Source organism: Saimiri boliviensis, chromosome 19 (genome assembly GCF_048565385.1).
Source record: "Saimiri boliviensis isolate mSaiBol1 chromosome 19, mSaiBol1.pri, whole genome shotgun sequence".
Lineage (NCBI taxonomy): Eukaryota > Metazoa > Chordata > Mammalia > Primates > Cebidae > Saimiri > Saimiri boliviensis.
In genome coordinates this window covers 33,284,789-33,337,091 of record NC_133467.1, presented here as the reverse complement: position 1 = coordinate 33,337,091, position 52,303 = coordinate 33,284,789, and the positions used below count along the sequence as shown (strand labels likewise).

The 52,303-nt window shown below is 42.8% G+C and overlaps 2 protein-coding genes across 13 annotated transcripts; both read right to left on the bottom strand.

Annotated features, from left to right (window-relative positions):
• Positions 1 to 6,169: 6,169 nt before the first annotated feature.
• Positions 6,170 to 21,635, bottom strand: FCRL1 (Fc receptor like 1). Of its 12 annotated transcripts, none has more exons than XM_003937876.4 (11): positions 21,511 to 21,635; positions 17,372 to 17,392; positions 13,817 to 14,083; positions 12,321 to 12,608; positions 11,859 to 12,137; positions 11,406 to 11,522; positions 10,322 to 10,349; positions 8,536 to 8,624; positions 8,244 to 8,315; positions 7,194 to 7,225; positions 6,174 to 6,261 (listed from the first exon to the last, which is right to left on the bottom strand). In XM_003937876.4, exons 1-11 carry the CDS (start codon positions 21,539 to 21,541, stop codon positions 6,190 to 6,192), a joined length of 1,296 nt encoding a protein of 431 aa, XP_003937925.3. In that variant the 5' UTR covers positions 21,542 to 21,635; the 3' UTR covers positions 6,174 to 6,189. The 12 variants fall into 12 exon arrangements, 11 of the variants coding, with proteins under 11 accessions (XP_074246006.1, XP_074246007.1, XP_003937925.3 ...); XM_010348505.3 differs by having other exon boundaries at positions 7,194 to 7,222; XM_074389905.1 differs by having other exon boundaries at positions 6,170 to 7,225.
• Positions 21,636 to 27,726: 6,091 nt separating this feature from the next.
• CD5L (CD5 molecule like) lies at positions 27,727 to 41,931 on the bottom strand. The gene is made up of 6 exons (XM_010348506.2): positions 41,643 to 41,931; positions 36,811 to 36,837; positions 34,803 to 35,123; positions 33,373 to 33,714; positions 31,233 to 31,553; positions 27,727 to 29,565 (listed from the first exon to the last, which is right to left on the bottom strand). The coding sequence occupies exons 1-6, from the start codon at positions 41,668 to 41,670 to the stop codon at positions 29,537 to 29,539; spliced, it is 1,068 nt and encodes a 355-aa protein (XP_010346808.1). The 5' UTR covers positions 41,671 to 41,931; the 3' UTR covers positions 27,727 to 29,536.
• Between the last annotated feature and the right edge of the window lie 10,372 nt (positions 41,932 to 52,303).

Genomic DNA, 52,303 nt, shown 5'->3' with positions numbered 1-52,303 from the left:
AGAATGTTTTAAGATATAATTGTGGGATTGGTGGACACAATATTGGGAGAATGAAAAAGGTGTTGGTTGCAAGGGAAAGATTATTATAGACTAACAGACCTCCACAAATACAGAGAAAATTAAAGGTCGTCAATATTATCAGAAAGTCTCTGACTCCAGCCAATTGGATCATCAATTACTTATAATGGAAGACATGAGCCAAGATGGCAAACTAAGCACTGGTATTTAAATCTTCTTACTTTCGAAGTCTCCTTAGATGATGAAAAAATTTAAAATCAAAATAAAATCATACCACTACTGGGAAAACAAGAAGTGGAGAATACCAGTTCTGGCAGGTTGGGGTAGACTAAAGCACCCAAAAATTCTCCCACTCTAAATTCTCCCATTTAAATGCTTATAAGTGATGAACAAATATTACCTGATTTTTAAATACATAACTATATATGTAAGAAAGAAGAGAAATTCCCCCATTGCAGATAAAAGAGGAAGTGAAAGCAGAGTGTTGTAACATGTAAATTGGCATTACTGTTCCCCTGGGAGGAATAAAGGGGAAATTAAACACTAGATACTTTTTTCTTAAGAGACACAGTCTCGCTCCATCACCCAGGCTAGAGTGCAGTGGCACAATCTCAGCTCACTGCAACCTCTTCCTCCTGGGTTCAAGCAATTCTCCTGCCTCAGCCTCCTGAGTAGCTGGGATTACAGGCACCAGCCACCACGCCCGGCTAATTTTTGTATTTTAGCAGAGACAGGGTTTCATCACGTTGGCCAGGCTGGTCTCGAACTCCTGACCTCAAGTGATCCACCTGCCTTGGCCTTCCAAAGTGCTGGGATTACAGGTGTGAGTCATCACGCCCAGCCAACACTAGATACTTTTTATGAGCTTAGTGTTTAAAGTCCATGTGGAACTAGGAAACAAAACTCTGAGCCTGCAAAAGGCAGAAACATGAAATTAAAGCACCAGCATAAAGTGTGGACCCTAAAAAGACTTCCTTTTAATAAATAAGTGGCAGGTGGGGGAAAAAATCCACTCATCAGACAGACAGATGATAAGCAAGTTTGTCTTTGAATGAGTTCCAGGAAAATCAGAAAATTTCCCCTGAAATAGCAAAACCCCAGGACCATGCCACATTAATATGTGTGCCCCAGGAAACCCCAAATAAGGAATTACCGTAAAAATTGTTCCCGAGCCAGTGAAACAAATGCAAAATGGATTTTCAAGGACACAGCAAAAGCCCAGACCACGGTGACATTAGCAAGATGGCTAACTAGAAGATATTAGCCTTCATTCTCCCACTCACACAAAAACAGATAGTTATCTATGAATGATAATAGCCTTGGGAGGGCTCCGGGGTTCATTTAAGAATTTGCAGCAACATATTAGGGGAAAAAATGAAGAATGACTACATGGAAATAATTGGGAGACTTGTATATCTGAGACATCTGGAGATGGCTAGAAACAAAGAAGAAGTCCAGGGGCTATTTAGATCAGCCATGCAGCAGGTACCATTCACAGTCCCCAGTGGCCTGCTCTGAAGGGAACATGGGCATCATTCACCACTACAGCGAACAACAGCCATCCCTGCTGCAGACTCCAAAAGAAGAGAAGCTGCTGCATGCCACCTTGCAGACCATTATTAATGCAGCAATAAGGATGCCCGTGCCCTGAACACACTATGCCAAACTCAAGCAGTGATTCCTCCACGTGTGACCATGCTTCAGACCCCAACTCTGTGCCTGTTTTCCGTGCACACTACACGTCAGACACTGGTGCCACTACCACTGCAAGCATACCCTCAAGCTGAACCTGTCATAAAAAGAGATCCTCTTGGCCATGACTTCCCCAGTGGAAGAAAAAGAGATTGGAAGAATCATGACAGCCTTCACCACTGAAGATCCTAACAGCTGTCACCATTGCTGAGGACACCCACAGCCTTGGCCACTGAGAACACCTGCAATCTTTGTCAATACCAATCTCAGCTGACAGAGCTGCCTGGGGACTAAAGCTCTGCATCCTCACTGGTACTAGAATTGCTGCACTCCTTCACTCTCAGCTGGTACCTTTAGTTCCATCTAAAAGCCAAGATTTTTCCCTGCTAAAATCAGTCTATAAAGTCTAGAAGAGATGACTGCTCCATCAATGTTTGCAGACATCAAAGAAAAGCAACAAGAAAAAAACAAGGAAACAAAATACCACTAAAAATTGCATGCCTGTAACCCCAGCTACTCAGGAGGCTGAGGCTGGAGAACCACCTGAACCCAGGAGGCAGAGGTTGCAGTGAGCTGAGATTCCACCACTGCACTCCAGCCTGGGCAGTGGAATGATACTCTATCTCAAGAAAAAAATGATTTTTCAGTAACTGACACCAAAGAAGTTGAATTCTAAATTTTCCTGACAAATACTTCAAAATAATTATTTGGAGGAAGCTCAGTAAACTACAAGGGAACACCCAAACAATTTAACAAAATTAGGAAAATAAGATATGAACAAAATGGAAAATTTAGCAGAGAGATTAAAATTATTTTTAAAAAGATAAATTCTAAAGGTGAAGAATATGATGAATAAAATGAAAAGGGGCAATAGAAACATCAACAGCAGAATTGAGAAGCGGAAGAATTTGTGAATTTGAAGACAGGTTATTTAAAAATATCCAGGCAGACGATAAGGAAGAATGAAAGAAAATGAGGAAAATTTCCTATGGAATTTATGGAGCAGCATCAAGGGAGCTAACATTTGCATTGTAGGAATTTAATAAAGAGAAGATATCAAGAAAAGGACCAAAAGTTTATTTGATGAAATAATGTCTGGAAACTTTCCAAATCTAGGAAAAGAGATAGACATACGGATGCAGAAAGCTCAAATATCTCCAATCATATTCAATCCAAAGAAAGCTACGCCAAGACATTTTATAATCAAACTGTTAATAATCAAAGACAAAAGAATCGGAAAGCAGCAGGAGAAAAGAAGGTCCTAATATAAGGGGATCCCTAAAAGGCTATTGGTGGATTTCTCAGCAGTAACTCTGCAGGCCAGGAGACAGTGGGATGTTATATTCAAAGTGCTGAAAGAAAAAAAAAAAATGTCCAAGGGAGGTCGAGGCTGGAGGATTACCTGAGGTCAGGCGTTCAAGACCAGCCTGACTAACATGGTGAAACTTCATCCCTAGCAAAAATACAAAAATTAGCTGAGCGTGGTGGCAATGCCTGTAATCCCAGCCACTCAGAAGGCTGAGGCAGGAGAATTACTTGAACCCAGGAGGTGAAGGTTGCAGTGAGCCAAGATTGTGCCACTGCACTCCAGCCTGAGTGACAAGAAGAAAACTCCATCTCAAAACAAAAAGGAAAAATATCCAACCAAAAATACTTTATACGGCAAAACCGCCCATTAGAAATGAAACAAACACTTTCCCAGATGTGCAAGAGCTGAGAGAGTTTACCATCACTACATCTACCTTATCAAAAATGTTTAGGGGAGTTCTTCAGCCTGAAAGAAGGGACACTAACTGATAATATGAAAATATGTAAAGTAGAAAACTCACTGGTATATGTTCGTACACAGACAATTTCAGAATACTCTGGTACTGTAATGGTGGTGTGGAAATCATTTATATCTCTAGTATAAAGGTTAAAATGCAGAAGTACTAAAAATAATTATAGCTACAACAATTTGTTAATGGATACACAACATAAAAAAATGTACATTGTGACATCAAAAACATAAAATGTGTGGGGGGGTAAAAAGTATAAAGTTTTGGTATGCGATCCAAATGAAGTTGTTATCAGCTGTAATTGCTGTAACTACAAGATGTTTTACATAAGTGTCATGGTCACCACCAAGCAAAAACCTATAATTGATATATGAAAGATAAAGAGAGAAATCGAAGCATGCCACATACCACTACAGAAAATTATCAAATCACAATGGAAGACAGGAAGAAAGGAAGAAAAGAACAAAGGATCTATAAAACAATCAGAAAACAATTTAACAAAAGACAGTAGTAAGTCTTTACCTATCAATAACCTTGAATGTCAATTATTAAACTCTCCAATCAAAAGATATAAAATTACAGAAAAGTTTTTTTTTTTTTTAATGAGGTCTTGGTCTGTTGCCTGAGCTAGAGTGCACTAGTACAATCTCTGCTCACTATGACCTCCACCTCCCGGGTTCAAGCAACTCTCCTCCCTCAGCCTCCTGAGTCACACACCGCCACACCCGACTAATATTTGTATTTTTAGTAGAAACGGGGTTTCACCACGTTGGCCAAGATGTTCCTAATTTCCTTACCTCAGGTGGTCCACCCACCTTGGCCTCTCAAAATGCTAAAATTACAGGAGTGATTCATGCACTCCGCCAGATTTTTTTAAAAGACCAAACTATGCTGCCTACAAGAAACTCACTTCACTTTTAAGGGTACATATAGACTGAAAGTGAAAAGACAGAGAAAGGTAGTCCATGCCAATAGAAACCAGAAGAGAGCAAGCAGAGCTATACTTATGTCCGACAAAACAGACTTTCATTCAGAAACTGCAAAAGCAGGCAAAGAAGATTATTAATAATAAAAATGGGCCAATTCATCAAGAAGATATAACAATTATAAATTTATAAGCACCCAATATCAGAGCACCTAAATATATAAAGCAAATTGAATTGATATGAAGGGAAAGATCCACTGCAATATAATAATAGTAAAATTCTTGAGTACTCCACTTTTGACAATGAATGGACTGTCAAAATCAATACATTCCATTGGCTTTCTTTATCCCTTTTCATTGTTTTTGCCCCTCTGGCTGCACATTTCAAATAACCTGCCTTTGAATTCACAGATTCTTTTTTTAGCTTCTCATTTCTGCTGTTGATGCCTCTATATGCCTCAGACACAACATCAGTAAAGAAACATTTGAAATACTCTTTAGACCAAATGGACCTTAACAAACATCTACAGAACATTCCATTGAACAGTAGCAGAATAGATATTCTCCTCAAGTACACACGAAACATTCTTCAAGACAGATCATATGTTAGGTTACAAAATAATTATTAACAAACTTAAGAAGATTGAAATCATATCAAGTGTCTTTTCCAACCACAATGTTATGAAACTAGAAATAAGAACAGGAATATTGTAAAGTTTATAAATATGTGAAAATCAAACAACACATGAACAATCAATGGTTTGAAGAATAAGTTAAATAGAAAATTATCAAAATTTCAAAACAAATGAAAATAAAAATACATCCTAAAATTTATGACATGGAGCAAAAGCAGTTCTAAAAGGAAAATTTGTAGCAATAAATGCCTATATTAAAAAAATAAGAAATACCTCAAATAAACAACCTAACATAATGTCTCAGGAAACTCGACAAAGAAAAACCAATTAGGCCAGAAATTAGTAGTAGGAGGAAAATAACAAAGGTTAGAGCAGAAATACATAAAATAGAGACTAGAAAAAACAATAGAAAACATCAATGAAACTAATAGTTGGTTTTTTAAAAGATAAACAAAATTGACAAACTTTTAGCTAGACAAACTTACAAAAAGACCCTGTCTCAAATAAAAAATAAAATAAAATATAGACTTCAAACCATATTACCACAATTTCAAGAATTTTATGAATAAAAGAAGACACACTGTATTCATAAAATGTTTAGAGGCTGTAATAGATAATTTTGGATGCAGCGTAGTTTGGCCTATATATACAAAATATGTCAAATTAAGTGTAATCACAATAACTTGTTATGTAACTTTGTTACATTGGTAACAATGACTCAAAATAAATAGAGTCGTATTTTAGGTGGAAACATGAAAATCCGTGTAAGTGGCAGGGCTGGAGTTCTGTGTTGCCTGGGCAGAGAAAGCACTGAGACCTAATGATGGGCACAGCTCTCTACTGAGAAGTCCTGCAGAATCATGAACCTTGAGTTCACGTGCTCTACGCTTCACTGTGCCTCCACCCCAAGATCCCAATTTCTTCTATTCCATCTTGTTTAGTCTTATCAACAGAGAAGCATAATTTGACCTGTTCTCAAAGGAGGCAGCAGGATTCTGGTTCTGGTAACAAAGTTCCTGTTGGAGAATGGCACCCGGAAGAGATCTACTGGAAAGCTGGTGCTCCAGGATCTCTGAAGAACATATCAGGTCTGAGGCTTGGTGTCAAGGATGGTTTTCAAAGAGCAGATTTTTCCGTAACCTTACACAGCATCTTCATAGTCCACATCTGTAATGTTCGCTTTCCTTGGCCTGGCATAGATGTCTAAGGAAACCTGGAAGCAAAGGTTAGGACTAGAACAGGAAGTCAAGCAAAACATGCCTCCACTGGTCCTCTTCCCCAGTCAGTTTGATGTATCTTATCATAGCACACCACACAACACAAAAATCAGGGCCTCTGGGAAAAGTGTGGTCCAAGACCAGCATTTTCAGAGTGCCTGTATCCCACCGGTGGACTAAAAAGATGCTCCTGACAAGCTGCAGCTGCAAACTGATGCAAACACACAATGCCTTCCCTCATTCTTATGGGCCATTGTTAGGGAGGCCCATGGGCTGTCATTTTTTAAAAGGTTGTCAGATTTTGTGTTCATAAATTAAATTTGGCATGTCACTGGAGTTTGCCAAGGGTTTGAATTTTGTCCTGAGATACTTGGCTGCCACACTACACTAGACGAAACTGCAAAGCCCCTACTGCTTTTGCACACATGCACAGAGTTGGAATTTCTGCATTTTCAGAGGGTATTTTTGTATCATTGGTGATATCTTGGATTCTTCCGAGTTAACCAATTACTAATTTTTAATGACACAAATTACTATTAGCTTAGCTTTGTTCAATATTAATTTAGTTGCTGTGGATTGTTTGGCTAACCTTATAGCACAAAGTGATGGATGTACGGCTCAACAATATTTTAGGATAAAGATTTTCAAAGAAATAGAGTTTTTAGACTAGATATGCACTGCAGTTTAACTAAAAATCATTTACGGGTCCATTGCTAAAGTAAATATGTTTGTAAGCCTCCAAAATTTCCTTGTACAATGACACTTTATTGCTGTAACTACATATTTTTACCTCCATCGTGTTGGGATGTAGGAAAGAGGTAGATTATAGGATTTTTGCTCTTTCTAAGTGGCTATAATTTAAGAAGTTTGAGAGCCAGGCCCCAGAGGAAAGAAAGAACATGGGGAAGAGAACAATAAAGACTCTTACCTTGTCCTCCCTATGTGCCCCTGGGGTTTCTGCTGCAGAGAAAAGTTAAGTGATGAGAGATTCCACTTATATGTAAAGTCTGTCACTAAACTTGTGTTAAGAAAAGCTTCTTGGCCGGGCGCGGTCTCCCAGCACTTTGGGAGGCCAAGGCGGGTGGATCACGAGGTCAAGAGATCGAGACCATCCTGGTCAACATGGTGAAACCCCGTCTCTACTAAAAATACAAAAATCAGCTGGGCATGGTGGCGCTTGCCTGTAATCCCAGCTACTCAGGAGGCTGAGGCAGGAGAATTGCCTGAACCCAGGAGGCGGAGGTTGCGGTGAGCCGAGATCATGCCATTGCACTCCAGCCTGGGTAACAAGAGCGAAACTCTGTCTCAAAAAAGAAAAAAGAAAAGCTTCTTTCTCTCCCATCTATTTCCCATGAATTGATTTCCATTCATTTTTTCTGTTTTGCTTTTCTGTTTATCACAAAATTATTCCCTTAGTAGCCAGAGGAAAATTGGCAGCCTGGGGCTGGCGGGGAGAGGGTAAGTAGGCCTCCTATGCCAGTAGGGGCCTTTATACTTCTCAGATATTCTGGGGCCACCAGGTACAAGAGCAGCAGCTAGGCAGCTGCGATGGGGTGATGAGGAGTGTGCCAGGCCACTCAAAGAGGGAAGGCAGAAGCCATCATCTCTGATGCTGCCACGTGATGAGGAGTAAGGCATAAAATGTAGGCCTTACAACGACACCTTATCGTAACTACATGCTTTTACCTTCATTGTGTTGGAAGCAGGGAAGAGGTAGACCATTGGATTTTTGCTCTTGCTAAGTGGCTGTAATTTAGGAAGTTTGAGAACCAGTCCCCAGAGAAAAGAAAAGACCTTAGCATCAGCTCTGGGCTCTACTCAAGGTAGCTCCAGACCAAAGGACAGCCTCCAAGTACACACAGTAATGCTCGAAGCCTTCTGCTCTGAAGAATGCTGTTATCTTGTATGCACAGCCTGATTGTTCTCTTGGTTCCAGGAAAGACAAAAGTCAGAGACAAATTTATTCCCCATGTCTCACCTGCTGCTGATTCCTGCTCCTGCTGGTTATAGTGCACCAACGAGTAAACCTCATCCCCACTTACAACATTCACTGCAAGAGAAGGAAGGAGACATCATGACACAGCCCCTGATTCCTGTCTTTCAGATTACTCCCTACCATCCACCAGTCACAGCCATGAAGACAGATGAGTCACTTGTTTGTAGCAGAGGCTGGGACACAGCAAAGTCAGGTTTGGCTAGCAGATGTTATCCCATTGTCCCTTCTCCAGCTTGCTCTACCAACTTTGGCGTGGGTCATTGGGAAGGCTCACCATTTTCATATACAGGCTGTAGCTGCCCTGGGGTAGGTGAGTTTGAGTTGAGGTAGGTGAACTCTTGGGGTACAGGGCTGGGAAGGCTCCTGCAAACACAGAGACACATGTTATTTATCTGAAATATGCAGCTATCACATTGAAGGAGAGAAGCCTGTAAGAAATGGTCCTGAGCAGAACACTAAATTATGGGGAAATGAGCAGGTGGAAGGCACAGGAGGGTGGTATGAGCCCTGGCCCTGTGCACAGGCTGAGTGGGGCACTGCAGAGCAGGCACCAGAGGGTAACTCCATGGGTGTAAGGTTCGTATCTCACTGGCTCACTGTGGTACTGCCCATTCCCAGAATAGTGTCATTCATATCATGAGTGCTCCCTAAATATTAAATGAATAAATATTGATTCATTCCAGACAGAAAACACTTTGCTGGGCAGAACAAGCAACTTGAGGAAGGGGCAGAAGAAAATGGTCCTTCACGGGCAGATGCCAAAGAGTGCCACTCTGATTTGAAAAAAGTATCTGTTTATTGTTGGCATAAATGACAATACATTATTTTAAAAAGTCATCTAAACATTGGTATCTCTAGATGGAAGTATTTTAAAAAATATTTTCCTCCTCTGAACATCTAAAGAACTTCATGAATAACTGTTCAGTATGTTTATTCCTGTGTGTCTTACATTCCAGAAATGCGCATGTATCTTACCTATCCTAAAATACTTTCAAACTCTCAAGAGCTTTTTTTTTTTTTTTTTTTTTTTTTTTTTAAGATGGAGTTTCACTTTTGTTACCCAGGCTGGAGTGCAATGGCACGATCTCGGCTCACTGCAACCTCCGCCTCCTGGGTTCAGGCAATTCTCCTGCCTCAGCCTCCTGAGTAGCTGGGATTACAGGCACGCACCACCATGCCCAGCTAATTTTTTTTTTTTTTTTTTTTGTATTTTTAGTAGAGACGGGGTTTCACCATATTGACCAGGATGGTCTCGATCTCTTGACCTCGTGATCCACCCATCTCGGCCTCCCAAAGTGCTGGGATTACAGGTGTGAGCCACCGCGCCAGGCCTGAGCTTTTTATATTTCACACCTCTCAGCACTCAACAGAATGACTTACAGATCCTCAAATATTGGTTGATTGATTGAATTAATGCATGATCCTGCTGAAAGCAATGTGATTTTATTTATTATTCATTCATTCATTCATTCATTCATTCATGTATATTTATTTATTTATTTGAGACAGAGTCTTGCTCTGTCGCCCAGGCTGAAGTGCAGTGATGCCATCTCAGCTGACTGCAATCTCCGCCTCCCAAGCTCTAGCGATTCTCGTCCCCCAGCCTCCTGAGTAGCTGGGACTACAGGTTCACACCACCACAACTGGCTAATTTTTTGTATTTTTGTACAGACGGATTTCACCCTGTTTTCTGGGGTGGTTTGGACTCCTGAGCTCAGGCGATTCACCTGCTGTGGCCTCCCAAAATGCTGGGATTACAGGCGTGAGCCACCGTGCCTGGCTGCAATGTGATTTTAATATTCTGCAGGGGTGTAGAGGGGGATCAATAGGAAAAATAATGAAAAGATTTATCATTAATGTATGAAATCTAAAAGAAGGGAAGTGACAGTGAATTGTTCCAAGTTGCCAGTAGGAGAACTCAGGAGTGCACTGTAAGTATAATAAAATAGAAAAAAAGAAAAAGAAAAAGGAAAAGAAAGCTGAGGAGAGAACAAATCTAAATCTATCTTTAGAATAGATTTTTCTGCATTATTGGCACATATGGAGAAAACAGGCCTCACCTGATTGGATCCCTGGCTGAACGTCTTCCTGCAAGACAAACAAATGAGCACATGTAAATAGAGGAAGCTCACTGTCGGCGCTTTTGTATACCCTGTGCAGGGACGTCCGTCATGCTCAGATGCCCACTGTGGGTGCCACTGTGTGCCCAGAAGACATTCTGGCAATCATTTACAGAGCCTGCATTTCACAGACAGAAACTCAGGTCTTGAATAATTAAGTGAGCTTCCCAAAGCCAATTAGTACCAGATCTAGGACTTGAGACCCAAGTCTCTAAACTCCTGCATTTATTGTATGTTTTGGGTTTGTTTCACAACCGTACCACCCAATCTTATTGTGACATAAGTTCTTGGAGGCAGGTGCTGCCACAATCGTGTTATAGATGGTGTGAGGTACCGAAAGATGTCAGAAAAGCTTGGAATTTAAATGGGAATCATAGCGTTCTCTCTTGCCTTGTCTCCAACTTCCTCAGTGAACAAGAGACCAAAGTTAATTATATAAACAAATATATAATTACCAGTTGTGATAACGTGTGAATCTAACAACTTGAAACTCATAATAAGAGAGAACCACTGTAGGCTGGACAGGCCAGGTAAAGCCTCTTGGACAAAATGACATTTCAGAGGAAAAGTGGAAAAGCGAGAAAGTTCCAGCAGTAAGTAGAATGTGTAGATGTGTGAATGTGCATTTCAGAGAAGAAAAAGCATGTGACAATACTTGCAGGTGAATCAGAATTGATGCACTGACTTTAGTATTGGGATAGAGTCAGGATAGCTGGAACTGCTGACTGAATTTCTCTTCTGTGCCCAATTATTTTGAATAGCACATTTTTGTAGAAAAATTAAATCCCAGAAGCACAAAATATCACTTGAACCTCAATTAACGGCACATAGTGGGTGGAGAACTTTACAAAACTTTACACTATGTTGATAGGTACCATTCCTACCTGCTGGGGTTGTGGGCAGATTCAAAGGCAAGGTAGCTCAGAGCATACACATCTTCTACAGTATACATGTCACCATTTCAGCCTATTTCAGTGAAAACAAAGATCACAGTAACAAAATGCCACTCTCCTTAAATACTCACCTATTTTTCTTTTGAGGCCATAGCAAAATAATAAGGCCACGGTCACAGGTCCAAGGGTGCCGAGCAGCCCCTCAATGACTCTCGAGGTAAGATGATTGCTTCTGTCTCCTGTAGGCCCTAGAGGGAGAGACTTGTGCATCATCTGCTGGGAGGAAGGGCTTGGGGCTTAGAGAGCAGACATCTTGGGTGTGGGTTGTGCCCAAGGCCTGCTCTTCCAAGCGGGGATTTATTTATTTGTCTAGGGACTTGTGGCTTATCACATTTATGAAAAGAGAAGAGTGACACCCAAACTTAAGTTCTCCATGCCTCTCCTATACATCACTCAGGACAGCACCTCACCCAGAAGCCCCACCTTTGGTAGCACACCCCAGGAAGCATAGTGGCATCAGCAAAACTCTCCCAGGATGCTGGGAAGGAAACGTTGACCAAGACACTCCAGAGCCTGAGCTATACCTGTGAAGTCGAGTGTCACCGCCTCACTGCGCTGGGCCCCCAGGCCATTGTCGGCCTCACAGGAGTAGTTTCCAGAATGTTCTGCAGTCAGGGAGAGGTTGAAGGAGGCTCCTCCTCCAGAGGGGGCCGAGCTGCTCCCAAAGGTGACATCCTCATGATAAAACCAGTACAGGATTGGGGGAGAGCCTCTCCGGGCCTCGCAGTGAAGCTCCAGCACATGCCCCACCACAGCCTCAGCTCTGGGAGCCCTGATCGTGAGGATGGGGCGAGACACCGGAACTGAGGGAGACAGTAGACTGTAAGAGAAGGTCTCTGACAATGCAGCAAACTAATAATCCCTGCCCACCGATGCTCAGCCCCATGGAACTTCCTCAGTATGCCCCAGGGAAACTTTGTGTGCCCCAGGGAAGTGTGGAGCCCAATTTGAGACCAGCTGGCCGAATGGAGGGTAGTAGAACTTACTTCTGACGGTGATGCTCACCAGCCCACTGGGGCTGGGATCGTAGCCATTTTCAGCTACACAGTAATATTGCTCGGCATCGCTCTCCCTCACTGTAGGGATCTCATACTCTGCTGTCAGTGAACGCTGGGTCTTTGTCTGAAGGTTTAAACCTGTGGCCCCTTTGTACCAAAGGAAGGTAATATTTCCTGTGCCTGTAGCCGCTGAGCAGATGAGGACCAGCCTGTCTCCCTCCATCACCTGTCCTCCTGGGGGCTGAGTCTCCAAGCTCACATCGGCGACAGGGATTCCTGTGTGAACACAAGATGACATAGGAAGACCCTGAGTAGGGAGAGTTTCAAAGATAGTAAGTAGATGTGACAGTCCTGAAAGCAAAGGCTATGAGTGAAGTCAGTGATGTATATACCTTAATTTGGGTGAGGGGGAAGGGGGCCTGCGGATTGTTTGGGTTGATGATGATAGGATAAGAGACACCCTAGTGTTACCATAGAGGGTGGAGTGACACCTCTCTCCCTAGAACAATGTGACTTCCATTACCCTAATCTCTCAAACTTTCATTTTTTCAAGGCACAACAGTATAGTGAAGTGATCATAAGTCCAAATTGTAAATCAAACTGCCTTATTTGAAGAGGAGTTCCAACTCCTTCACTTACTGTGTGTGATTGATCAAATTACTCAACTTCTCTGAGAAACAATTTCCCATCTATATGTGAAAGAGAACTGGTAATGCTAGTTATCTCCTGCAGTTGGATGGTTCAATTACACAGTATCTGTGAAACACTAGGATAGGACCTGCCATGTATAAACTAAACTGCTCAGTAATTATTGTGGTGGTGGTGGTGGTGGTGGTGGTTCAGTTTCACCAGTATTGAGTTTTTAGCAAGTGTGGGAGAGCACAGCCTTTTGGAGATATTAGACATTTGCTTCACGGCACCATAGAATGGGAGAGGATGCTGGAAATGTCAACATTGACGTGGAATAACACGATGAATTACAAAGCACTCTTTTGTCTATGTATTTTTTTCAATCAAGCCCCAACTGCCCTTCCGTAAGCCCAGCTCCAGTAACCTATTCTACACATTCCTTCCACAAAACCTTCCTGAGCACCTCAGCCCTATTTCTCCCTTCTCTGTAGTCTTTGTCAACAGCCAGTCCTCCACAAGGCAGCATCGCATATTCCACCTTAGTTATTCGGAGTGCTGGCTGAGCATCCACTTCGTGTAGTCACGCATCAAGTATCGTGCAGCTCTTGCCCCCACACCCTCCAGCACAGTGAAGACACACAGTCAGGGTTTCCTAAGTACTCTCTGTTTGCCTGAATGGAAGCAGAGTGAATAAGGGACGATCCCCTAAGGATCCTGAAAATGAGAGAAACTCAAAAATATCTTTCAAACAGCTCCTACTCTTGCAGAAGCAGAACCCGTTAATAGTGAGGATTAGCCTCTTGCCCCTGCCCTTCTCAGCCAGTAGGGGGCAGACTGACCCCACTACCACTCACTTTGCACGTTTATCTGGGTTCTCTGGCTCATCAAGACTTTGGATGTCATTGTCTGTGCCTCGCACCAGTAAGACCCTGAGTCTTCTTTCCACATGGCGGCGATCTGGAGCTTGGGGGAGCTGCTCCAGCCCGGGCTCAAGGTCCTGGAATCGCTGAAGAAGCAGAATTGGAACTGGGCATTTAACCTCTGTGGAGAGCGCATCTCACAGGTCAGGGTCACCGGGCTCCCCTCTGTGGGGTGGGAGGGGCTGGCTGTCAGCAACAGCTCTAGAGAGAGGAATTAAACACAAACGTTTAATGGGGTTCAGAGTTTCTGGTAAGAGGCACTTTGGGTCTCAGCACTTGCAGACAAGACTCAAAGTAACAGTTGACACACAGGCCACCCAACATGCCTCCACCGCTCCCTGGTGGCCCATGGCTTTCCTTTGCCACGAACTCACCCTGCTCACCCCTGGCACATCCTGCCCCGTGCAGCATTATCTTTTAGAAGGCAACCCTTACCTGTGACTTGAATCTTACTATTTTTTGAAGTTTCTGTTCATAAACTAAAAACACCTTTCTTGAAGCCAACCTAGTAATATTGAAGATTGTCACTGGAGTTGGCACTGGAGATGGTGAAGCCTGACGTTATATTCAAAGTGAGTATCTTTCTTTTATCCTTGTAAGCCGTTTTCATTATCTTCTTCTGTTCCCTTTCCCCTGGCCTCTCAGAACCACACTATCTTTTTCAAAAATAGAATATGGGACCTGCAGGGTCAATCTGTCCAGGAAAGCCATGGAAGAATCCAGTCCCCTCATTGCTGACTCTGTCCTGCCCCGTTATTGCTATTTCTCTTTGAATAAATGGGGTGTGTTTCCTTGGAAATGCCCAGTACCCACCATCTACACAGCTCAGCTCCCTTGATCTGGGGCTTCTGTACAAACCTCTGTAGAAACTATGATCTAAGGAGCTAACTTAATTCATACCTTAAACCTCAGGGATGTGTCCCTTTGGAGTGTTAGGGGCTCTTTTTCTTTTTTCTCCTTTTCAAGACAGGATCATGTTCTGGCTCTCAGGCTAGAGTTCAGAGATGCAATCTCAGCTCACTGCAATCTCAACCTCCTGGGCTCAAGCAATCATCTCACCTAAGCCTCTCAAGTAGCTGCAACTACAAGCACATGCCACCAAGTGCAGCTAATTTTATTTATTGTTTTGTAGAGACAAGGTCTCATTATGTTGCTCAGGCTAGTCTCAAACTTCCGGGCTGAAATGATCCTACCACCTTTGCCTCCCAAAGTACTGAGTACAGGTGTGAGCCACCACTCCTGGCCTGGGACTCTTTTCTGGTGATAAAGATAAAGCTGTGCTCTGCTCTCTCCTCATCTCCCCAACTTGCAGTAGCCCATAAAAGTGTCACAATCCCTAACAGCTATGCGCTGTTTGGGCATTAGTTTATTCAACTCTCAGAGCTTCTGTCCCTTGGAAAATGTTGTACTTTCCCTAAGACAAAACCTCCTTTCTTCACCAGATGAAAATGACAAGTGTTTCGAATTGCTAGGGGGTGGTTCCTGGTTCAATATCTGTAATCTCTAAGCTTTTCTGCTGAAATGTGCTTTTTTAAAAGACCTTTTAAACATCAGTTTCATTCATATATTTTTTTTGTCCTGAGGCATAGAATATCTTAGAGTCACTGTCTTTCCTTGGAAAACTGTAGTAACCAGGAGACTGACCAGTAGCACAGCTCTTGGACTTAGTTAGGACAATAAATAAAAAAGGCAGTTAGGCCAGGCATGATGGCTCATGCCTGTAATCCCAGCACTTTGGGAGGCTGAGGTGGGTGGATCACCTGAGGTCAGGAGTTCGAGACCAGCCTGGCCAACAGGGAGAAACCCCATCTCTACTAAAAACACAAAAATTAGCCAGGCGTGGTGGCGTGCATCTGTAGTCCCAGCTACTTGGGAGGCTGAGGCAGAGGAATCGCTTGAACCCAAGAGACAGCGGTTGTGGTAAGCTGAGATCGCACCACTGCACTCCAGCCTGGGTAACAGAGTGAGACTCCATCTCAAAAAAAAGGGGGTAGGGGGGCATTTGGGCATCTGTAACCCACTTTTCTCAATGGGGCTAGGGTGGTGATGAAGTAGGAAACCGGACAGGGTGACTGCAAGGGTCTGGAGCTCAGTCTTACAGCTCAGAGCTTGTTTCGGATAATTCTCCGACAGCAGAGACCACCTGGAAAATACCTGGTGACAGAAACTTGGTTTCCTCATCTTTGATATGGCTTTGGATTTCTGCTTAGACTGGGATTGGGCACTTGAGTTAGGGGTAAAGATGAGACCAGACACAAAGCATGCATGGTATTAACACAAGTCATGAGTTAGGCTTGGGCAACCGTTAGGTAAGGAACCTAGAAGGCAGATTGACTCGGAATCTCTCTGGCCACAGGAATTCCTGATCTTGTGTTCCCTGGTTGCACCTGCAGCCTGTGTTCTTGGGGTAGCAGAGCAATCTCTTCTAACTCCGTGGCTAGAATTTAATGTACAAGATAGCAGTCCTCACATTTTTTTTTTTTTTTTTTTTTTTTTTTTTTTTTTTTTTTTTGAGACGGAGTTTCGCTCTTGTTACCCAGGCTGGAGTGCAATGGCGCGATCTCGGCTCACCGCAACCTCCGCCTCCTGGGTTCAGGCAATTCTCCTGCCTCAGCCTCCTGAGTAGCTGGGATTACAGGCACGTGCCACCACGCCCAGCTAATTTTTTGTATTTTTAGTAGAGACGGGGTTTCACCATGTTGACCAGGATGGTCTCGATCTCTCGACCTCGTGATCCACCCGCCTCGGCCTCCCAAAGTGCTGGGATTACAGGCTTGAGCCACCGCGCCCGGCCACATTTTTAACATTGAGCATGATCTTGTGTAGAGTCCTTGGTGGGGAGAGGAATTCCCTGCTCTCCTCCTCTGGTAAAAGTAAGACTTTGACTCGGGATCAGAGCAATGAAGTAAGTTTGCATGAACCAGAGTCCAAAAGAGAAAATGAGCTGGGGTAACAGGTGTGGCTGCAGAGGAGGATTAAGAAGAGGAAGGAGGCAGCAGTACCTCTTTATTCCACACACGGCTGGAGGATGGACTCTAATGCTCTCCATGGATGCGGGGTTTTGGCATTTCCTTCATCACCCCTGGTGACACACACAGCCTTGGAGCACAACTGGGAATGGGAGCTCCTGAGGCTGGGAGGACAGAGATGCTTCTAGCATGAATCTTCAGCACCCTTTGCCTTCCTCGTGTAAACAGCCTCTCCCTCCCTGTGCTGGGACTTCCCGGAAATAAGACTGCGTTCTTGAGAAGGTCAGAGCAAGACCTGTTCACCTCACTGAGCAGACATGTGTCAGGTGCAGAAGCTGATGTAAAGACAGAGCAGCCCAGGCCCAAGGGAGCCACTGATGTTTGTACACCTCAGCGGCTGTCACCCTGATAGGTCTTGGGCAGGGAGGGGCTGCTAAGACAGCCATCCGCAGGCCTCTTGTGCTGACCTAAGTATCAAAATACCCACAGACCCCGAAGAATAAAAGGAAGTGCAACTCACCAGTGGGTTCACAGAGTGGAGCTAGGAGAGAATGCAGCAGAGATCAGTCCAGAGCAGCAAACTCCACACATCTACAAAGTTTAAATCCTCTGAGAGATTCCCCGACACCACACCCTCCATCCCTTGTGCCCTCCCTGCATCTCTCTCTTCCTCCCTCCTTCTCTCTCTCTTCTCCCCTTCCTTCTTTCAACTTCTCTTCCTCGCTCCTTATCTTACCCCCGCTTCTCTTCTTCTTTCTCTCCACTCCTTTCCCCGCATTTCACATCACTCACGGAGCACCTGCCCGCAGAACCCCACGTGGATCTTGTCACGATCATAAGGTAATTGCCAGTGATTTTTGTTGGCTGTGATTAGGAGATGGCGTCTTTGCCAACTACCTAGCAGCTCCCTCTTCAAGCTCTTCAAGCTCCTCCTTCCCACTCCCACCTCCTCCTCTCAAAAGTCTTGAGGATCCAGCTTTGGACTCGCTGTCTCATGGGAACAAGAGTCAGGCAAGGAGAGTGCAAAGCCTCAGACTCAAGGCACGGAGACCCTTTTTTTTTTTTTTTTTTTTTTTTTAACCAATTTCAGATCAGAGGAGGCTTAGGTCCAGAAAAGAAATTCAGATTTCTCCAAAACTTCTTCTATCCTGAGGAGTTGACCATGATATTATGGCTCAATGATCAAAAAATAATAATTCTGGGTAGAATGCAGACTGTGTAGCTGGATGACACAGATTTGAGGACTGGCTCTTCCTCGTACAAGCTGTGTGACTGGGGGGAAATGTCTCACCTCTCGTGCTTTAGTTTCCTTGTCTATAAAGTGCAGACAACAGTAGCACTGCCTCATGGAGTTTGTGTGAATATTAAATAAATTCCTATTCTTAAGGAACTCAGGCTAGTGCCTGGAATTTACTTATTCAGCAAACATGTGTCATCATTATTATCTATTTTACCCAAGCATGGTTGGAGATACTTCTTAATGTTTCCTTGAAACATTAGTTCCTTAGGTAGGAGAAAAGTATCAACAGAAGATAGCATAAAATCATATTTTATATATTTATTCATACAACAAATAATCTGAAGTGCTCACTGTATGCCAGACATGGAGTGGTGGGAGTGAACACGGATGACAATCTTCGATGTCAAGAAATTTATCTTATAGTAGGAGAGAGTCAGTTTAAAAAGAAGTATAGAATATTTTTTTAGAGGGTGATTGGTGCTGTAAGAAAAATAAAGCAGAGAAATAAGATACAGAACATTGTAAGATGGTCTTAACTGTTTAGATAGATTTAGACAGATTCAGTAAAAACCTGAATGAATCAGGAAACAAGTCTTCTGAATATTTGGGAAAAAGCATCCTTGGCAAAGAAAACAGCAAATGCAGGTATCCTGAGGATGAAATAAGCTTGTACAAGGAGGGAAGGGAAGGCAAGGGCACCTGGAACTGACCAGGTAAGGGGGCAGGGGTTCCGTACCAGTGTCTGAGAAATAGAGAAAATCCAGTCACGGGCACTTTACGGACTTGTCAACAGTCTTGGATTTCATTCTAGGTGTGATGGGGAGCTACGGGCAGTTCTTCCTGAATTTACAATATCACTCTGACACGGTGAGGAAAACAGTATACAAATGCAAGGAAAGCAGGGAGCACATTAGTGGGAATTTAGTTTAGGAGAGTAAAGACAGTGGCTCCGATTAGACAGTGCTGGTGAAGGAAGTGGTCAGATGATAGTATAAACTCTGAAAGTACAATTCATAGGAATGGCTTATGGTTTAAACAGAAAGTGCGAAAGAAGAGAGAAGGGAATTTAGTATGACTCCTAGAGCTTTGGCCACAGCAACTGGAAGAATGGTAGTGACATTTGGAGAAGCCGTGGGGGGAAATAGGTTCAGTTTTGTGGAGGTGGTAGTACAGCTGGAAGATCAAGAGATCTGTTTGAGTTTAAGATGCCTGTTAAACACCTGATGGCATGTTAAGTCTGAGATGAGTATTAGGATGTCTATTACACACCCGAATGCAGTTCAGCACATAAAAGGTATTTAAAAGAGAGGTCAAAGCTGGAGAAATGAGCTTGCATTTAAGCTTACAGTGGCATATGAAGTGGCATAATTATATAACTTGGGGAAGTGAGTATGGATGAATTCTAGGTATCAACTTTGAGAAGGTCCAATATTTTGAGGTCAGCAAGGAATCCAAGCCAGATGCAGTAGCTTATGACTGTAATTCCAACGCTTTGGAAGACTGAGGAGGAAGGATTGTTTGAGGCTAGAAGTTTGAAACCAGCCTGGTCAGCAAAACAAAACTCTTGTCTGTAAAATATATATATATATGTATTTTCAGATGGAGTTTCACTCTTTTCACTCAAGCTGGAGTGCAGTGGCACAATCTTGGCGTACTGCAACCTCCACCTCTCAGGTTTAAGTGATTCTTCTGCCTCAGCCTCCCAAGTAGCTGGGATTACAGGCATGTGCCATGACACCTGGCTAATTTTGTATTTTTTTTCTTTAGTAGAAACTGGGTTTCATCATGTTGGTCAGCCTGGTCTGAACTCCTGACCTCAGGTGATCCACCCACCTTGGCCTCCCAAAGTGCTGGGATTACAGGTGTGAGCCACCGTATCTGGTCAGAAAATTGTTTTAATTAGCCAAGTATGGTTGCATGTGTCTCTGGTTCCAGCTACTCAGGAGGTGGAGGCAGGTGCATCACTTGAGACCAAGAATTAAAGGCTGCAATGAGCCATGACCATAGCACTGCACTTCAGCTGGGGCAACAGAGTAAGACCTTGACTCTAAAACAATTAAGTAATTTAGCAAAGAGACTGAAAAGCAGCAGATACTGAATTAGAAAGAAAACCAGCAGAATATGATATTCCAGAAGCCAAGTGAAAAATGTTTCCAAAAAAAGAGTGATCAACTGGTCCTGAGAAATTGAGTAAAATAAAAAATTAAAATTGACTCCTGGGTGCCACAACGTGAAGGTGGTTGATGCTTTTACAAGAACAGTTTCAATGGAGTGGTAAGGATGAAAAATCGATTTAAGTGGGTTCCAGGAAGAGTGAGGAAGAACTATAAGGACTTAGACCAGTTTACCAAGGGTTAGGAATGGGGAAAGATTTGACTATAAGGAATTGAAGGCACAAGGAATTTTTTTTTTTTTTTAGATGGGGTCTCGGTCTGCCACCCAGGTTGGAGTGCAGTGGTGCAATCTCGGCTCACTGCAACCTCCACCTCCCAGGTTCAAGCAATTCTTCTGCCTCAGTCTCCCAAGCAGCTGGGACTACAGGCATGACTACCATGAGATTGAACAGGGAAGTTTGAGGTGACAGGATAAAGCATGCCATAGCGATCACAGAGCAACATGGACTATGAACAAGTAGGATGATTGTCTGGCACTGCTGTTGGCTACCTTTCAGGGGTTCTACACTTAAAAGAGGATAAGTCATCAGGATCTTGCCTTAAAAAAAAATCCTATTCAGCTGTTTATGCCAGGGGGTGAAGCAAGCAGAAGGGCGTATATACCAGGAGAGTGCTGTGGGGGAAGAGAGATGAAGGTGTACTCAAGGGAGGGTTGTGGTGGTGAGCTGCAGAATTTGAGCTGAGTGCCATGAGAAGGGAGCACATGAAGTGTACTCACCAAAAATGGTGAAGTAGTCCTGGAGCAATTGGAAGGCGTGCTGGAGACAGAGCGTGGGAGAAAGTGAGCCAGAAACACGATGTAGTCAGGGGATGCGTGCTGAAAACAAAGGAGTGATGACAAGTTCTAAGGTCTGACGATGGGAATGGGGAGTCAGAAACAGATAAAAGGAAATGATGTTGATAGTAAGAAGAGCAACGGATTCAGAGGCTAAAAATTGTTATACAGATGATTTTTTTTTAACAGCTGTTGAAAACACTGAGAACAAAGACAGTTACTGATGGAAGGAAGACAGTGAACACTCCCTATGAGATAAAACTGAAATGATCGTTTTCTTGAAAATTCTGGCTTGTTGAAGTATTTACAACTTTTTTGCCTGACTCTGAGCCCCCAGTGGAAGCAGAGATCTGAGCATCTCTGAGCATCAGCTGACAGAACCTTAGCCCTGAGAAGTCCTTACAGCTCTTCAGGAAACAGAGCCCAAGTATGATCGCATCCCATAGCCTGCTCTGAGTCGTCCAACTCACCACAGATCAACAGCAACAGCCTTGGCAGCATGAGGACCAGATCAGGAGTGGTACCTAGAGATGCCTCTCATCAAAAAAAGAATGCATCTCCGAGTCGAGCAGCAGCAGCTCGTCAGAGGTTTGAGGAAGTTGGGATGGGGAGTTACCCTTCAGCAAAAGTAGAAGGAAGAAGAGCCCTCCAATGACCCGTCTGCATTTCCTCTTCTATGAAGGCTGAGAAAATTAAAGATACTCCTTTTTAAACTTAGTTTGATTCAACTCCACAAGTTGCACATAGTACACATCACTATTTGAGGGACTTCTTCAAGAACTCATGTATCTCAAAGGAAGTTTCTTAAAGGCAGTTTTATTACTTTGATGAATCTCATTAGGTTATGGTCCTGTTGAAATTCACTTGTGATACATCTACAATACTTTTCACCTTTGTTAGGGTTGTCTCCTGGATTGTTTCCAATCGGCACATTCTTCCTTCTCAGCAATACAGGCCCACTATGCAAACTTTCTCTAGTGTAGTCACGTTATGCAAACATGTCAGTACGTCTGAGAATGACGGGCTGTTACCCAGGTTATGTGTAGGGTCTGACACTTGTTGCATATGATGACTTGTGTACAGGGTCAAGCTGTTCCTACAGATACGTGCTTTGATATTTAAACTTTCAGTGTACCAGTAAATGAGCACGAAATCACTGAAAAATAAAATCATGGCAAATTACAATCTGGAGGATGGTTCAGAATGAAATACAGAAGAGAAGCACGTGCAGACTAGCTTCAGGGCACCTGAGAAGTGTTCACCATTAGTACTAACTCTGGCATTTGTAAAATTGGCTCTGTTTTCCCTCGAGATCAGGGAAACTATACTCTCTCCCATTGCTACCTTGAGCACATTAGGGCTACCAGTTCTAGGCAAGTGACGCCTAGAGTAGGGATTGGAGGAGAATAAGCCATTCTTAATTTTCAACATTTCTTAAGTCTGTGAGTGTCTAGGATTAAGAATAACTGGTATGTATGGAAGGTAAGCTCTTAGGGGAAAGATGCTATCGGGCAATGCTGTCTAAGTCCAGGTATCCAGTCCACTGAATATGACTGAGAAAAGAAACTAGTGGTCAGGGATACACAAAACTAGAGACAAAAGGGAGCAATGTTGGTAACCAGGCTAACATCCCCATGGAAAGTACTGCAAACAGATAGATATCCCATCGTTTTATTCATTGGCTTGGGAAAGTCTGTGTGGGGATAAGTTTGCTTAGTGCCAAGTTTCAGGACCAAAGCAAAAATTCTCCTCAATGGGAATATAGAGCTCTCTAAATCCAGGGTGTAAAGCTGTTTTTGCATGCAGCATGCTGTTTCATCTCTCACTTTTTCTTTTAATCTGTTGGGTTTTTTTCCGTGTTTTAGTTGACATAATTATACATATTTATGTAGTACAATTTGACATTGCAGTATAATACACATATATGTTGTACAGTGATGATCAAATCAGGGTGGTTGGCATATCCATTGTCTCATGCAGTTTTCATTTTGATGTGGTGAGAACATTCAAAAGCCTCTTTCCCAGCTATTTTGTAATATATAATATCTTACTATTAACCACAGTCACCCTACTGTGCAATAAAAAACCAAACCTTATTCTTCCTATCGAATTGTCACTTTGTACGCGTTGACCAATCTTTCCCTCTCCTCCCTCCTCCCCATTCCCTCCTCAGTCTCTGATAAACACTGTTCTATGCTATACTTCCGTAATATCAACTTTTTATTTTTTTTAGACTCCACATATAAGTAAGATCATATGGTATTTATCTTTCTGTGTCTGGCTTAGTTCACTTAATGTGATGCCCTCCAGGTGCATTCGTGTTGTCATGAATGGCGGAATTTCATCTTGCATGGCCGAGTGGTATTCTGCTGTGTATATACACCACATTTTCTTTATGGATTCATCTGCTGTTGGAGCCTTAGCTTGGTTCACATCACATCTCTTCCTGTGCTCCTGTGTGTCTTGCTCCAGTGCCTTCATCAGCTGTTCAGATTAAAATGTGTTTCCTCCTCCACAGATATAAAGTCTGTAGCGTTATTCGTTAAGCTCTCTCACACTTTTATTTTTATAATGTGATAGTTCATGCGTGCAAACAAAAAAGTGACATGCATATAAATTATGAAATACTATGATGAAATGAAAAACCATGAGCCTATCCTGTTCAAGACCTTGAACATAACTAAGATACTATTGCATCTACTTGAGTGTGCCTCTGAATAATTTGTTTACATTCTTCTTTCTTAAAAAATCAGCTTATTGAGTTATAATTAATATACATTGAAATGAACCCATCATAAGTATGTAATTCAATGATTTTTGACAAACATACACAATGATGTGAATGCATTCTCTGTCATGATCTAGACCATTTCCATCATCTCAACAGTTCTCCTTGTGTGCCTTCCCAGTCACCCCAAACCTCCCAGAACTAGGTAACTCTCCATCTGCTTTCTACTGATTAGATTTGCCTTTTCTAGCGTGTCCTCCAAATGGAAACATGTAATATTTACCCTTTTGCTTCTAAGTTCTTTCCTTTGGCATAATATTTTTGAGATTTATCCTGTGTTATGAATAAAGTTGCTATAAACATTCATGTACAAATTTGGGGTAAATATTTCAGAGTGAAATTATTGAGTGAACATATGCTTATCTTTTCAAGAAACTGTTAAATTACTTTCCTAAGTGATTTTTACCATTTTATAATTCCACTAGCAGTCTGAATTCCAGTTTAACCAAATCCTCTCCAGCTCCTTTTTTCAGCCATTCAATGCATGTGTAGAAATGCCTTATGAGTTTAACTTGCATTTTTTGGTAGCCAACGAAGCTGAACATTTCTCATGTGTTTATTAGCTCTTTGTATGTTTTCTTCCTTGAAATGTCTCCTCATATTATTTTCCTGTTTATTCACAAGGCTGCTTGTCCAATTATTGATTTGCTATATAGTCTGAGAAAGAGTCTTTCATCAGATTAATACGTCATTAACATTTAAGCCAGTCTATGAACTGGTGTCTTATTTTCCTAACAGTGCCTTTCAAAGAACAGAATTATCTACCAAGGCAGGAGAACCGCTTGAGCTCAGTAGTTCAAGACCAGCCTGGGCAACATAACATCCTGTCTGTACAAGGAAAAATTTTAAATTCAGTAGGCATGGTGATGTGCGCCTGTAGTCCCAGCTACTCAGGAGGGGTTGTTTTGAAAGAAACCTCTGTGGTTGAGATAAGGATGTAAAAGTCTTTCTTCTCCCACTGCTCCTCTAGGCCTGCATAGAGGCCCCCCTCTTGCAGTTTTGTGGTCAAGCTGGTTGTCTGGTGTCAGATCCTGCTCCCCCTGCAGCTGTGAGCCCAGTGCTTTCCTTGCCGATAAGTTTATGTTTAACCTCTATTCTAGCTAAAGTGTATGGTTTCTATGCTGACACACAGAAAGTAACTTTTACATTGTTCGGCTTTTACAATATCATATTGTGGTCTTTGGTCAATGGTTGCAAATGTATTTTTTTTGTATGATTATTACCATAATGTATAACCTCACTCACTCTCCCCTATTGAAAGAGCCTAAATAAAAAACTGAGGTTTTCAGGGAAATGTTAGACATCCATGGAGCAGTGTTACATGATATCTCTCCTAGGCCCACCTTTGAAGAAAACTGCTTTTGTCTTTTTTTTTTTTTTTTTTCACCAACCACTTGATCACTTTGAAAGATCTTGAATTCATGTTGACATATTGGGAGCTGGTCTTCCAATATAAGTATACAAGGCAGTTGGTACATCCAAGCAGACACTGAATTTCAGCTGCATGGTTGGATTAGATGCTCCTTTAACCAAGATCTCAGAATGAGAAGACAGTCGGAGGAAACTTGAACCCATCCTGCAGCCTAGAACCAAGACCAGCTGAAGCCAGCTGAACCCAGCAAAATTTCAGCTGACCTGTAACTCTCAGTTTTATTTCTGGGCAGGAAATACAAGATTACATTGTAAACCATGAGATATTGGCATGTTTTGTTAGCACAATAAAAGCTAACAGAGCCACATAACAGATTAATGTCTAGGAATTAAAATGCATGATCACTTTGATTGAATTTTCAAAATAGTATTAGTTGTTTATTTAGTGGGGCTCTGCTGTATACTGTTAGGGATTCACATTCTTTACTCCTCATGTTTCCATGGAAGGGAGAGACTTTTCTCTCCATACTATGCTATTGAGGAGATATGACTTATTTGATGGGTGGATTTGTTCCAGAAACACAGAAGATAAGCCTTGTCCAAGTCTAAATAACAGGAAGGGAAACATTAGAGTTCATTCCTGATTATGTGATCAAAGAGGGAGAAAGCCTTTGGAAACATGAGTTTAGGGCAGTACTTTATGAATTGGTAAAGTCTTAAAGAGACTTGGCTCCAGTTTACTTTTCTCAGTCTTCTGATCCATATGCGAATCTAACCTGAAAACATTCTCACAGGAACATTCTGAAATAATGTTATCTGGACACTTGATGATCCAGTCAAATGGACATAAAATCAATTATTACAAGTCCCCCTCTTGTCACACTGGCACCCATACACATCTCCTTAAACCATACTTACATGCGAAATAAAGACCATCATTCCACCAACTTGATAAAATTCTCTTACGTACACCTAAAAACATGCTAATCCCTTACCCAGAAGAGAAAGTAAAGTTCTTGAGTGATGTTTACTCTTCTTCTTTATGTCCTTAATGTAAATACTGTGATGTAAAATTAACAATTCTTAAATATCATAAGTTAATACATTTTAGTTACACAATAAGGGGATAAGAAAGATATACACACAAGCACCCGCGAATATATATTTATAACAAAATGAGGAGGAGTACTCATAACAATTGCAGTCATCATGTCTGAGCTATGATAAAATGTATGTCTTCTGAGCCATTCTAGTGTGTGTGAGTAGGTCTTAAATGATAAAACCACTTTAACAGTTCACTTTCCCTAAGCCTTGGAATCCCTCCCTCTACATTAAACCAAGGCGGCGTGTGCGGCCTCACTCTTCGTGGCTCACCTTTAGTTCCATGTTTTGTCCTACTAACCAAACAAACTGCGAGAGCCCTTTTCACCTTCCTGAGCTGCAACATTAAAGAAAAAACATATACTTTGCAAACCCGTATTAACAAATTCAGCCTAATCGAACTTAACTTCCTTTTATCATTATCTTATGCCTTTAATATGCATTATCACATCTGTTCCCTAGATTTCTGTCTGTTTGAATTAGAAAAATTCAAGCAGGCCGGGCGCGGTGGCTCAAGCCTGTAATCGCAGCACTTTGGGAGGCCGAGGCGGGTGGATCACGAGGTCGAGAAATCGAGACCATCCTGGTCAACATGGTGAAACCCCGTCTCTACTAAAAATACAAAAAAATTAGCTGGGCATGTTGGCGCATGTCTGTAATCCCAGCTACTCAGGAGGCGGAGACAGGAGAATTGCCTGAACCCAGGAGGCGGAGGTTGCGGTGAGCCGAGATCACGCCATTGCACTCCAGCCTGAGTAACAAGAGTGAAACTCCGTCTCATAAAAAAAAAAAAAAGAAAAATTCAAGCAGTTCTTCTGGAGTGTAGTGTGACCTCCTCATGGGTCACAATTTATATCTCACCTTTAGGGGCCTGTTGCAATGTGAGATAGTTATAGCTCTAGAATCAAAGAAAAGTGGTAGGGGTGGGTCCTGAGGAGAATCAGCATTGTCTTTCATGACTCTGTGGGGTCATACAGTTTCCTCAGGCAATAAAAGTTTAGTCCCTCAGATGGAAAAGAGAGGTCAAGACCTCTGGGGTGTGGATGCCACTCTGCCAGGTGTGGTTAGGCTTCTTCAGAGTTTTCTCACACATCCCCATCCTAAATTACAGGATCTCATTATTTCCCAATCAATGCCTGCAGTTTAATGGTAAACATTTTGAAAGTTTGGGGGGTTAAATTGCTTTGTAGTTTAGCCAGTTGCACAATTAAGATCCTGCATTTGATTTTCAGCAATCTCAGTTCTGTAGCTACAGGACATAAGGGTTTTCCTTCAGAGCACATACGAAAGTTTTCAGGTAATTAATGTGATAATTGAGCTGTGAATTCAAATCCCTGAGCTCATCTTTTTCTTTCACCATTTTGTCCAATACTCCTCCTTATCACTTTCCCTGAAACTACCTGTGATGGTTAACTCTATATGTTCATTTCACTGAGTTACGGGGTGTCCATATATTTGGTTAAACATTTCTATGTGTGTCTGTGAAGGTGTTTGTAGATGAGTTAGCATTTGTATCAGTAGACTGAGTAAAGCAGGTTGCATTCCCCAGTGTAGGTGGGGAATGTATTAAGAGTAACCAGCCAACCTCATTGTATTTGCTAGTTTTCCAAAAATGTTTGAAAGTATCATAAACATAGTCACTCAGCTTCTTGTTCTCTGGTCCACGTGGTAAAGCATTTTCTTGCCTTTTCTGAATCTAGGTTTCTCTACCTATTTACCCCTACTAGCTTTTAAATATTTATTAAACAAATTGAGTTACAATGGAACAGTGGGTTAGGTTGCAGAAACACACTTCAGTGTCATTACAAGCCATGGGATCCCATAGCCAGTATTCAAGAGTCTAGCTCAGGCGTCCCCAAACTACGGCCTGCGGGCCACATGTGGCCCCCTGAGGCCATTTATCTGGCCCCCCGCCACACTTCAGGAAGGGGCACCTCTTTCATTGGTGGTCAGTGACTGGAGCACAATATGTGGCGGCCCTTCAACCATCTGAGGGACAGTGAATTGGCCCCCTGTGTAAAAAGTCTGGGGACGCCTGGGACTCTAGCTCTTTCTGCAGGCAATCCGTCTCACATTTCATACCTGAATAATGCAGAGCAAACATGACAAGCATGGCCTGAACCTGATGCGCTTGCTGGAGGGTTCTCTTCTACCTAACCCTGTTTAAGAGACTGCCGCAGAGAATCTGACGCAGCTGCTTCTCTGTGGGCAGAAAGAAATATCACAACTGTCAAGACTGTGAAGTCTGATTTATTTGGCAAGCGTAAATGTGTAAATATAGCCATATGATAAGTACTCAGCCTAGACTCAGAGTCTAAAGTCAATTTTTACTATCAAATCTTGATTCTCTCCTTTGTATTATTCCGTCTTGCCTCAGGCTTACAGGCCCCAAAGTCTCAGCTGAGAAAGTGAAAATGATATTTTCTGCTTGGCATAAGACACAACTTTATCCTTCCCTGACCTCTCTCTGCCTCTTTCTGGGCCTTTTCCCAGTAACCAATATATTTTTCTTTGAATAAAGTAAAGTGTCTTTTTGACATTCCTCTTGTTAAATGTCAACCATGTTAGCAGGTTGTATAGGGATGATAAACACAAATTTGTATTGGGGCAATCAGAGGATGAAACACTGTTTTTTAAGTGTCATGCAAAGGTCTAGGATTATAGGACACTCCTCTGCTCCTGAAAGAATAGTCTACCTACATGAAGAAACAGCAGGATAGTGCAGTGTTGCCGTGGTGATCACCTTAAGCTTGAGAAGAAGAAAAAAAAAAAGTTCAATCAAAATGATTCTAAGCTTTCCCTCAAGTTTCAGGAAATTGTCTACCCACATTTCCTTTCAAATGCTCCTTTCATTGTTTCATTCCTTACATGTTGTTTGCAGACACAGACCTTGCCTCAGTAATGATCTTTACTTCCGGTCAAAGTGACATGCCTGAGGAATCCAGGCAGCTTGGGAAGAGGCAGGAGAGGCCAGAACCAATGCCAAAGGGTCAGGGGTGAGCGCAGAATACCTGGAAGCTCATCTTCCCCAGCAAGAGTAACTCAACAGCTCACATACACAGGCAGCAATCGGGAAGTCTGTCCCTGAGAGCAAGGCATAGGCCCAGACTCCTGAGCAGATGAGGGAGTAGTGGCTCAAGCCACTTTCAACCTCAAGCCTGAGGCCCAGCATGAGGACAAGGATAATCAGAGCCCAGGAGAACAAGCAGGGAGCAGGCAGGGCCAGTGGGGCCAGGTCAAGCATGGAGAACGCCAGGATACTCTTCTGGAAAGAGAAGAGGAAAATGCAGTAAGGATAGGAAGAAATTATTCAATTGAAACTCACATCAGCTAAAGAAGAAGACTGGAGCCCCAACATAGGAAAAAGAGCTAAGCTAGGCACAGGTCCCACACTGGTGTGAGCCAGTCCAGAACCTGGTGCGGTACCCCAGGGACTTATCTAGCTGTATGTGAGTCACTAACAGTACTGACAGATACTAACATATCTTATTCTCACAGAGTCACAAAGTCTTTGAGGTAAATCAGACAAGCGTCTTTCCACTTCACCCATGAAAACACCCAGGTTCAGAGGAGTTAGGTGATGAACATGACACAGCTTCAAGGTAGCAGCAGCAGGTCTCAAACCCTAGCCTCCTGCAGCCGAATCGATTCTTTTCTGGGCACTAACTGCTCCCCACATGCCCCGATCAACTATCAGTTCTTACCTAATTCCAAAGTTAGTGGTTTAATCAGGTAACCCCACGCTGATTACACAATTGGGCTTCAAACCCGTGGCTCTTTGGAGTCAGCCATCCAGGGGCTACACTTGCACTTTCGAACCCGAATTGGGACAGGGCTTTTTCCTTATCCCTTCAATCCCCTGAAGAGGTCTATAGTTCAGGGCTGGTATTGTGGTCTCTCTGATGAGACTCTCTCATGGACATTTTCAGAGAGCTCCCTACCACAGTCCCACCATCACAGACTAATTTAAAATCTGGGAGTGATGACAAATGGAATGAGGTAGAACCATCTTTCACAGATTAAACTTAGAGTTTCGGCCGGGCGCGGTGGCTCAAGCCTGTAATCCCAGCACTTTGGGAGGCCGAGGCGGGTGGATCACGAGGTCGAGAGATCGAGACCATCCTGGTCAACATAGTGAAACCCCGTCTCTACTAAAAATACAAAAAAAAAAAAAAAAAAAAAAAAAAAAAAAAAAAAAAAACTAGCTGGGCGTGGTGGCGTGTGCCTGTAATCCCAGCTACTTAGGAGGCTGAGGCAGGAGAATTGCCTGAGCCCAGGAGGCGGAGGTTGCGGTGAGCCGAGATCGTGCCATTGCACTCCAGCCTGTGTAACAAGAGCGAAACTCCGTCTCAAAAAAAAAAAAAAAAACTTAGAGTTTCAAGGTTATTTCTAAGGTAATAACCTCGGGTTGAGAGTAAAGACTGTTATGGTTCTGCTATATGATTTGAAAGCAATTTTAATGATTTCGAAGAGTTGCTTATTTTCTCCAACTCTCACTTTATGTTTAATACAAAGATGTTGCTCAAATAATTTTTGTATAGGGATGGAAAACAAAGGTTTTTATTGGGGCAATCAGAGGATGAAACATCATTTTTTAAGTGTCATAAAAGGTCTAGGATTGTAGGACACTGCTCTGCTATACAAAAAAGAAAAAAACCTCTTGTTTTTACATTCAATACCTATATATTCTCACAATCAATACCTGTATAGTGTCAGCCCTACCTCTACCCACTGACTCCAGGAATAAAACCTGCCACATGGCCTGGACTTCCCGCCATATGCCTGGAAGTACTTACAGAGCAGTTGGTGACTATGAGCAGCTTCATGGAGCTTGTGTGGAAATTCCCTTTTCCCCAGACTACATCCCCACCATTTCCTCTTCCTTTGTCATCCTCCTTGCCAGCCCTCATGAACTGCATCTGCAGGACTTACCTGAGCAGATGACAGCCACATCTTCCTGGTGGGTGCAGTCATGATACCCCCAGAATCTGTGCTGGCACTGCTCCAGGGTCTGCTCCTCTCCTGAGCAACGAACATCATCCAGCCAGATGCGGCCAACCCCAGGGCCATGGCTTTTCCGGTCTTTGAAGGAGGGAGAGAGGGACTGCCCACAGCCCAGTTGCTTGCATACCACCTGGTCCTCCTTTGCTCCCCAACCATCGTCACAGACAGAGCCCCATACGCCCCTGTGCAGCACCTCCAGTCGCCCAGAGCATAACTTGTCTCCTCCTACTAGTCTCAAGGCAAAGGCATCTGCAGGATGGGGGAGGAAGTCAGGGATTGGAGAGAGGAAGGGAAAGGAGAAAAAATAAGATCATTTATTTTTAATTTTTTTTCATTTTGTATTTTTTGTTTGTTTGTTTTGAGACATGATCTCACTCTGCTGCCCGGGCTGGAGTGCAGTGGTGTGATCAGCGCTCACTGCAGCCTCGACCTCGAGGGCCTCAGCAATCCTCCCACCTCAGCCTCCTGAGTAGCTGGGACTACAGGTGCATGCCACCAAGCTCAGCATTTTTTTTTTTTTTTTTTTTGAGACGGAGTTTTTTTTCACTCTTGTTACCCAGGCTGGAGTGCAATGGCGCCATCTCGGCTCACCGCAACCTCCGCCTCCTGGATTCAGGCAATTCTCCTGCCTCAGCCTCCCGAGTAGCTGGGATTACAGGCACGCGCCACCATGCCCAGCTAATTTTTTGTATTTTTAGTAGAGATGGGGTTTCACCATGTTGACCAGGATGGTCTCGATCTCTTGACCTTGTCATCCACCCACCTTGGCCTCCCAAAGTGCTGGGATTACAGGCGTGAGCCATCGCGCCTGGCTCGGCATTTTTTTTTTTTTTTTAAGGAGATAGGGTTTTCTATACGTTGCTCAGGCTAGTCTCAAACTCTTGGGCTCAGGTGCTCCTCCCACCTTGGCTTCCCAAAGTGCTGGTATTATAGACATGAACCACTGTACCTGGCCAAGATTACCTATATTCTCACCAAACCCCATCAGCACACTTGAAACTCTCCACATGTGTTTCTGTGATTAGAACTCCTTCTCTAGCTCTCCACCAGGTTTGGCTTCCCTCACAAGGATCTTTTCACTTCTCCATCTATTTTATAAATCTAACATTTATAAATGACATTCTAGTAAGTTTTAAAAATTGAAGAACTTGGCTGGGAGCGGTGGCTCAAGCCTGTAATCCCAGCACTTTGGGAAGCCGAGGCGGGTGGATCACAAGGTCAAGAGATCGAGACCAACCTTGGTCAACAAGGTGAAACCCCATCTCTACTAAAAATACAAAAAATTAGCTGGGCATGGTGGCACGTGCCTGTAATCCCAGCTACTCAGGAGGCTGAGACAGGAGAATTGCCTGAACCCAGGAGGCGGAGGTTGCGGTGAGCCGAGATCGCGCCATTGCACTCCGGCCTGGGTAACAAGAGCGAAACTCCGTCTCAAAAATAAATAAATAAATAAATAAATAAAAATTGAAGAACTTAACAGATACATGGAAAGATGTACCTTGTTCATGCAATATAGAATTCAAAATAATAAGTTAATATTAATATAGTACTTAATATTTAAAGTATTTTCAGATACAAAAGTGGGTGTTATTATTTCAATTTTTTAAAAAAGAATTGTCTATCTGTCCAATTAAAGAAGCTTGCGCCGGGCGCGGTGGCTCAAGCCTGTAATCCCAGCCCTTTGGGAGGCCGAGGCGGGTGGATCACGAGGTCAAGAGATCGAGACCATCCTGGTCAACATGGTGAAACCCTGTCTCTACTAAAAATACAAAACATTAGCTGGGCATGGTGGCGCGTGCCTGTAATCCCAGCTACTCAGGAGGCTGAGGCAGGAGAATTGCCTGAACCCAAGAGGCAGAGGTTGCGGTGAGCCGAGATTGCGCCATTGCACTCCAGCCTGGGTTACAAGAGCAGAACTCCGTCTCAAAAAAAAAATAAAATAAAATAAAATAAAGAAGTTTGCAATGGTCCTTTGGTGCATGAGTAGCTCTTTGTAAACACGGTTTGAATGAGATTCCACATAATTAAATCTATGAATAAACCTAGCCCCTGGATGCACAAGCATTACCTTCACATTCCACCCATGTGTCTTCATCATGGTTGCAGCTGTTACTCCCCCAAGGCCCAGAAGGGCAATCCTGAAGGGTTGCTTCTCGTCCTGAGCATGACATCTGGCTCAGCCAGATGGGTCTTTGGCCCTGGGCAGGCTTGTGGCAGCGTTTCTGCGTCAGTACAGCCCTCCCACATCCCAGCTGCCGGCACACCACCTTTGTGGCCCGGAGGTTCCAGCCTGCCTGGCATACACTATACCACTGGTCCTGGTGCTTCACTTCTATGCGTCCCTTGCAGTGCCCAGGGCCATCAGCCAGCCTGACATTCTCTGGGACTGGGGAGAAAGAGCTTTCTGAGTCTGGAGAGAAAGAAAGAGAATGTGTCAGTTCCCTGCCAGAACATGGTCTTCTCAGTAAAGGGGAGCCAATGGACACATCTCTCAGTTCTTTGTGTTCAGTACAAGGCATGCTAAAGGGCTTAACACTGCCTCATAGATGCCTGTTGAAAGAATGAATGAGTAAATCAATGAAGAAAATGTAGTTTCCAAATTCCAAGCTGAATCATTATCATTTCTGTAGCATTTTAATTTTTCAAATTGTTTTCACGTCCACATTTGTCCCTCACAAGAGATCTTGTGTAGATTTTTTAAAATAAATACAATCATAACATAAAAGATATGTTCAGCACCAAACGCTTGTTGGTTTATTGTTGGCATTGGGAACTAGGTATCTCAGATCAGTGCTCCCAGCCCTCAGTCTTTCTAAAAAATAGGACTGAGTCTTCAGTGTCAAGGCAAATGGTGACTGTTTCTCTAGAAACAAATTCTGTGGGGAGACAAAGAAAGAGAAGACACGGACTAGCTCCTCAGTCACATCACTGTCTAATGGGCAAAAGAGGAGAGACTATTCATACGTAGAAAGCAAGTAAATGGAGAGAATCGAAGGAACACAGATCTGTTTGTCTCTGGGTCTCTCTCTCACCTATCCACCTATCTGTTAGATTCTGTTAGTTTCCTATGAATATCTCTTATCTACCTGACTAGAAGATAAACTCCTGGAAAACTGAAACTGTTTTGTAAAAAGCATACATTATACTGTGTGAGCTCATTTCTTTCCCCATAACTCCCTGCCCAGCTTTAGATACAGGATACTCTATTCCACACATGTTTAGTGGTGTGCATGTTGCACGTGTGTAAATAAGTGAAACAGGTTCTCATATAGATTGAAACTAAGGTAAAAAGCATTTGCTCAACCAAGTTGCAGTCGCAGTTCTAAGTGAGAATGTTGTTTATCTCCAGCACTACCAACTGATAAAGTATGAGATGTGGGGGCGAGGTACCAATTCGCCATGGTGTGAAAGTCTGCGGTGGGGAACAAAGGCCAATGCCCCTGGCCATGATGGGTATGGCAGCTGGCACATGGTCCCGGAGCCCCATCATGTACTCACTCTCACACGAGGCCCCAGCATCCTCATCATGTGAACAATCATAAGCTGCTTCTTGCTCACATTGAGCCAATGTATCTTCTGTTCCTGTGCATCTGATCTCTTGGATGAGGACCTCTTGGGTTTTTTCTGCTGGTGGCTCATATAAATAACCGCTGGGGGTTCCGTTGGCATCGCCACAGCCCAGCTCCCGGCACAACACAGCCACCTCGTTTTTGTCCCAGCCGTCAGCACACACGGTGCCCCACTGGCCTTTCTGTTCCACCTCCACCCGCCCTTCACAGCGGTGGGGGCCCCCCACCAGCCGCACTCTAGACGGAGACGCTGCAAAGACACAGGTTGTTAGCTAGACACCTGAGAGGAGCTCAGAGGGTCTGTAGCCATGTGCTCCATCATTTTCCTCATCTGTGAAATAACCGGGTAGATTTTATGATCAAAGTGGTGGCCCTATGACTACACTGCCCAAAAGTGGAAGCCCCAGGCCAGAACAGAGGTGTAAAGAGAATATCTGTTGTGTTTTTCTCCTTCATGACTCTGTCTTTCTCCATGGCAGCCAGATGGAGGCAGAGTGTCTGTAATTTAGGCTGAACAACTTAACTCTCTCTCACTATCAGTGGCCCATCATGCCCAGCCTTGCTGCTTCCTATGAAATTGTTCCTTGTTCAAGCGCCCAGCTCAGAAGAAATACAGAGCACTGGAAAAGAGAAGAGTCAGAGTCCCAGAGCCCCAAGAGTTTAGTCTAATTCTGGGGACTAGAAGCAGAAGAGAGGATCCATAGAGCTTCCAGATAAGTTGTGAGAATTCTAGGACTTGGTTCAGTTTCCTGACTAGAACTCTGGAAATAGAAAAGACTAACAGAGATGGGGCGTGGTGGCTCATGCTTGTAATCCCAGCACTTTGGGAGACCAAGGCGAGTGGATCACTTGAGGTCAGGAGTTCGAGACCAGCCTGGACAACATGGTGAAACCCTGTCTCTATGAAAAAAATATACAAAAATTAGTCAGAAATCTCTTGAATCCAGGAGTTGGAGGTTGTAGTGAGCTGAGGTCATGCTACTGCACTCTAGCTTGAGCAACAGAGCAAGACTCCATCTCAAAAAGAAAGAAAGAAATGAAAAAGAAAAAAAAAAAGGAAAGACTAACAGAAATTCTCTTCCTTCCACCAAGACGTGCAAGGAGGGTAGAGATGGCTATGTAGGGAGACCAGAAAAGAGCCTCTCAGACAGCAAACATTTGTAAGGTGCATACTACATTTCTGGCTTTTTTTTTTTTTTTAGTGAACTCAGGGAACATCGATAAATAAGAGAAAAGAATAATCTGAATGTCAAGATGAGAACCCGGGAGCAGCATTTCTTAAGGAACCAAATTGCATCCTTCGGGGTATAGGATTCTCCACAACAATAGCAATGTTTGTAGCTGTTCCCCTCTGCTAAAGTCTATACGATCAAGCAGAAGGGGAGACTAGGGGGATTAATGTACAAGAAACTGATAATCCACAACCCTTAGCCTCCCTCTCCTTGGGTTTGCAATGTGTGCATTCCCCAAAGACTCCCTGAGCAGGAAATCCAGCCTCTACTCTACCGGCCAAGCTATGTGCTACAAGCAGCAATGCATTTCAATTCAAAAATACCATTAAGCCTGGCAGGGAGACCCGGATATGCTGGAAACCAACGAGAAGAACCCAAAAGGAAGTTCATTTTTCAGGTATGCTCATGAGGCGGTGAAGTGCATTGTAGACCTAAAATGAGCCTAGCTATTACTGGGATGTTGGCTGAGTGACCACAGAAACCAAATGGGGAGAGGTGCCCTGTCAGGGTAAACCACCCAAAACCCTTCTAAATTCTGGAGGTGGCAATCTGCCCACACAAGACTGAATGGGTGAGGCAGGAAGCCAGAAAGGAAGTCTGCTGGGCCTGTTTTGAACCAGTCTTTCTCTGTGGCTCAAGAAGCTTCAAATTTTCCCCGCTCCTGAGCTTGGAGGACTCCCTCTCAGAAACCCCAAAAAATCTTACCTAGGAATCCAGGTCTGATGCAAATGGCTGGGGAAGAAAGAAGGAAATGAGTGAGGTCAATTTCCAAGGCTTTATTCAAAGAACACGAGCTCTAGAAGGCCTTCACAGAGCCATGAGAGACAGAGTGGTTGACGCAGAGCCTCCAAGGTCAGGCCTGTTGGGACCTTCTTCTCCTGGGATGACCAGACTCCAAGGACGCAGGGACACTGGCTAGGAACCACAGAGACCAATTCTGCCACAGCTAACTGGTTCAGCCTGTTTCCTTCACACGTGATGGTGGGTAGATTGGTTTTCTATTATAGTCAATTAGATTGGTTATTACTGCCTGAAGTAAAAGTGTGGTGAGGCAGCCTCTTGGCTTAACAGAAGAGAGTGCTGGAGGCCACTGGGCAGATGCACTGGTCAAGGAAGGTGAAGATGCCATGGTGGGCAGTGCCAAAGGCAGGGGAAAGGGGCAGGATTCGCCTGTGTGCATTGGCACAGCATTTAGACCAATAAGCAAAATCTTACTGTAAAGGGACAGACAGTAATATTTTCAGCTTTGTAGGCCATACAGTCTCTGTTGCAACCACTCAGCTCTGCCACTGTAGCATGAGAACAGCCACATATACGTATGCAAATGAGTACCGCTATGTCCCAATAAACCTTTATTTCTTAGATGTTGAAATTTAAATTTCTTGTCATTTTCATGTGGCATAAAATATTGTTTTTCTTCTGTTTTTTTCCTACCATTCAAAAAGTAAACATCATTATCAACTTGCGGGCTCTTTTAGCTGATTTAGATGAACAGCTCAGAAAGTAGCTGTACCTGTAGTTCCAAACCTCCAGATTCCAACGCCAGCCTATCTTTAAAACATGGGGGTTTCTTTCCCCATGTTTGGACTCTTCTCTCCATAAGTTCCCTCTTAATGCTGTAGAGACTCCTGAGCCCTATAACCTCCAGAAATCCCTAAGGTCTAAGCGTTTTCAGCTGTAAAACTCACCCACCACCCCCATCTTATAGGAGTTTTCAAAAGGAGCAAACATCTTTGGACCTCCGGCCCACAGCTTTTCAGGCAGATTCGAGTAGTTCAGTGGTTTATCCTGGAATAGTTTCTTTTCTTGGTTTCCAAATAACTTCTCATTAGCCTCCTTCCCTTAATCTTCAGAATGTGGCCACTCTCAGACTCAGTGAGGCCTTCTTTTCAGCTGTCTAAAACTCAAGGTTATATTATGCATATGGGAGTAATGCATTAACCTCACCCCAATATGTGTACTTGTGAAGGAAGGTGAGCATTCCAAGCCTGATATGCAGGTACAGAAGTGATATAGCCAGGAAGCGACTTGGAAGCTCTGCAGTAGGTTGGGTAACTGCAGAAGGCACAGACCAGAAAGGCTTCAGGAAGGAGGTGGAAGTGCAGATGAGCCTGGAAGGCCCAGTAGTACACCCATGAAGGGCAGGACTCGCTGTGGATGCTGTGGAGGACGCATGGATGTTTAGGACGTGGTCAGTACCTTACATTAAACACAAAAGTGTCCTATTGAGAGGCTTGTGTGGGCTCCGGTGATGCACTAGATCATCAAGACATAGAAGTGGAGGTGATTGATCCAGGAAACCCATCTTACATGCAAGGATACACAAAGGCTCAAAATAAAGGGATGGAGGAAGATTTACCAAGGAAATGGAGAGCAAAAAAAAGCAGGAGTTGCAATTCTCATCTCTGATAAAATAGGCTTTAAAGCAACAAAGATCAAAAGAGACAAAGAAGGACATTACATAATGGTAAAAGGATCACTGCAACTAGAAGAGCTAACGATCCTAAATATATGTGCACCCAATACAGGAGCACCCAGATACATAAAACAAGTTCTTAATGACTTACAAAGAGACTTGGACTCCCACACAATAATAGTGGGAGACTTTAACACCCCATTGTCAATATTAGACAGATCAACCAGACAGAAAATTAACAAGGATATCCAGGACCTGAACTCAGACCTGGAACAAGCAAACCTAATAGACATTTACAGAACTCTCCACCCCAAATCCACAGAATATACATTCTTCTCAGCACCACATCACACCTACTCTAAAATTGACCACATAATTGGCAATAAATCACTCCTCAGCAAATGCAAAAGAACGGAAATCATAACAAACAGTCTCTCAGACCACAATGCAATCGAGTTAGAACTCAGAATTGGGAAACTAACTCAGAACCGCACAGCTTCATGGAAACTGAACAACTGGCTCTTGAATGTTGACTGGATAAACAATGAAATGAAGGCAGAAATAAAGATGTTCTTTGAAACTAACGAGAACGAAGACACAACATACTAGAATCTCTAGGACACATTTAAAGCAGTCTCTAGAGGAAAATATATAGCAATAAGTGCCCACATGAGAAGCAAGGAGAGATCTAAAATTGACACCCTATCATCAAAATTGAAAGAGCTAGAGGAGCAAGATCAAAAAAACTCAAAGCCTAGCAGAAGACAGGAAATAACTAAGATCAGTTCAGAACTGAAGGAGACAGAGACACAAAAAACTCTTCAAAAAATCAATAAATCCAGGAGCTGGTTTTTTGAAAAGATCAACAAAATAGACAGACCACTAGCCAGATTAATAAAAAAGACAAGAGAGAATAACCAAATTGACGCAATAAAAAACGATAAAGGGGATATCACCACAGATTCCACAGAAATCCAAACCATCATCAGAGATTATTACAAACAACTCTATGCACATAAACTAGTAAACCTGGAAGAAATGGATAAATTCCTGGACACCTGCATCCTCCCAAGCCTAAACCAGGAAGAAGCAGAAACCCTGAATAGACCAATAACAAGGTCTGAAGTTGAGGCAGCGATTAAGAGCCTACCACCCAAAAAAAAACCCAGGTCCAGATGGGTTCACAGCTGAATTCTACCAGACATACAAAGAGGAGTTAGTACCATTCCTTCTTAAACTATTCCAGATAATCCAAAAAGAGGGAATCCTTCCCAAATCATTTTATGAGACAAACATCATCCTGATACCAAAAACCAGCAGAGACTCAACAAGAAAAGAAAACTTCAGGACAATATGCATGATAAACATAGATGCAAAAATCTTCAATAAAATACTGGCAAGCTGATTGCAACAGCACATCAAAAAGCTTATCCACCATGATCAAGTAGGCTTCATCCCAGGGATGCAAGGCTGGTTCAACATACCCAAGTCCATAAACATAATTCCCCACATAAACAGAACCAAAGACAAAAACCACATGATTATCTCAATTGATGCAGAGAAGGCCTTTGAACAGACATTTTACGAAAGAAGACATACAGGAGGCCAACAAACATATGAAAAAATGCTCATCATCACTGGTCATTAGAGAAATGCAAATCAAAACTACATTGAGATACCATCTCACGCCAGTTAGAATGGCGATCATTAAAAAATCTGGAGACAACAGATGCTGGAGAGGATGTGGAGAAATAGGAATACTTTTACACTGTTGGTGGGAGTGTAAATTAGTTCAACCATTGTGGAAGACAGTGTGGCAATTCCTCAATGACCTAAAAATAGAAATCCCATTTGACCCAGCAATCCCATTACTGGGTATATATCCAAAGGATTATAAATCGTTCTACTATAAGGACACATGCACACGAATGTTCATTGCAGCACTGTTTACAATAGCAAAGACTTGGAACCAACCCAAATGCCCATCGATGATAGACTGGACAGGGAAAATGTGGTACATATACACCATGGAATATTACACAGCCATCAAAAACAATGAGTTCGTGTCCTTTGTAGGGACATGGATGAACCTGGAAACCATCATTCTCAGCAAACTGACACAAAAGCAGAAAATCAAACACCGCATGTTCTCACTCATAGGCAGGTGTTGAACAATGAGAACACATGGACATGGGGAGGGGAGTACTACAGACTGGGGTCTGTTGGGGGGAAATGGGGGAGGGATGGGGGTGGGGAGTTGGGGAGAGATAGCATGGGGAGAAATGACAGATATAGGTGAGGGGAAGGAAGGCAGCAAATCACACTGCCATGTGTGTACCTATGCAACCATCTTGCATGTTCTTCACATGTACCCCAAAACCTAAAATGCAATTAAAAAATTTAAAAAAAAAAGAAGTGAAGGTGATTGATTAGCATAGGGATTTACCAGACACTGTTAGATGCTTTATATTAGTTATCTTGTAAAAAAAAAAATACTCCTACAAACCTCTGAGGAACATAATATTATCCTCACTTCATAGATGAGAGAGCAAGATTTCAGTGAGGTATGATAATATACGAACTCAGACAGCTAAGAAATCAAAAAGGGAGGATGGAAAACCAGGTCTCTTTGGCTCCACAATCACCAGACTCGCTAGGTTAATCTCTAGATTACTCTAAGCAATGAGAAACTGAAGAAAACTAGAAAAACACTGTATGAAACACCTTTAAGAGGAAAACAGACAACATGATCAATGAAACATGATAGTTTTTGCAGTTCTATTTCCTTTCGTGGCTCTACTTGCTGCTACCCAGTGCCCATTCATTTGTCTTCTAATAGTACATTTAGGAAAACTTAAGTAAAAAGAGAAATGGATAAACTATCATAAATCTGTCATTACAAACGTAATAAAATAGAAAAAAAATCTGATAACCTGAATTACAAATGGCTATGGGTTCAGTGACTTTTTAAGGATTAGAATAGTTACCAGATGGAGAAAAGAGGGAGAAGCTCATCCTTGAAAAACATTTGAATCTGTTCCAGGTTGGCAGGGAGACAGTTCTCCTAATCAAAGTTCTAGAAAATTCTGAAGCCTAAACCAACAGGTGCAGAGATACTCACTGAGAATCAAGGAGAATAGCAGAGCCATGACCAATGCAGCTGAAGATGATGAGCTGAAATTTAAGGCTAGAAGGAGGCCCCCAGGCAGCAATACTCAGTTTTGGCTGCAAGTATGTTAAGAGGAGGGACAAAGACTGGTCCTGAGTGCAGTCAAAGTATTATAAGATGACCAGAAACCAACAGACTCAGGGGACAGAAATGACAGAGCTGGACTTGCTGACATCAGCACGTTCCAGAGGAAGAGGGGTGGCCAGAACTGGCAGAAAGATGCTGAAAATGAAACAAAAACAGGCTATCATGATTTGGTCCTGCTGTAAGTCCAGCTCCATCCATCTCTACTTCAGCCCCTTTGCTATGTAAACAGAGGAAAGACCTACCACAAGAAAAAGCAGGTGCCAAAAATACGGCCATCTCTCAGTAGAAGACAAGGCAGTACTTAGTCTCCAAGGATGGTTGGCAGGGGAAGCAGGCCAGTTTTGATTCCTTTACTCTAGAAAGAAGTGCCTAGAAAATATGGAAGCCAGAGGCCATAGGATAAGTGCAGAGTTGCCCTTGGAGGTACATCCCATAAACCACAATCCTGTGTCAAGGTGCCAATCTCTGCATTTGGGCCCAGCTTTATTGGCTTCAAACCAGTTTTCTCAGTGCTAAGCAGAGGGTCCAATATACAGATCTGTTCTTCTTCTCAGTTAGTGCTGGTGTATGCCCATCTTTGGAAGCCAGGTGGAAAGAGATCCCTGAGGTGAGGGACATCGTGATCATTGAACTCAGGTTGCCTCTAGGTCTCAGGTATGATGGACAGAGATTGAGCAGGAAGACCCTCTCAGGCCCCTCTGCCTTGCTTTAGTATTAAACGCTCCTATGCTTCACAACCTATTCTACTCCATCAAGCAATTAGTTTCATATGCTAACATAATTCCTGCATTGCAAGCAGAGTAATCATTCCTCTACTGTGAGACATCTTTGCTTTTTGTAGTATTCAGGTCACTCCGAAGAAGGCTTGATTCATTGCTGGCATTCGTTTTTAACCCTGCATTTCTTTTTTTTTTTTTGGAGACAGAGTTTCACTCTTGTTATCCAGGCTCGAGTGCAATGGCGCGATCTCAGCTCACCACAACCTCTGCCTCCTGGCAATTCTCCAATTCAAGAAATTCTCCTGCCTCAGCCTCCCGAGTAGCTGGGACTACAGGCATGCGCCACCATGCCCAGATAATTTTTTGTATTTTTAATAGAGACGTGGTTTCACCATGTTGGCCAGGATGGTCTCGATCTCTTGACCTCGTGATCCACCCACCTCGGCCTCCCAAAGTGCTGGGATTATAGGCATGAGCCACCATGCCCGGCTTAATCCTGCGTTTCTTTGTTTACTTAATATTGTATTAAATTAAAAGTTTTTAAGCACTCATGAATGCCAGGCAATGTGATGGGTGGATTCAGTACATGAAGGAACAAGGGATAGCTTTGCACTGTAAAAGTATACGGTCTAGTAATGGCAATAGCATGTGGAAACTGCTGTTAAGAGAGAAAGCGTAAGGAACTTTGGAAGCCAGGCGAGGTGGCTCATATCTGTAATCCCAGCACACTGGGAGGCTGAGGTGGGATGATTGCTTGAGCCCAGGAGTTTGAGGCTGTAGTGAGCTATGATCAGGTCACTGCACTTAGCCTGAGTGACAGAGTAAGACTCCATCTCTTAAAAAAAAAAAAAAAAAGAAGAAGAAATAAAAATAAATAAAACTTTGGGGGAAACGGCTACTCTGTTTGGAGCTAATCAGAGAAGACTTCACAGCAGGAGTTTAGGATGAGTTAAGTGGAGAATCAAAATAGGAAAAGATTTTGCTATGCATAGGCAGACAAGTGAAACAGTATTACTTATTTAAGGAACCACAGGTAGTCTGGAATGACTGGATCACAGCCTGCTTGGTGATCAGGGACCAGGGGTTATTGATATTGAAAAGTAAAGACACTAGATGATACACAAGTAGCAACAAGAGCCAGATAATGGAGCGTCTATTATGAATGGGTTTGTAAATGCCAACTATTCACAACCTTCCCTCTCTAGATTCTGAAGTGACACAGTAACAGGTACAGAAATATCAGCTTTACTGTTGATGATTGGACTGCCACTGGAATCCAATATGCTATGCATTTTCTTTCTTTCTTTCTTTCTTTTTTGACAGAGTTTCACTCTTGTTACCCAGGCTGGAGTGCAATGGCACGATCTCACCTCACCGCAATTTCCGCCTTCTGGGTTCAAGCAATTCTCCTGCTTCAGCCTCCCAAGTAGCTGGGACTACAGGCTGTACCACCATGCCCAGCTAATTTTTTGCATTTTTAGTAGAGACGGGGTTTCACCATGTTGACCAGGATGGTCTCGATCTCTTGACCTCATGATGCATTCGCCTCAGCCTCCCAAAGTGCTGGGATTATAGTACCTTCTTTCTTTAGGATCCAGATGTGCACGACTGAGTTTACCCTCAGCAAAGAAAAGACTTTGTGTGGCCTGAGGGCAGACAAACCCACCAGCCAAAACAGTCTTCATGATTCAGAAATATATTTTTCCCCATTCCATGTGGAAAATTGAATGAAGGAAGAGGAGGGGAAAAAAAAGAAAACTTCCCCCCCCCCCAATGTAGTATTTTATTAACGGGTGAGAGAACATGAAGAAAGGAAAAGGAAGCTTTTCAGTCAGGAAGGATATTATCCTACAGGACACAGGAAGCCATGGGAGGGTGTTATTCCTATGAGGTGTGTATTTTGGCTGTAGCACTGAGGAGGAATTGGAATGGAGAAGACCAGTAATGGGTTGTGAAGATCCATTAAAAGACCACTGCACCAGTGAGAGCAGAGGGGGATTTAAATAGCAGGCAGAAGAACCTACCTGAAAGGGACTGTGTTTGGGGGATAAAAGTTACTTAACGTGAGCAAGGAGGTTGTATTGGCTGGGAGCTTCTAAAAAGTGGTAAAGGTCCGAAATAACCACTAAAAGGAAAGGGAGACTGAAAAAAAGACAAGTAAACTATCTATTTTCAGCATCGGGTAGAAAAACTTCCATTTGTAGGCAGCATCCACCTGCCCAGTTGTGGGATCTTCTCAGGCTGCAGTCAGAAGGCTGGTGTGAAAGGCTCATAAAGCCACAGAGTTCAAACTGGGGGACCCACCCAAGGGGTAGATGAGGCTAGAGAAGATCAGGACGTGGGCTGATGAAAAGTGAAAACAGAAATAAGTTCTGGGAAAGGGAACCTCAGTGAGGAAGTGCTGGGGAAAAGGAGAGTGTTAGAAATTCCAGATACAGGAAGTTGTTCAGAGATTTGGAGAGAAGTGCTTGAGGTTTCAGAGAACCTGTTCTGGGCGATGATCAGGCACAAGCTATGGTATGGGAAGAGAGTGAAGAAGGAAGTTTCAGACGCTGAGGAGTTTAGGGAATTGAGAAGAAGTCATCAAGAAGAGGACTGCCCAGAAGAGGGAGCTGGAATGGAAGCCACAGGTTGGGGAAGCCCAAAGCTGTGCGGAAGCAGACACCTGTCTGGAGGACGTCAATACATGACACACAGCAGAAGCTGGAAGACACTGTGAGAGGCCCTCTCATGAAGGGCAGGCTTTGTGTCCTGCTGGTTTGGCATCAAGGTGAAACCTTTGGATATGTAGTAGTGTGTGTCAATTATTAATGGGCTCCATGAGAGTAGAAAACCATCCAAACTGCTTCACCTTATACATCAAGTGCTTAGTATGCAATAAATGATTGCTGACTCAACAAATGAATGCGTGAATGATTGCATTATGAGACAGAACATCACCGAGCCTTTAGACTCACCGGAAATGCCATCTCTTGGCTCTATTCCTTGTCCACATTGTGTTTTCTGGTGGCTGGGACTGACATTCTGAGACGGTTACAGAATGACTGGGCCTCTCCCGGGCTGATGTTTTATAAGCAGTTGATCTAGAGCATGGGGTTCTGGTGGGTTGGGTTGCTCTTTCCTGTGTACACCTGCGAACACCTGTCAATAATCTCTTTGATTCCCTCTTCTTGCTCTCACTGTGTCCCTTCTCCATCCCTGGTGGTGACCAGGATGGAGGGGAAGCTCAACATTATGCCACATGATAAATAGATGCAGGACTTCGGGTTCAGGGAACATAAGCATGGTCTTCAGGCATTTAAAATAAAATTGTTCTGTGGGATTTCTGAGGAGGGAAGACCACCTACGTAAGGAAACTATAGGTGACACAGGTTTGAACTTTGAGGGTCCCTCCACTGATACGAAGATTTTTTTCAACCAAATAAAGAGGGCAAATTTTTAACATATGCCGGAACTGAGTATCCATGTACATTAAGGAATGACTATATAAGAAAACAATTTTAAACCCATTATGAGAAAAAAAAAAAAGCAGAAGACAAAATAGTTTGCCCCAGAGACCATGAGCTCTCTATAACTGTAGATGTTTAGTCACATTGCCTGTTAATGGATCCATTACTTACAGTTTATTATTAATATTTTTTAATATCACCAAATCTTAGGGTACTTATTGCAAAGAAATTTCCAATCACTCACAGGAAAGACTAAGGACTTAGGAGTTAAGACTCCAGCACCGACCCTGTCGGCTCGGGCCCGTGTGGATGCCGCAGGGCACACAGGACACCTGCGCTGTGGCCTCCCTCGGGGTCATAAGAAAATCACACTGGGTTTCCATTCTTCAGGTACCTGCAGTGTGGGATCCAAGGGGACAGAGAACAGGTGATGGCAGCCCAAAGACTGGAGTCCACGGGGAGGAAACTCAGCGAGGCTGCTCGCCCAGGGTGCCCTGGCTGAACCCGGACTGGCTGCCCACGTTCTGCTGGCAGCAGAACCATCCCTAGCTGTCCTTGTGTCCCTGGTGTGCTCTGCCCTGGAACTTCTCCCTGTGCTTTTCTGGACTTTCCTGGAACCATCTTTAAAAAGCAGCCTTACAGTGCAGAGGCTGAGAGCGTGGGCGTTGGACACAGGCGGACTTGGCTCCAACTCCCACTTGGTCAGTTACCAGCTGTGGGTCCTTGAACAAGACACATTGGTTCTTTCTTGATAGTTCTGTTGACTAGGTGTAAACTTTTTATTTTTTGGCTAGGATAATCAGTTTTTATTTCTTTCTTTTTAAAAAATGAATGTTTAATTAATTTAATCTTGCTTAATCCACATTCATGTTCCTCTTTTAAATGGGAACTCAGAAGTGACAGGAAAGCAAATAGCTTACAGGGTCACACCTCAGAGAAGCCCCCTGAGAGGAGGTCAGCTCGCATTCAAAGGCTACGTAGCCTTGCCTCGGCACCTGCGCGCCCCAGAGTAGGATCAGTGGACACATACTCATGTTAAAAGCCCACATCCTCATAATGTCAGAATAAATGGTTCAGTATAGGACCTGTGAGGGAAGAGGAAAGAGGAGCTGTCCCAGGAGCTGACCTGGCATGGGAAGTGTCATGAGGGTTACTAGACATCACTGCACTTTGTTGCCCGGGCATGGAGAACCAGTGCAAAATTGGAGTTTTGTAAGGAGTCACATGAACAGTGTTCTCATGCGCACACCCAGCTTAGCCTTGAGAATATTGTCCTGTGAAATTCCAATCCTTCGTTACCAAGGAGATGATGGTTTTCCTTAATCTGTGAAATTAAGAAAACTATCTGTTCTGCCCAGCTCCCCACCACCTCGATTTCTCTTCTTTAGGGTCTGCCAGTCCTCTCTGTGTGTCCACAACATTTCTGGCACATGTGGTCTTGGGAGTGGGGGAAAGGCATGGTTTTCTATTTTCAGCTCCTCACTCCTGTTTTATTAACTGGTGTACATGACCTATTCTTGAAAACAGGTTGGAAATGGAATAAAGAGATAATAGGGATAGAGGAGACAGCTAAAAGCATGTAGGAAGTGGGGAAAGGAAGAGCAGACTGAGACTACCCTCTGTCACCACTTATGACAGTGCTCTCAAAGCTGGTAATGCAATTTTCTTTATTACTAATTGAACCACAAGTATTTACTGATTAGCTCTTGTGAACCAAGCATTGTCCTAGGCTCTGGGAAAGAGAAGCACAAGACTTAGAGTTGGTTTAAACATAGTCTTTAACCCACAAACACCATAATAAAATGCAGTACTTTTGATTGCTATGATATAAATGTAAGAAACTTGGGATAGTTGTTTATTCATAGTCCCTGTTGTATTCTTGCAACTATTAGTACAGTATCTATCTTTATATTTGGTTAATAAATATCCTAGTCAATCAATACTTCATAATTAACTATAATATTAAAAATTAACCATTATAAATAATGGTCTCGGCTGGGTGTGGTGGCTCATGCCTGTAATCCCAGCACTTTGGGAGGCTAAGGCAGGCAGATCATGAGATGAAGAGATCAAGATCATCCTGGCCAACATGGTGAAACCCTGTCTCTACTAAAAACATAAAAACTAGCCGGGCATGGTGGCACACTCCTGTATTCTCAGCTACTCAGGAGGCTGAGGCAAGAGAATCCCTTGATCCCAGGAGGCCAAGGTTGCAGTGAGCCGAGATCACACCATTGCACTCCAGCCTGGCGACACAGCAAGACTCAAAAATAATAATAATAATAATAATAAAAATAATCTGAACAAATGGTAAATAATCAAAAAATATAAAATATATAAAATATAAAAATATTTTTAAAATAAAATAAAAATAATCTGAACAAACGGTCTAGCACTATTTTTCCAGGCCTTTCAGGCCTTGGGGAGCTTCTGCAGGGCTTCCCCCAAGACCTGGAAAAGTAAGGGCTAGACCATTTGTTCAGGACATACTCAAAGATTATAAAACTGGTCCGTCTTGGCTTCTGCAAGTGGTCAGTGCTGGAGTTTTTGTTTTGTTTTGTTTTGTTTTGTTTTGAGACAGAGTTTTGCTCTTGTTACCCAGGCTGGAGTGCAATGGCACGATCTCGGCTCATCACAACCTCCACCTCCTGGGTTCAAGCAATTCTCCTGCCTCAGCCTCCCTAGTAGCTGGGATTACAGGCATGCACCACCATGCCCAGCTAATTTTTGTATTTTTAGTAGAGACGGGGTTTCACCATGTTGACCAGGATGGTCTCAATCTCTTGACCTCGTGATCCACCCGCCTCGGCCTCCCAAAGTGCTGGGATTACAGGCGTGAGCCACCGCGCCCGGCAGTGCTGGAGTTTTAACTCCTAAATTCTTCCCTCTCTTCTAGTCCCCTGTCTTGGACCTCGTCATTGCCCAGAACTGCTTCTCCTCTGAAATATGAAATGTGACCAGTCAAAGCTCTGAGCATAGCTTCTCATTTCCTGAGCTTTCTAACACTTTCTTTTTCCCAGCCCTTTCTCATCGAGGTCCCCTGTTCCTACCTTGTTTCTATTTCCATTTTTTTATCTGACCATTCCTGATCTTCTCTAATACCGATCCATGGTAAACAACTTGAGTTGATCTCTCAGCCATAGCCTAAGTTGTCAGGTATTTGATTATATAACAACCTGTCTTTTAAACCTCTTTACCTCAGCACATCCTAAGAAGACAGTAAAGGGAACATCTGCATTTGTACTTTGTTACTGTCAGTGCAAACCCTGATGGAATCAAAACCTGAACTTATTCTTGATCCCTAGCCTTATATTGAAGCCAAATGTTTTATAAACACTCAAATCTCAAGATATCAATCCTAAACCAGAGGTATCCTAGACCTACACCAGGTTATGACTCTAATGCTAAAAGTCCCATAAATGTTGTCAAACACATAAATTTATTTTAATAATATATTTACTTAATCCAAAATCATGTGGAAAAACTTTCTAATGACCTTGGTAATTGATATCTCCTAGAATATGTGTTAATGCCTGTACAAATGCTCATCTTAGTTACCATGTAGCATATCGTCTTCAAAGTTATTTCCAGATAATTTCTGTTCAGTTAGATTTCTAAGCAGATGTACTGGATAAAAATATCCAAAAACCATAAACTAAAGTGTATAATAATTATAACTTTTCTATGATGTGTGTAATTAAATTTAACGTCTATCTCTAATCTCCATTTTGCCTACTGCCAAGTAAGTAAATAGACATTAATCTTGCCAACTCAGGTTAATTATGTCAGAGTTTTCTCACTCAGCCCGATATTTCCCCCTCCCATTTTTCTCTGAAAAAGGCTCTAGAATAAGGGGCATGTATGCAGTGCAGAAAGGCACATGTTGGGGATCAGGTCCTTAGGAGTCACTTTCTATCCCTGTAGGCATCTGGAGCATGTCTTCTGGCCTTCAGGCTAGACCGTTTCTCCAGGTTGACATCTGTTAAGAGGTCCATATTCCCTGCAGGTCAATCCATGCAATTTGCTTCCTTGTCCCAAATGTGGCCTCTGGAGGAGATTTTGTGGGGTTCCTTCAGGTTCACTAAATTTAAGTTCTTTAGGAACAGAGATGCTGCCTAAGTTGTACACCATTGTTCTCCCAGTTTATAGCATAATACCTAGAATATAGTACCTGCTCAATAAATGTTTGCTGATTGATAGACTCTTTGTTCTTTGGTGCCCCCATATAGCAATCTCTAACCTGTTTCTATGTCCTGGCAGAATACAGGATTTCTTGTTGTCCAGAGCTCTGTATATAAAGCAGGTATGAATTGGAATTTTGGGGGGAGTTGAGAGGAAAAATGATCAATATTTATTTGAGCTCTAATATTTTTTGCACATGATTCTCTAAGAGTTGTCTAAGAAGGAATTTTCATTGTATACTAGGAAACATTCCTACATACTCAATTATCAGTATATTTTCTTGAAGACAGTATATTTTCATAGTACTCCATGACTTCAATCTGAGCATCTTCAATTGATGACTCTTATTTTTCATGTTTCTCTTCATTTGCGTTCTCATTTTCTTCTTCATTTAATAATTTATTCAAGCTCTATTTTTCTGTTTAATATCACAAAGAACAGAATAGCCAAATTCAATAAGGGCAAAACTTTATCTCTGTGTTTATAAAAATGTCCAGTGGTATGTACAGCAAACAACTTGCCAGATGCATTAAACTTTGAAAAGCAGAGGACCCTCAAGAGAAGCAAGTATCATAACTGTGTCAGAACTCCAAACCTCTGATGGGAAACTTCTTTGGGTAAAAACACAGGCAAGCATTATGAGTAGCAGCATGTAATTATACCAGCCCATCTTGATGATGCTCTGTCTCCTAACCACTGATTTAGAGTAATCACAGCACACCTGTTTTCATGACCTGGCCTCTTAAGTGACGAATTAAAAATAAACCAAACCACTAGAGGGTTGAGAAAAAAATTGTTCAATAGAATTGTGGTTTGAAGCTAAAATTTATAAGAGAATTTCACTCAGTTTGTAAACATAATTGAGGAGAACGTAATAGTTGCCCTATTTATAAGTGCAAGTTATTTGATTTGTGATTACTTAAGTACATGAGAAGATTTGTTAGGTAATTTACTGGAAAAGGAAATCAAATACAGTGCATTAAATTTTAAAATGCAATTGAAAATGTCTAGGAAATTTAATTAACTAAGCTATTTAAAAATTCCCTTTTCAAAATACTTGTTCAATTTTTATTCTTGTAAACTTGTATTTGGAAGTTTTGTTTTAAACTGTAAGCATCTGAAAAGTTTTGCATGTGTCTCCAAGCCACCCTCAAATACACTCCAAACCTCACATTGACACTCTCCTTTGGTTACGTGGATCCGCCCAACTGAGCAATGCAAACAAGGAATCCTCCACAAAAGACGAGGATAGAGAAAAGACAGTATATAAAATGCTGTCGCTTTTGTCCCCGCCAGCTTTCTATCCAGGGAAATTGTTGCAATATTTTCAAAGAGGTTTTTTAAATTTAATCGGGTCACTTAGGGTCCCTGCAACTTCAAAGCCTATGCTCATCCTTGATATTATTTTGTTCTTGCTGCTGTTGTTCTTGCATGCTCCTCTATGCCACCCTTTGGAGTGATCTTACCTGGCTCAGCCTACATATGTTTGCCAGAATTCTCTTCCGAAAACTTTGATTTTAGAAATTTATAACAGTCCTGATGGAAAACACATCGACAGATCTGGCTGCTGTCGTAGGAACATCTGCCTGTTATCACGCCTCTTGATAAGAGAGGATGGCATATTGACAGCTTTTTTCCTAATGAGCGCCACCAGATGTCACTCTTCTCCATAACTAAGATCAGTGCCTCGGGTATCCTTGCCTTTTCAAATCCTGTGAAGTCTGTGCCATCCATGGGGAACAGCGTAGGCATCAACTGGACCTTTCAGGATCTCATTTAATCTCTAATAATGTACCTCCCAAGTTGATCAACCAGTAATCAAATCTGTGAGGAGCGTGCTCACAATGTTGCGTCTACCATCACTACTAGAGCCCCTATGAGTTCTTCTCATTTATGGTGGCACATGACCTCTAATTGTGGTTCCAAAGTTGTTTAATGATGTGCTTGCTCACAACAGGCCCTATCTTAGGTGCTAGTATAGAACAGGGAGCTGCCCAGAACCTTTCTTCTTCTAGGAAAGACTCTAATGTATTGGGAAATTGGATATTCATGGAAGTTGTGTTTAAAAAAATAATAATCTGACCTGTAGGGAGAGTTATTTTGTTTCCACATCAATAAACTCACTTAATACTCTAAGTATGGTTCTCCGTCCGAAATAGCCAGATCGAAACTGCAT

What these genes read in the sequence shown, in the direction of transcription:
- FCRL1 (XM_074389904.1), bottom strand. Translation starts at nt 21,541, where the DNA reads ATGCTGCCAAGGCTGTTGCTGTTGATCTGTG. An exon ending in GGTGAGCATCACCGTCAGAA is followed by an intron (nt 12,138 to 12,320) that starts GTAAGTTCTACT and finishes TGTCTCCCTCAG; the next exon opens with TTCCGGTGTCTCGCCCCATC. An exon ending in TCAGCCAGGGATCCAATCAG is followed by an intron (nt 8,625 to 10,321) that starts GTGAGGCCTGTT and finishes CTGTGTTTGCAG; the next exon opens with GAGCCTTCCCAGCCCTGTAC.
- CD5L (XM_010348506.2), bottom strand. Translation starts at nt 41,670, where the DNA reads ATGGCTCTGCTATTCTCCTTGATTCTCA. An exon ending in CATCAGACCTGGATTCCTAG is followed by an intron (nt 35,124 to 36,810) that starts GTAAGATTTTTT and finishes GTGTCTTTGCAG; the next exon opens with CGTCTCCGTCTAGAGTGCGG. An exon ending in TGTGGCTGTCATCTGCTCAG is followed by an intron (nt 29,566 to 31,232) that starts GTAAGTCCTGCA and finishes TTCTCTTTCCAG; the next exon opens with AAGAGTATCCTGGCGTTCTC.